Raw genomic sequence first — 60,968 nt, 5'->3', positions numbered from 1 at the left:
ATCCAGCCTGGATTGTGCAGGAAAGCTCCTTGGTCCTGCTAGGAAATTGTTCTCCCCTAAATACCTACAAAAGGCATTATCAGTTATTTCAACTGATTCAATGAATCATTAAGGAAAAGAGGAAACAATCTGGAAAAAATTTTGGCTGAAGTTTTCCTCAGGAATGAGTTGGGAGCTCAGCAGCAAGGCTGTCAGACAGGCAGAGTGTGTGATAAGAAATATGTATGTGCCTATATAAATATATACATTTATATCACAAAGTATATATCTCACATATACCTACCATAAATATATATATGACCACAAATATTTCTCTATCATAAACTCTACCTGTAAACTCTCCCACACATACCTGTTTTCAGGAATGTGGCATTTTTAGGGGTCCTCAAATCAAACACATGCAGTGCTGTATGAGGGAAAACAAACCACGATTTTATCCCATTAAATCCAAGATATTTTCCTGGATGTGCTGCTGGGTGTGTTTTCCTGTCAGCTCTTTTGGCTTATCCATGAAGTGCACTGGGAGTTGTCAGGATCATGAAACCCCTTTGGCATTTTACTGTCTCTGCAGTATCCACTGGGATGAGTTTCTCCAGAATTATTCCTTGCAGTCCAAGCGCATCTCCTCGAGTTCCCTCTCGCTTTCTGCATCCTGGAAATGCAAGAAGGGAACAGATAAATGCACAGCTCAATTGAAACAACTAAAACCGACAATTTCCCTTCTTTCTCCAACCCCAGACCAGGTTTTAAGCATATCAGAGAATCACAGAATCCTGGAATGGCTTGGGTGGGAAGGGACCTTAAAGCCCATCCTGTGCCAACCCCTGCCATGGGTAGGGACACCTTCCACTGGCCCAGGTTGCTCCAAGCCCTGTCCAACCTGGCCTTGGACACTTCTAGGGATGGGGCAGCCACAGCTCCTCCGGGCAACCTGTGCCAGGGCCTGCCCACCCTCACAGGGAAGGATTTCTTCCCAATATCCCATCTAACCCTGCCCTCTGCCAGTTTGAAGCCACTATGCCACGTCTTGCACTCCAGGCCCTTGTCCAAAGTCCATCTGTCCTGTGGGCTCCCGTCAGGCACTGGAAGGCCACCATCAGATCACCCTGAAACTTCTCCAGGCTGAACAATCCCAACTCTCCCAACCTTTCCTCCCAGCAGAGCTGCTCCATCCCCCTGACCGTCCTGGTCTCTCCTCTGGACTCGCTCCAGCAGGTCCACGTCCTTCCTGTGCAGGATCCCAGAGCTGGATGAAGTGATCTAGGTGGGATCTCAGTGGAGCAGAGGGGCAGGACCCATTTTCTCTCTGTAACTGAGTTCTCCCTGTTCATCCCAGAGCCCCTGCTGATCCTGTTACCTCTTTTGTGTTCCCTGGCAGCTCGGAGGCGAGGCTCACCCAGAGCGCGGCCGCAGAGCTGTTCCCCAGGTCCCTGTAGCACTGGGAAGGGAAAAGGACAACAGGAAAAGGGTTAAACAGGGAAAAACAGGCAGCAAACATAACTGGACCACTGCTAAGAAGACCTGTTTTTGCCTCCTAACCACTAGCACCAATATTCCCTGCAGCATCCTTCGTTCACAGAGCCTTAGAATCACACCAGATGGAATATTAAACATACTTAACTTCCTTTATGGTTTTGTTTGTTTCTTTTGTGGGCAAGGAGAGGGGGCTTTGGTTGGAGATTCTAAGGTGTTCCCGTGGTTTTCATCACTTCCAAAGCTCTATTTGGATTTCCACTGACTACTTCCTCACTCTGGTTTCACCACAAAACCTCTCTACTGGAATGCACATCGTTCTCCAGGCTGCTAAAAATGAGGCTCAGCTGCAAGAGTTGTAATAATAAATAATATTTATGGGAGTCTCAGAGTGTCAGACTAGATGGGAGTCCTGGACATCCTCAAAGGCTTTGAAATCGCTGAATATCAGTAAAAATGTCTATAGACCACAACGAATTTTTATTTTGAAGCTTAACCCATCAGAGCAGCAAATAATGGCCAGTCTTCGCGAACGAAGATCTGGGGAAGGTCTTCACACCTTCCAGCCTGCGCATTGGATTTTTTAGGTGAGACACAGTGTGCGTGGAACTGAGCCCACCCTTTAATCCTGAGATTCATCTGCCGGGGCCAAGCGAGCTTGGACGGTGGCAGCGAGGTCCTCAGGACGTAGATGGATTGCCTTACAGGGCTAACGAGCTCCATCTGCCCAGGGAGTGTCCTGACCGGGAATCAAACCTGGGCCTCGGCGGTGACAGCGCCGCACCTTAACCACTTGACCACCAGGGACTCCCTCCTTCCAAATAATTAGACCCTAAATGCCCCCTTTTAAAGGTCGTGATGAAGGATGTGACCCAAAGTGACAGAGCCTGGGATCAGGGAAGAAAAATACCCTAAACCAAGTGGTCCTATTCACCTCCAAGGTAATTTGTACACTTGCAGATTGTTTCTGGAGCTCAGTCACACCTGCCAGGCACCATGAGCCCAATAAGAACCCATCAGCCCAGTTAGATCACACACAAGGAACCCCAAATTTTAATATCAACGCTGAAAGTCTGGTCAGGTTAAGACTTCCACGGATTTACTGCTGCAACTAAAAAGAAATACTGTCATCTTACAAAATCTGGCTCCTGAGTGGAGTATTTTCCACCTGCTCAGCACTTTACAGCCCAAGATGATTTTTTAATGGAACTATTTCTTACCCTAGGATCTAAAAAAGCAAGAAGTGAGTGGTTACCTTGGCAATGTAAACTCTTCCTGCTTTGGAAAATCCTGGGCTCAGCTCCTCGACCTGTAGGAAGAGAGGGGGATTTGTGACAGGGACAAGCAGATATGCAAGGACACATTTAATTCTTACCTCAGGCTTATTGCTGCTCTGAAAGAAAAAAAACAGAGGAAAGAAGAAAGAGAGGAAGGGAGGACTCCAAATAAATACATAAAGCACTGTGCCCCTGAAACCTTCAAGTAGCTGTTCTGAAACGTTTGAAACGGAGAAGTCAGCCAGGCTTTTAATAAAATAATCCTCGAGAAATTAAAGTGACGGGATGGATCTCTACAAGCGATCCCAGGGATGAGCTCAGACAGCTCTGGGACTCTGGAAGCACAGCCCAGACGTGATTAGGACTGAGCAATGAATCACTGCACAGCTTTTACGAGAAAAATCAAACCCCCTGAAAGCCAGTTCTGAACACTTTGGCTCATCATTCTGATGTCCTCCACATCCCAGTCTTTTCTCTGGCTGTTCTGGAAAGGAGGCCCCACAATATTCCCTTTCCCCAGCTTTCCTTCCACAGGTCCCAGGAGATGGAGAAGCATCATGGAGCACCTGAGGGGGCTGAGCTTAAGCAGGACACAAGCACCCCCTTTCCACTGCTGTGACCTGCGGATGTCACTGATCCATCCCCTCTCCTGGCAGATCCCCTTACCCGCAGGAAGTTCTGGAGCGCGTCCTGCACCGTGGCTGTCGGAGGAGCCTCGAACAGTGCTGACACCGTCTTCTTCTCCAGCCATCCCAGGTGGGCAACCTGCAGAGACAGGAAGGGCAAACCTGTCCCACCCACTGGAGAGCCAGCCAGGACCTGCCCTGCCTCTGAGAGCTGCTCGTGCTCCTGGGAGGAAGCCGAAGGCCTCGGCAGATTCTGGATGAGTATCCCAGTCCTTACACCTGGTTTGCATCCACCTCTCTCTCAGTCAAACATGGAATTCAGTTCCAAGGAGGAATTAGACAGCAATAAGCAGCAATACCTGGTAACACCACCTGCCCATGAGATAGTACAGCTGGGGGTCCTCTGGCTTCAGCTCAATGGCTCTGTCGATGTGTTCCTGTGGGAAACCAGCACCAACACACGTCACACCTTCGTTAAAAGCAAGTAAATGTCCACGAGAGCAGGTGGAGAAAGAGGGAAGGAAGGAATCCACAATTTAAGTGTTGTGATCAGTACAATTACAGCTACAGATCCCCGATTTTCTCAGGAATGGCTTCAGTGAGCACAGAAAAGCAGCACTTCACCAGGCTCAGGGACAGGAGTTACTGCCCACGCACGAGAAGGAAGCTGCCCTTCAGTTTATTCCACCTCCAGAGCTTTGCCATAACCACCTTACTGGTCATGCCATGAGCTGATGGGACAGTAATTACCTGAGGCCTGTTCCAGGTACATCCTCTTCCCCTGCAACATCCCCAAGGGAAATAAAAGAATGTGAGGCAAATTAAATCCTCTTGGGAGTATTTGCTTTGCCTTTCTGGGAGGGTGCAGGTTGCTCACAGGCAGAGAGACAAGCTGGTGCTCTATCTTGTCACCACATGATAATTTCATGTTCCTTTCTCTCAGTCTCATAATTTACATAAATTTTATTTGCAAGACTTCTTTTTTTTTTTTCCCCTGAGATGATGGTGTGTAAAACTGCAGAGCCAGCCCACTCTCTCAAAAGACATTGCTGGAATCACCTTCCTCAGCCCAAAACACCCACTCATGGCATCTCTGAGACATGCTACTTCCCTAAACAAGACCTGGAGCCAATTTTCCCAAGTTCCTACTACAGAACTAAGTGTTGTTTGATCCTTACACAGACCCAGAATGTCCTTTCCACTCACCTTAAAAACACAGCCGGCCTGGATGCGCTTGGGAATGCTCTCATGTTCCGACAGCTGCCCACAAAGGATGGCAAACCTGCACAGGGAGACACCTGCATGAGCCAGCCAGGATTAAATCCACATTTAATCCACAGTTACCTGCTGTCCATGTCTTCAGAAAGAAGATATCCAAGTGTTCAAAGCCAGGTTGGACAGGGCTTGGAGCAAGTGGGATAGTGGAAGGTGTCCCTGCCCATGGAAGGAGGTGGGACTGGATGAGCTTCCAACCCAAACCATCCCAGGATTCTATGAAGTGCACTAAAGCTCCACACCTCTCTGGGAAACACAAGGAATACTGGGAACCTGTAAAAACTGCAGTAAAAATGCAGTTCCTAAGAGGGTTTTAGCCTGAAGGATGAGGCAAATCAGCAGGAGGGCTGTGACGTGACACACAAACTCGCTGCACTGACGGCTAAAAACCAGGAGCAGCACACTTCCACGGCTGGAATTCCTTCCCTAAGCAAGGAAGGTGTGACAGGACAGAGCAGTGAAGAGGAAACTATTGCAGCAAGAGCCCAGACTACGAGCAGCTCTAATTCACTACTGGGAGCAGCGACCTCCACATGCAGCACGCAGGGCTCTACTTCCAGGGAAATATTGGCAAAACCTACCTATATCCTGCAGCTGGGGAAACAGAAGAGCTTTTTTCAGTGCTTTTTTCAGTGCTGAAAGTGCAAAGCCATCTAGTTTTGCCCAGTAAGACACTGTGAGTTGTGAGCCTGAGAAGCAGGGCCTCAGCAAACTTAGCTATTGCCTGAGCCGTGAAATTCAAGGGAGGTTCATTCCCTGGGCATTTGTACCCTCCCATCTCACCTCCCCACAGCAGGGGTTCAAGCCCTCCCTCCCTGAGTCACTTCACAAGAAACAATCCCTCTCAGAGCTCTCAAGGGCACTGCTATGGGTTGGCACACACAGACTGAAGTTTGGTGTCTCTCATCTCACTCAGGAGAGAGCTCTGGGAATGGAGGACACTTCCACCCCTTCCCTGGGTTTGGCTCAAAAAACATCAGGTGGAACAGATGGACAAATGAATAACATGTCTAATTTTTTTCCAAAAATAAAGCTGAAAAGAAGAAAGATGCAAGTAAGGTTCCCTTTTACTCCATCCACATCCCCGTGCCACTGGATGCTCTGCCATAGCTATCCCAAGGCATCCCTTGGGACAGTTAAACACAGCAGATGTACAGGAATCTGTCAGAAGGCTTTTCAATCTCCAACTACACTTCCTTCAGTATTATGAAATCCCAGGAATTCCCTCACTGCTTCTGCCTGAGCTCCATTTCCAATGTTTAAGTTCCAACATGAAGTCGCACCTCCTGAATATTTACAATTTTGCTTAAATCCCCTTCCTTTACTTTGTTAATTTTCCTGTGGGAAAGCTCTGGTTCAGTTCCAAGTCTTATTTTTCATGGTAATGGCAAAGATTACCAGATCAATGTCTTATTGGATAAAAATCCTTTCCCCTCGTTGGAAAAGCTCCCAGCTGCATTGCCCCACTCTGATGGAATCAAGTGTTTTTAGGATCGTCTCCAGTTTGTTTCCCAACAAAACATCAGCCTGGGCTAAACATACTCAGCCACAGCACAACTGGGGTTGAGAAATACAAACCAATAAAAGGCTTATTTTCTACAATCACGAGATCAAACATTCCTACACAATAAATCCCACAGTTGTCTCATGTCAAGAAATACAAATTCCAGGGTTTTTTTCCTGATTTCTGCTGTCCTCTCCTCTGCTTGTTTAGCTTGGCAGAGTGGAGCTGTTTATTCCAGCTCATTCTGTGGAATGCCTCAGGATGAGAGTCACCAGAGACACTATGGAAGTGCAGGAGGGCTGAGCAGCAGGACCAGGAGACCTGAAAAATTAGGACTTAGGGGATTTCCATTCCCTGTGACCTCCTGCAGCACTGCTCAGATCCATGTCTCAGCAGCTTTCATTAGGATATCACTTGATTAATTATTAACCAGACTCTTCATTAGGCTGCTGACAGTGGGAAAGCTGCAGTTCCCACAGGGACCTCAGCTCAGGATTTTCCCCATTTATTAGAAAAATAAACCCTGTGGAAACAGATACTCCCAGCTGAGAGAGCCTGTTCTTCCAGCTTAAATCTCCAGGCAAAAGTGAGGCAGGCAGATGTGCTGTTCCTTCCTTTATAGCCCTCAGACCTCCAAGTGGGAGAGCACCTGTGTTCTGGATGTTCAAGTTCCTTCCCCAATTAACCTTCCAGGGCACACAGGTCAGGGGGATTGCCACCAGCCAGCTCTAATTCCACGCTGGTTTTCCTCCTCTGCATTCTGAAATATCCCCTAACTATTCCTACGGTTGCTGCCGCTTCATATTGTCAGTAAATTCCCTGTTTCATCTGCCTATGGAGCAGAAAACAGTCGGCTCATAAATCCAGAATCCAGCTCCAAATTGGCCAGACGTGGCCAGCAAGAGTTACATCCTGGAGCACTGCCAGTTGTTCAATGAGAGCTGTCTCCCAGGCACAGCCGGAGTGCCGTGACTTTTCCAAAATCCAGGATCTGCCCACAGACAGACAGCTGCACCCACGGAACTGAGAAGGGGTGGTGATCAAGCATGCAAGATGTTCCACCAAACTCTCAGACTCTCTGGAAGAAAAGGGCACATTTTGGAGACTCATCCAACCCAATCCCACTTCTCCATCACACACAGAGTATCTCCAAGAGGGCCAAAGCTTATTATTCCTTCTGCAAGAGTCAGCACTTCGCTGAAAAAAATATTCCACTCAAACTAAAAGCAACACCTGCCCAATTTTCCCCAGATTTCTCTGAAATCCCTCAGGTTGCACCTTCAATATTTCTTTCATGACCTGGAGTGGAAGGCAAGGCAAACCTAGACCTCACTCTGATTCCTAAAGATGGTACTGGGCTGGAAATTCTAAAGGGCCACAGCTGTTTCTCACTTCATTTGTGGGATGTCCCATATTTGTGTCTAAGCAGCAAAGCCCAGAGAGGTTTGTGCTGTCATATTTCTACCTTATTTCTTTGTATTTTGTATCTCTTCCACCTCTCCCTCCTGAGATGCAAGAACAGGCTTAGGAACTTGCTCTGTCCTGCTCGTGGGCTGGACTCAGCTAAGGGAGAAATCAGCTTAGCTGGACAGAAATTCGACCTGCTCAGAGATCTTTTACAATCAAACAGGGAATGATTTTGATGCCTAAATCCCAAGTAAGAATCGGGTCCTTGTTAAATCAGGGGTGCAGAGGCTTCAGATCACTCGCTCCAATATCCCTCAGCCTTGGAGCCACAAATAAATCTCCTCCAAAGGTACCAAGTGCATTTAACACCCAGCACGGCTCCCACACCTTCTGTTCCTACATGAGCCCCCAAAATGAGCTGCAGCCAGTGATGTTCCCTCCTCACTGATTCCCCAGCAGGAATCCTTCCCCTTTCCCAAAGTTATTCCTTTGCTTGTGGCTTTAAAATGCCAGTAATTACTGCAACACCCAGGAAAAGGACTGGGAATATTTCTATTAAAATGGCCATTTAGGATGCAGTGGGAAAGAGAAGGATGATGTTTGGGATGATGTATATGGAAATAAGAGTGTAAAGGATCATATCCCATCAGCATCACACAAACCCATCTTGCTCCCACAGATTGTGTCCTGCACTGGACTCCCCCCACTTTTGCCTGGGAAAATATATGGAAGAGGGAGAATAATATAGGAAAGACAACGTGGGCAGCGAGAGATAATCAATTATTCCCTGTGACAAGAGATAAGAAGGGATTAGGGTTTTCACAAAAGGAATTAGGCACTAGAGAGAGGAATATGACAGAATAAAACTGTAATTTAAAGCAAGTGTGAACAATATTCTCCATAAACCAAGAGCTGGGGCGCCAAATCCACCCCCAAAAAGCTTTAAAGCCTCTACTGTTTTTTTTTCTCCTCAGGATAAATCCAATTAGCACAAAAAAAGGCTGCAATTAAACCAGCTTGTGACCACCTCAGAGCTGGGAAGAGAGTAATTTCCTGTTCCACTGGTAGCAGTAAATAATAATTTCTGTGCTGATAAAGGGAATTACATATTCATTCCCAAGAAATCCCACGCCTCCCACAGGCTGCTCTGCTGTTTCCTTTCTCCAGCTGCTCTGAAGAGCTAAAAGCAAGATGTAGCTGTGCAGGAGCCTTATTCCTGTCTGGGAAAAGGGTCTGGGAGGCCCAGAACTGTCCCAAAATCTGAATCACAATGCAAAACTATCCAGCTGGGACCCCGGAGTAGAACCTTGCTTTGTAAAACACCAACTTTAAAATCTATCCTGGCAACCAAACCCCATTTTTTTCAAGCTGTTAAGCCAGCAGAGCCCAATACCATAATCTGCTGGAGATTTTCCTGCCCCAAAATCTTTCCTATCACAGCTTTAATTGAAAACAGCAATTCATTACTAACAACTGAAATACATTCTTTTTAAGGTAATAAAGGCATTTATTCAGATGCCAATAGTCCAAAACAACCCTCCAAATAAACTTGTTCATTAGAAGAGCACAGATCTTGTTTGGTAAAGATACTCAGCATCTTGTTTCCCCAATAATTTCCATTCAAAAAAGTGATTTCCCTTTTATCCCAATTTAAGCATTGTCAGTCCTTCACAGTAACTGCTGACAAACATTGTTCATGGAGGAATTCACCAGAAAAGCCAAAAAATAAATTCCCTTACCTCCACAAATATCTGAACCACTCCACAAACTCTCTTTTGGAGTCATTTAAAAAAAGAGAGCAATCCTTTCAATTCCATCCATGAGCTGCAAGCAAAGCCTTAAGGGAGTGAGGCCCTTCCCCCTCATCTCCCTCCTTACTGAAATCTGGGTACAAATGTCGGTCACAATTCCCTGCTTGGGGTTCATCTTCTCTTCTACCATGAAAAAAAAAAAAGACATGAAATCCCTTTGTTTAAATTCAAAGCAGAGCCACATGTTGCTGACTCCCTTCATTTCCAAGCCAGAGGCTCTGCAGCACCTCTGAGATGAGGCAGCAGTGCCAGGACCCACTTCCAGGAGGCCCTAAAAGCCTGTCTGCTAAAAAGGATGGTTCTCCTTCCTCCAGAGTGAAGATGAACAGAGGACATTTGGCACAGCACCAAACCCACGCTCCCAGGCTCCAGAAATCTCAGCCCAGCCTGGTGAACACCACGTGGAGCTCATCGTGCTTGAGCTTCATCCCAAACCCGTTTTATCAGCAGTTGGTCCCCCAAAGTCTCAGCTGGAAGCTCAGCCACCAAAGTTCATCCACGTGTCAGGTGCAGACTCACAAACCCCTTGAGAGAAGCTGTTCCTGTATCCAAAAAAGTCCACAAGAAAAAGCCCTCTGTCTGCCAAAGCCATTCCTCACACCCAGGAACCAAAGCTGTTAAAAATAAATGGCTTTTTAGATGGAAAAAAACACCCTCAGTGTAGGACACTGCAAGTAAGAGCAAGTAAGAGTTCAGGATTTTGTTGGGTTGGGGGTTTTTCCATTACGAATTTTTAACTGCAGCTCAGCTCACAACAACCTCCAAGTTGTTTTCCTATACTTTTTATAGGCAAGAAGGAAAAAAAAAAATCACATACCACTGGTGGCACTCAGCACTTTGATCCCACTTCTGTAAGGCAAGTTCCAGCTCTTTCTTCCCTGGAAAAAAAAAAAAAAACATAGCCAGAGGTAAGAAATTCAGATGCTTTCTCTCCTGACTTCTTTCTTTGAGGATGCTGGAGTAGAATAATAGATAGATAGATATAGTTATAAAAATAATATACTGGTTAATTTTATAACACATGTGGCCTGAAAATGCCCAGTTAAATAATTTCATCCTTTTGCAGCCTCAAAAAGCTGCAAACTAAGCATTTACTGCAGATTAAGAAGACTGGAGAAAACTTCAAATTCCAAGTTAATTAAATGGCTACACTGATTTCCAGAAAAGAATAATTATATTAGTTATAATCTTCATTTATTCAGCTACATGCATAATAAACAGGGCAGAAATCATTTAGGTTAGTACCTTTTGTTGTACATCTTAACTGTAATAAAGATGATTTTTGTTCTACTGTGACTCACCTAAAGCCTTGTGAACACATCTGAGGTGGTAAAGAAGGAGGGAATTAAATTAAAGTGACTCTTCTAAGCAAACACCCATCTAAAAATCTATTTCTTTTTTTATATCTGCACGTGCTGGTGACACAAAAAATCAAATGTGCTACAGCCAAGGCGCTTTTTTTCTGTTTTTTTTTTTTGTTTCTTTTTAATTTTTTTATTTTAATATCAGAGAGGATATGGGTGACAGGTTAGAGAAACCAGCTTTTATGGCTTTCAGTAGGTCTTAGCCTATTCACACTCTTTCAGCAAGCCCAAAAGTTAAATTTATGAGTAAAAAAAAAAATCTGTAATTATATTTCTAGATTTATATGGAAGCCTATGCTTATACTTTTAAGCATAAACCACTCCGGCACAGTTGCCCACTCACCTAAAAAAGAGCAGCTTAGAAGGGAGAACAATAACTGCACTCCACTGCCGGCAGGTGGAGGGTTCCTAAAGCTCAAGGTTGGGGTTTGCTTTGCCTCGGCACGGAATTCCTTACCCTCGGATGCGTAGGATTGCTTCTCCTCCTCGTCCTCCGTGAGCTCCCACATGTCGCTGTGAGCCCGGGCCAGGCGCCACAGGAATTCCCGCTGCCCTGCGTACTGCACAAAAACGGGAATGTTGTGGATCGAGGGCCCCCCCCCGCCACGGACAAAGGGAATTACAAACTAACACTGAGTAGGGCCACACGTTAGGGGTTTTTCTTTTTTAAACTTTTTTTTTAAACCTTAAAATGCCCCAACTCTGCAAGAGCTGAAGCAGAACCACAGCAGAGAGAATTGGGAGGGGTGAGTTTATAACGAAGTGTGGGCACGGGACAGGGCAGGGACTGTCCCCCCGTGCTGGGCACTGCGGGGGCACCGCAAATCCTGTGTCCAGCTCATGGCACAAAGGGTATCAAGGGGCTGGAGTGAGTCCAGAGAAGGGAATGCAGCTGGGAAGGGGTTGGAGCAGCAGGAGGGGCTGAGAGGGTTCAGCCTGGAGAAAAGGAGGCTCAGGGGGGACCTTCTGGCTCTGCAACTCCCTGACAGGAGGGGGAACCAAGGGAGGGGTTGGGATCTGCTTCCAGGGAACAAGGGACAGGAGGAGAAGGAACAGCCTCAAGCTGTGCCAGGGAAGGGGCAGGCTGGACACCAGGAGGAAATTCTTCACGGAAAGGGTGGTTAAACATTGGCAGGGGCTGCCCAGGGAGGTGGTGGAGTCCCCACCCTGGAGATGTCCAGGGAAGGCCTGGCCGTGGCACTCGGTGCTCTGGGCTGGGGGCCAAGGTGGGGATCAGTCACAGGCTGGACTCTCAGCGAACAAATTCTTCCTGATGTCCAACCTGACCCTCCCCCAGCACGGGGAATCACTGCTGGAAAACACAACAAGGCACCTTTACCGCCAGCTTGTTGTTGAGGAGCAGCTGGAAGCCCTCTCTCCTGTCCTGCTCATCCCCACCGTGCAGGCGGTCGGCCTGCTGCAGGAGCTGCCCCAGCCCCTCCTCCACGGACGAATCCAGGCTCAGAGGGGCTTCATCCTCAGGGACCAGGTCCAGGGAATCCCGGCGCACCGTCCGCACTGTGTCACAGCTCACTTCGTCCTCCCCTTCCTCGCTCTCCCTCTCCGACTCCCGGTCATAGTCGGACTCGGCGTTGGCCGTGGTGTAACTTTGGGAGGGGAAAAAAAAAAACAACACAAAATCAGTTGTAGGAGCAATTCCTAACAGAGGAAGAGGAGCACCTCAGCTTATCCTGCACAACACAGGTGCCTCAATCCTGGATTTCTTGGAACAACCATTATTTCCCATGTAATATCTCAAAAACACTGAAAGAAAGTACAGGATGCTGAAGGATGAAGGTCCCTTGGAAGTTAAGTCACAAGTGGGTTTGAGCAACTTGGTCTAGGGGAAGGTGGTCCTGCCTATGGCAGGGGGCTGGAAATGGATGAGCTTTAAGGTCCCTTCCAACCCAAACCATTCTAAGATTTCAAGTGTCCCCTCCTCACCTGCACACCCTGCCAGCTCCTCTTAGCCCTTCTAACTGCAGCATAACAGAATTAAACAGCTAAAAACAGAGGCAGGATTATTCAGTTAAATATATGGATTATAAAGAACTTCATCAATCCACCTGCAAAGTATAACCTGAGGGATTTAGCCTGTTCCAGGGAATTTTAGGCACAATAGCTCTCCTGGCAACACCTCATCCCTCCAGCATCCTGGTCACTAAATGCTACACAGCTCGTTCCCACTGCCAGGGGAAAAAGGTGAAGGACAGCAGGAAAGCCACCAAGACTCTTTTCCAGCAGCAAGAAATCCAGCAAGGAGCAAGAGGATGAGCCACAAGGAGACACCACATGTTGAAAAACCCGGGGAATGATTCACAGTCCAAAGGAGCAGGATGTGGTTTAGGGAGGGTTTTGGTGGTGCCACAGTGATGGTTGGACTCCATGACCTTGGAGGTCTCTTCCAACCTCCTTGATTCGGTACAGCTTAGGTCCAAGTTTCTGAAAATGGCTAAAATTAAGCTCCCCCAGCACCAAAGGTGGGAATTTAAAATTTAAACCAGCATTATACAGTGGTACCACTGCAGAGGGGGTATCTACTCACAAAGCCAATTCCTTTTAAAATAAGATTATTTGTCCCCCTCAGGCTGACCTGCAAGCTCCTAGCTGCAGAACAGGCACAAATCAGGCAGGAATTTCAAAATGTGCACTTCAGTATGTGGATTTTGTTGACTGAGTTGAATAACAAGACAACTGCAGCATTAAACTCACTGCAGTCTGGGGGTACTGGGTACCTCCAGCGCTGTGTCCTGGCTGGATCCCGCTTTCCAAGCAACAGTCCTGTGATCCTGCCTTTGTCTGGGGACACAGATATGCGCCCACAGCCTGTATCTGAAGGAGGCAGTGACAGCACTTCGCCCACACCTTGATAACAAGACACATCTGGCTATCAAAGCTTCACTTTTCTGAGAACCATCCATAATCTTCAAGCATTTCCCTCTCTGGCAGAGGGTAAACCAGCACAGCCTCCAAAACCTCCTCCAGGAATTTAAACCCCGCCATTTCATGGATAATGCAGCAACACAGGGGTAGGTGACACTGGCTGAGCTCTGTTTTCACATGAAAAGTTTCATTTCTTTACATTTCTTAAGATTAATTAACAAGATATCAATATTAAGGCATTATTAGTTCTCTGGACTACTCCATTTTCAGTAGCTCGACACAAACTCCTCAAATTCCCAAATGTCCCCATCCTAACACCCCCAGCATTTTCCTGGCAGCTGCCAAGATTTCAGTCCTTCAGCTCAAGAAACCCCCACATTTTCCCCCAGTTGCAGCAGTTCAAAAAGAAGGAACAGGACAAGCTCAAAGCTTTCAGGAAGATTAAGGGACTGAGATGTCATCAGCCCGTTTTCCTGAATTTACAGTGATGGAACTGGAATACTTTAGGATGACCTCTGGCTAGAGCACATCCTGAAGGAAAAGAGACTCTGGAACAAAAAAAGCCCATGGAAAGAAGAGGCAAAGAAGCCCAAAAACCAAAGCCACACAGGGAAATGAAACAGCCCGAAGCTGGTCCTGACCAGACTGACATTATCCCTGTGGTCCTCCACAGGGAGAAATTATATTATTCCATTTTTTTTTATTTTATTTTTTTAAATTTAGATAGGAGTTCTAATTACAGATTTTTAATTACAATGTAAGAACTCCTCCAACCATCCCTGGACTCCCAATAAATGAATGAGGCTTTGCAGTAAAACACACCCCTGTTCCCCTAAGGAGATGCCTTTTCTGAACCTCTGCATTCCTTGGGCCTCTGTCACAACTTACGGTTTTCTATGAGCAGGGGACACCCCAGGCTGGGATCAAGATGGACAAAACCCACCTTTTCCATCCATTTGACAAAAGCCACCGTCACCCTGATTGATTCAGAGCATCTGCTGTTACCCAAATAGCAAAGTCTCATCTTCAGAACCAACTCTGTATTTTAACATCTGTTCTGCACCCTCATTCCCTGTTACACCACCATGGATCACTCCCTCCCTCATTCCCCTCTCATTCCAACACCCACTCCAGATGAATGAGGCCCTACAACCCCAGTGACATCACACCAGCTTTCTCCTGCCTCACCAGCTCCAGTTGCGAGAAACACTGACATGACACGATTTTAGGGCAGTCACAAATTGCCCTCCTGCAGATCCATGTTTTCTGTCCTGGGAAGACAAATCCCTGCTGCCAAGTGCCAGCACCAGCCCACAGGTCATTTGGCTGCTCCCCATCGTGCCCATATTCCCCCTGAAACATTCCCACTGCCATAAAATCTCTCTTTGAACTACATTTCAACTGCCCTGGGAAAATTTACGTGTTTTTGGGACACACTTCCATACCTCAAATGCTACAAAACTGGCCTGACTGAGGCACAAAGGAGCAGCATTTCCTCAGAAAATCAGCAGTCACAGCCAGGTATGCAGGAGAACTCTTGTTACTTGTCTAATATGAATATACCTAAAGCCATATTGTTATTTTTAATGATGTTCTTAAACTACTCAGTACTTCCCTGTCCCATGCAGGGCTAGGAGTTGGACTTTGGTGATCCTACCAGGTCCCTTCCACCTCAGGATATTCCCTGATTCTGTGAGTTTACAACCTTCACCTGATTTTAAACTCTAAGAACTTAAAACAATTGATCTCACACTGAGAAAAAAAACTCTAGGTAATACACTAGTTGAAGACATCCAGTTAATAGAAGACATTCAGTTAATTCATTCTGAAATTTCTCAAGTTTTTCAGACACTTAAAAATACATTATTGTCTTGAAATTATATTTCTAAACATTCTCACTTCGGTCCCAGGCTGGACTTTTGCTTCCCTTTTTTTTATAAGGTTCCTTAACCAAATTATTCTGTTTAAAAATAACCTCCCTCTCTCTATATATATATATGATTTTTTTCTTTCTTTAAAAGTCAGAAGTGTTGCAGATCTCTCAGTCTGGCCCTGGCAGTAACACATTTACTGCAATAAAAGCAAATTAAAACAGGCTGACAGACACCCAGTGGGGAAAAAAATCCCTTAATTTCTGTGATAAACTGCTCAAATGTGGCACAAAAGCCCCTAAAAGCTGCTCCTGGCCTGGTGTTCTGCTTACCCCCCTTCACTCTCTCCATCATCCGTGTTGGCATTCCCTGAGCTGGCTGTGAAATAAATGGAGCTGGAGCCTGTGGAGTCACTTCTCTCTCTGGGATAAGGGAACCTCCTCCGGCGATTCAGTCTCTGCGTTTCTTCCAGGTGAGACCTGTGAGAAAGGGAAAAGGAAAAAGAAATGAAGATTAGGTACTGAAATAGCTGCTATTTCCCTTTCTTTCTCCTCTCCAGCAGACTCCATCCAATCCCCTTTACATCCAAAGAATTCACAGGGTGCTTTCCTGTGGCTTATACAAACATCCCATGCCCAGGCAGGTTGTATTTTCCAGGTAAAGCAAGTCTTGGTCCACGTCCAATCCATGTATAATCCATGTATAATCTATATATGAATATTCATCAGGTCTCTTCATCGGGAACCGGAGTGGTAGGACAAGGAGTAATGGGATCAGACTGAAAGAGGGGAAATTGAGATTGGATATCGGGAAGGAATTCCTCCCTGTGAGGGTGGACAGACCCTGGCACAGGTTGCCCAGAGAAGCTGTGCCTGCCTCACCCCTGGAAGTGTCCAAGATCGGGTTGGATGGGGCTTGGAGCAACCTGGGATAGTGGAAGGTGTCCCTGCCCATGGCAGGGGATGGCACTGGATGGGCTTTAAGGTTCCTTCCAACCCAAGGCATTCCATGACTGTGGATTCTATGGATGCTGTGCTGTGAAAGGGCAGCAGGCAGGAGGGGCAGGGCTGGTACCTGACTTCCCCCACAATCTCCACAGCCAGGTTCTGGAGGCTGTTCCGCAGTTCCTCCACCTCCTTCCTCAGCTCCAAGATGTTCCTCACCACGAAGTCCAGGCGCTCCAGCAGCTCCAGCTGCTGGTCCTGCCCCAGCAGAGGTGTGTGCGTGGCTCCAGCCCCCTCCTCCACAGGGACCAGCACTCTGGGCAAGGCTTGGGCTGGAGAAGAACAGAACAAATTCTTTAGATGCCAATGGGAAAGGATTCCACGTGGGAAATCTGACTGCTGTGCTGAGGGCCAGGGACAGGAGGCTTGATCTTGATAGGGCCACCAAGATGATCAGAGGGATGGAGCACCTCTCCTGTGAGGAAAGGCTGGGAGAACTGGGATTGTTCAGCCTGGAGAAGAGAAGCTCCAGGGAGACCTGAGAGCCCCTTCCAGTGCCTAAAGGGGCACCTGGCCCTGGCACAGGTTGCCCTCCAACCTAAGGCCCTGGCACAGGTTGCACCAGAGATGCTGTGGCTGCCCCATCCTTGGAAGTGTCCAAGGCCGGGTTGGACGGGGCTTGGAGCAACCTGGGCTAGAGGGAGGTGTCCCTGTCCATGGCAAGGGGTGGGACTGGATGAGCTTTAAGAATCCTTCCAACCCAAACCATTCCAGGATTCCATGAGTCTATGATCACTGTGAAAAAACACAGTTTCACTTTCCATTCCTGAAGTTTTGCACAGATGTGGATAAAACCCGGCAAGTTCAGGGTTCAGTGGGCATCAACATCCCCACTGCATTTCCCCACCATTTCTTCTATTCCAGCTCCACTGCCCCTACGTTTCCCCCTATTCCAACGCCCTTTTCTCTATTCCAGCCTCATTCCCACCAGCACAGCCCCACTTCCCCCAGTCCAAACCCACGTCCCCCATTTCCCCTATCCCAACCCCACTCTTTCTGTGCCAGCCCCATACCCCCATTCCGATCTCATTTCCCCCCATCCCCTCTCTCCCAACCCCACCCCTTCCATCCCAGCCCCATCCCCTCCACCTCAGCCCCCCTCCAGCCCCGTCCGCTCCGTGCCCGGCCCGCTCCGTGCCCGCTGTCCCGCGCGTACCGCGGCCGTGCGGCGCGGCCGCCTCCCTCCAGCGGCGGCGCAGGGCCCAGAGCAGCCCGAGGCCGAGGCCGGCGCCCGCCCCCAGCCCCAGCGCCAGGGCCAGGCGGGGCCCGGCCCGGGCGGGGACCGCCACGGCCACGGCCACCGGCACGGCCATGGCGGCTCCGGGCACCGGGCGCGGGCCGCGCGCACCGGGCGCGTCACCGGGCGCGGCCCCAGCGGCCCAATGAGAGCGCGGAGCGTCAGCGGCGGGGCCGCGCACGGCACGGGCGGCGCGGGGGACACGCCCACGGCCGGCACGTGGAGCTGCACGTGGGCAGGGAGCGGCGCTCGCACCGGGACAGGGACCGGGACAGGGACCGGGACAGGGAGCGGCGCTCACAGCGGAACCAGGACACGGACCGGGACCGGGACAGGGAGCGGCGCTCGCACCAGGACCTGGACACGGATCGGGACCGGGACAGGGAGCGGAGCTCGCACCGGGACCGGGACCGGGACCTAGACACGGACCTGCAGTTACACCTGGACCTATATCTGTACCTGTACATGTACCTGTACCCACAGTTACACCTGGACCTGCAGTTACACCTGGACCTATGTCTGTGCCTGCACATGCTCCTGTACCCACAGTTACACCTGGACCTGGACCTAAAGTCACACCTGTACATGTACATGAGCCCAAAGTTACACCTGTACATGGACCTAAAGTCACACCTGTACATGAGTCTAAAGTCACACATGTACATGGACCTAAGTCACACCTGTACTTGATCCTAAACTTACATCAATATATGTATATCAACCTAAAGTCACAGCTGTACCTGCACATGAACCTATACTTACACCTGTACATGTACCTAGTTACACCTGTACATGAACCTACAGTTACACTTGCGCCTGCACATGGATCTACAATTACACCACACCTGCAGTTCCAACCACACCTGTACCTGTACCAAGTTCTTTCCCAAGTAAATAATTTCCAGAGAGACCCTTTAACACTCTCAGAGCAGTGGAGTACACTGGGGGTATGTGGAGTGAAATACCACTGGACTGGGTGTTCAGCTTCCAGCAGTAAGGGACAAATGGGCCAGAAAATGGGAATTTGGGAACACGCAATGGAGCCAAGTGGGACAGGGTTATTGTAGTGAGGGAGTTGTGCAGAGAGCGACCAGTTCTTGGGATGAGAGAAGGGATTTTAGGTGGAATTAGGCGAAGGACGCAGGAATGGCCAAACAATCATCCCAAGCCTTTAGGGCTGGAATTTCTCCCTTCTACAGAAAACACTGTGAACACAGAGGGCACTTACATTCCTGGCAGGATCCCCCAAGAAGAACTTGTTTATCCTAGGACCATTAAAGCTAGAAATGCCTTTTTCTGGAAGATCCAAAGGATTCTTTAGGAAAAGGTGCCAGTCAGGAACAGGAAAATCAAGCCCTTTGTGTGCTCCCTGCTCCTGGGAGCATGGGTGACAGCAGAGCCAAAGAACCCTTTTCTTCCCTTTACCTGAATTCCTGGGAGTGATTCTGAGCTGGGCTCATCTCCTTCATGTCCAAGCAGAGGTGGGAGCAGCCAGCTCGGAGCCGGGGCTGGAGCGTGATAAGCTGCTCTAGGATGATGGATGGTACCACTGAGATCCATCATGCTCCAGCTGCCTCCCAGATTTCCATATCTCCTGAGGAAATTCAATATTAAAATGTCATGTGCAGCTCTGCTCTCATTTCCCTCTTTTTTCCTCACATTTTTTTTTTCCTCCAAGAAAGAGCCGTGCAAGAGCCAGAGCCAGAGCTGGGCAGGCTGCCAGAACCCCGGCTAGGTTTCCTTTAATTTCTGGAAGGGTCTGGATTTCATACCCGTGTTATTCCCTGCAGCCAGCAGGCTGGTAACCACAGAATACACATACCTGGTGGAGATCCAAAGGGCACATGGATTGTGGGAATCCTGTCCAAATCTAACCAGTTGAAAGGTGCCAGAGTGGTGGTGCTGTTGGTTCATTGGACAATGGGTTTGTGCTGGGACAGGAGAGCCATGAGCAAACATTCCCACTGTTCCAGAAGCTGGGGATGATCGAAATGAGCTGATGTTTAACCAGTGGGGTGAGGATTATCAGCAAAATTAGGAATTGACTGTGGTTTGGTAATCTGAGGAGATGAATGGAGAGGGTTCTGCTCAAGTCTGAAGGCCAGGGAACTATTATTTGCTATTTATGGAAGTATTATTTGGTTTATGTACGGTTTTCCAACTGGAAGGGTGGGTGTTGAGGGGCGGGAATTACTCAGCAGCTGTAGAGGAAGTGCCTCTGCCTGTCCTAGTCCTAGCAAATGAGCTTCTCCTCAAATTGTGAAGTAATTTAAACCCCTGTGTTCCCTGATAAAAGCTTGACAGCTTGTAGAAAAATGGAGTTTTCCCCAAAAATATTGGACCATGCTGCTTCAGGGGAATGTTTGGTTGGAGAGTGGGGTGGGTGCTGGGATAATCTGCAGGACCCAGGGCTTCCCACCTGCCTGGCTCCTGCTTCATCATCTCCCAGTCCTCATCTCCCTGCTGTAATTTCCTGGTCCTTTATCTCCCTGCTATTAATTTCCTGGTTCTTCTCCCTATCCATCATCTCCTTGTCCATCATCTCTTTGTTCATCGCCTCCCTGCCCATCTTCTGTCCCCCACCTCCCTGGCTGTCATCTCCTGGACCATCGTTTCCCTGCTCACCATCGCCTGTCCTTTGTCTCTCTACTCATCACCTCCCGGTCCATCACCTCCCTGTCCCACTCTTCCTGCTCCATCTCCTTGTCCCATCACCTCCTGCCCACCCTCTCCCTGCCCTTCCCTTGTCGAGAGATCCGTCGGAGTCCCCCAGGGGTCTCCCGCTCTCCATTCCCGGCGGGGCCCCTCTGACCCCTCCGGGAGCCCCTTTTTCCCCCCGCGCTGCCCCGGGGGCGGTGGCGCCGGGGCGGGACCGGGGGCGGCCCCGGAGCGGCGGCGGGAGCGGCGGAGCGGAGATGCCGTACCTGCTCATCAGCACCCAAATCCGCCTGGTGAGTCCCGGCGGGACCCCCGGGGGTGGGGAATTTCGGGGGGCGGGCAGGGACCGACCGGGACGAGCGGCCGTCACCGGTGCCCGGCTGCGGTGCCGGGCTGGGTTGGGCTGTCCTCGCTGCTGCTGAGGGGGTTGTTGGGGGTGATGCAGGTTTGGGGGACGGTGCCCAGCGTGGGGTGTCCGGCACAGACCGTCCCCCCACTCCGTGAGAGCCCCCGGTGCCCAAACCCCGGGAGTCGGGGAGTGGAGAGCCCACACCACGGCTCTGCTCCCCTAAAATTCTCCTCTGCCAAGCAGCTACTCACTCGGGAAACTTGTGGCAGGATCCCGCGAACGCCAAAGGGACAGCTCTGCCCGTGCATCCTCACCATCGTTTTCCCTCTTGTCCCCAAACAGCCGTTCCGGGGTGGAAAACTCAGCCAGGGAGTGGACATGGCTGGCAGCAGGGGCTGGCAGGAGCCAGGCAGTGGTTGGGTTCACTGTCAGGGATCGCTGGCTGGGCACAACCTGTTAGTCTCAGATAAAACCACAAAGAAATGGAACTCCCCAGTGCTGGCAGCACACACATCCCACAGGGCAGCTGCTCCCCAGCTCCTGGCAGCCAGCACGTCCTGCAGGGTTCTGTGGGAGCCCACAGCCCTGTGTTTATCTGGGGTTTCCCTTTCCCAAGCCAAAGGGGAGCCATCCGCCCGACAGCCCAAATATGCTTGTGTGGTTTGGGGCAGGGAGGGGGGGTGGTGAAAACAGCAAATGAGCAAAGGGAGGGAGTTGGGTGATGGACGCTGCTGCTGCTGCTGCTGGAGATGTCCCATTACATATCCCAAAGGAAGCAGCAGTGGATTGGGAACGGGCACATGTGGGGACGCTGCTGCACCGAAGCGTCTGCCAGCAGTGACAAGCTGGTTGAGTGATTATGGATGAAGTACAGGAAGGGGCACATGTGCTGTTCCCTACAGTCCTGTTCCTGTAGGGAACAGCACACAGCTTGTTTTAGTGGAGCTCAGTCTGCCCTCTGGAGACTTTGGAAACTCTACTCTTTGCCAGGGCAAAGCAAACATTTCCAGCCTGGAACTTGCTGGAAATGGCCCGTCCTGGCCTTGCAGGGGGGAGTGACTGTTTTCCTGGCAGTGGCCAGGGCAGGGGTCACTGAGGTCCCCTCCTGGTCCAGACAGGTGGCTGATGGCAATTCCCTTCCCAGTAAAGCTCTTACTGGCGCTGTGCTGGGAGCAGGAGCTGTACCCCCACACGTGACTCACCGCTCCACTGCCTCTCCCGCAGGAGGCTGGTCCCACCATGGTGGGCGACGAGCACTCAGATCCCAACCTGATGGACCTCCTGGGGGCCAGGAAGAGGAACATGCTGGGGAACAACTTGTAAGTCCTCCTCTTCTTTTTTTCCTGAGAAAATGTGGAGCATTTTCACTCCTGGCATTTCTCACAGCACCTTCCAGCTGTACAGTTAATCCTGGGACATGTCTTGTCCTGCCTGCCGATGCTCACCCGAGGAAATGCTGCCTGATACTTCACTTAGTTCTTTAGTTTTTCCTTGCTCTGCCCCTGTTTTAGCACCTGACCCACCTTTCCCTCTCTCCTTACCCCTGACACGCCAGGGTGCTCCTGGCTGTTACCTGACATGCGCCCCAGCTGCAACAAGACACCCGTGGCTCCATCTGCCAACATCCCACCCCTCATCCTGAACTCAGATCTCCAGCCTGGAGACTCTCAGGAGCCAATGCTGCTGTCACAGCCTCGCTCTGCCTGTGGTGCTGAGCCGCCTGGAATGCTCATCCACAGTTTGTCCTGTCCTGCTTATCTTCAGACTGTCTGTCCCATCCCATCCTATCCCCTCCAGCTCAGCCACAATCTGTCCTGTCCCATCCTGCTCTCCGGTGCAGCTCGAGGTTTCTGCGGAGCCAGCCCCTCTCAACAGCTCCCAAACCTTTCCCATGGGCTGCTGTGAGTCCTGGGGTCAGAGCTGCTTCCCATGGTGTCCCCCCCGACTCCCCCTCCTTCACCTGCGTGTTCCCAAGCCGTGGATATTTGACACTTCTCCATGTCCCATCTCTGCCCAGGCCGAGTTAGACCTCAGATTTCATCAAAGTGCCATGTGGAGACATGACCAGCATCTTCCTTGTGGCTTGGCCCACTTGATATTCCACTTTTCTTGCCCACTTGATATTCCACTTCTTGGTTTTATCCAGAAAAAAAACTCAACAAAAAAACAACAAAGCAAAACAAACACCTAAATTCAAACGATCTTGACAGAGACGAGCAGCTCAATTCCTGTTCATGTTCCACAGCACAGAGGAGAAGGACCAAGTATTTACAGAAGGTGTCTCTTGTCTCAGCATATTCCTAAACTTCCATCCAAGGAGCTGGGAAAACCCAACTACTCAGCACCAGCCTGGCAAACACCGAGGGCTGGATCCTTGGCTGCTGCAGCATTAAAATCTAAATGGGGTGGGAGATTTTACAGAATAAGGAGATAAAATATAAATACTGGGGGTCCCCTTATCCCAACCGATTTCCTGGGGGGTTTTGCTGGGCTGATCCATCTCCGTGCTGCTATTCCCAAGACTGTGGGTGGGCAGAGATTGGCAGCAGCACTGGCTTCGTGCTGCCACCTGCTGAGCCCCAAGTTATGCAACGAGACAGGAGACACGTCTGCTGTGCTGCTGGATCACAAGAGATTTAGGCAAGGGCCCCTGGGATTTGGGTGGAAAGGAAGGCAACAACAGGTAAGTGCCTCTGTGGCACCTGCCCCTGCAGCTGGGGGAGCTGCAGCGCTGTAAGGAACAGGAGTGCTGCGTTCTGCTTGTTTGGGAGAAAGGATCTGAGGCTTCCTATGGGATCTCCCTGGTGGATTCACCACCTTTCCTCCCTTGCTGTGGCCTGGAGCATTTTGAGCTCCTCTTGCCTCATTTGCTCCTTGGCACGGCCTGGTGTCATAGCTGGGAGCTCTGCTACATCCCCGTGGCACATCCCAGCGGCACACCCCCACAGTACATCCCCCTGGCACATCCCCTATGGCACATCCCTATGGCACATCTCTGCAACACATCCCCGTGGCACATCCCTGTGGCACATCCCTGTGGCACATGCCCGTGGCACATCCCTATGGCACATCCCTGTGGCACATCCTTGCAGCACATCCCTATGGCACATCCCTGTGGCACATGCCCGTGGCACATCCCTATGGCGCATCCCCACGGCACTGCACGTCGTTCCCGCGTGCTCTTGAGCAACAGGGAATTGGGGAAGTCCCCAGGCTGGAACGTGGCTGCTGGCACCCCAGAGCTTGGCCATGTGCCAGCGGGGCAAGCCCAGCCACCTCCACCAGAGTCCCAGCCAGGGCTGAGAGCTCCGGGATCTGCACCATGGCCAAGCAGGATTTTCCCCATCTCCTCCCTGAGCAGATGCAGACGCTGCAAACCTCCCCCTTCCTGTAGCACCGTGGGCCCCAAAACCTTAACCATGACCTTGGAGGGAGCCTGAAAGAAAGGCTTGAGCAGCACGAACTTGCTGGGAAACTGGGATGGACAGGTGAAGCACTTAAATCCCTGTAATCAGGGAGCGCACAGATCCTGTTCCGCAGCTCTGCATGGCCAAACGGCCCCTCATTAAGTTCCACGGGGTGTGGGGAGCAGGCACGTGGTCCCTGCCCTTTGGGCCTGTGGCAGAGCCCTGGGGGCAGCCAGGGGGGGCACAGGGACATGTAGCACAGGGACAGCCACGCCAAGGGGCAGATCCCTGCCCCTCAGGTGCTGTGGACAAGGGGAGTCTGGGTGTGCCAAGGTGGTTGTGGGCCCACGGAGGGATGATGCCTGGGCACATCCTCGGCCTCTCCGGTAATTACACGCTGCCAGCACCCTTTGGTCTTAACTGCAATCCCTGTTGGATTTGGGAGCTGAGGGCTGAGGCACCTGCTGACATTCAGCGTACCTGTTCCTCTGGGCACAGCCAAACCCTGTCCTCGGGGAGCTCGAGGAGAGCTGGGCAGAGATCCCAGGAGGTTGGCTGCTCCAGCCCTAAAAATCACCGCTCCTGCTCCATCCCTGTGTGGGCTCTCCTGGTTTGGCACATCTGGAGGCACAGCAGGTGGAATCACACACACCAAACCAGTGCCAATTTGGGATGACTTCTCTTTTCCCTGATAGTGTTTATCTGGATGAAAAGGCTTTGCAGGTGTCCCAGCCCCTCCATCCCGACTGGATGCACATGGAGACAGCAGCGTATCCGATACCCACACTGTGCAATCTTTGTTATCCTCAACATAGAGCTGTGATAAAGCCCTGAGAACTCTTTCCTCCTGATTTTAGCTCAGCCAGTTCGTTTTTTTAGCTTCCTACAAATCCCTGCTTCTGCTCCTTCCTCTGAATAATGGGAATAATATTTACCACCTCCCACTGTGAATCTGACGGATATGTGGCAACCCTCCTGGAGAAAGCACGGACTTCAAAGACGCTTATAATAATACACATTATCTTTACACCACATCTATAATTACAGCCAAGTACAGTCTATCTTGAGAAACTGGAAAATCTCTCATATCTTGGGAGTTGTTTCATGCTTTAAAGCACTCCTTGCTCCAGCACGGCTCAGCAACCAGAGCAGGAGCAGCTTTGGAAAGGCTTTTGGACCTTTTTTCCATCATTATTAGCATGAAAATCAGGAGAGTCTTTTTTAAGGTGCCCAAACTGGATCCCCAGTGATCCTGCAACCCGTCATTATCAGACACCGTGAGTCACCTCAGGGCTGAGCTGCCCTGGAACTTATCCCAGCTGCTCCAATAAATGCTGCATCCCAGAAGCTGTGTCAAAGGAAAGGCTGGCAGACCCAGTGCCAAAGGTTCTACTGGCCAGCTCAGCTCTGCTGTCCCCACCCAATTCAGCCCAGTTTGTGTCTGGTCCCTTTACTGGGGAGCAGTGTCCCAGCCTTCAAGATTCCACAGGCTCTGGGATCTAGGGGAGGGAAGGAGCAGCTTCTGCTCCAAACACAGAACCAGCATAAACCAATGAGGAATCAGGGCCAGACAAGGATCCTGGTGTCAGTTCCCAGACTCCCAGGTACTGCTGGGGCAGAGCAGCCTGTCCTCCACTTCACCTGGCACTTCCATGCAGGACAGGCAACTTACAGCTTTCCAAAGGTTTCCCACCTGACTGAAAGCAGCACCTTGTTCCAATACCCAAATTTCAGCACAGACTCTCAAACCTACCCAGCTCACAGACATGGTCCAACATAGGCAGAACATTGGGATTCCATTCCTTAGAAAAACCTGAATCATTCCTGCCTGCTTGGCCAAATTCTCCTCCTTCTCCATGAATTCCCAGGTGTGTTGAAACTGTGTTCCCCTCTGTTTCCCTATGAACCCTCTGCTGCAGTTTCAGCCCAATTTCTGAGCAGCATGTGGCTCTGGACACCCAGTCCGTGAGCCACATTCCCATTTAACCTGATCCTTCCCTCCTGGACAGGATTCCCCTTGGTTTGGCACTGTGGGCTGTGTCCTTCTTCCTTGGGTTAACCAAGGCACTTCATCACTCTCACCTCTGCCAGGTGCAGTCACTGGGCTTACCTGAGTTAGGAGTAAGGCAGGGTCACATCCACAAGGAAATTCCCATCTCTTCCTCCCCCAGCTCACTTTATTCCTCCTCTTTCCCGGGAGCAGCTGTGAGTACTACGTGAACGACGCGCCGCGTGTGGTCCTGGACAAGCTGGAGCAGCTCGGCTATCGCGTGATCAGCATGACCGGCGTGGGCCAGACCCTGGTCTGGTGCCTCCACAGGGAATAGCCAGGAAGAATCCTGCCTTCCACCCGGACAAGATCCCGCTGGACATCATCTTACAGGACTGACAGCGAATTTTTCCCCCTTCATTCCTTCCTGTCCCAGACTCCCAGCACTCGGGCGGGGAGAGGAGTGGTGCAGAGGCAGAGCTGGACCTAGTGGGATTTTGCCATCTTTGTCATTTCCCAAGAGCATGGGGAGGATAGTATGCCCAAAAATCAGGCAGAGGGAACAGATGGCTCCAGCTCTGCCTTCAGCAGGATGGCAGTCTGGCAAATTCCAGCTTTTTACATTTTAATCATCTATTTAGCATGCCTTAGAGGAAGCTCAGTAACAGACCCGTCTGCCTACCCTCGGGCTGCCCTGGGGACATCCGTGCCTTCTCCTGGGCCAGGGAGGTTACAGGGGGACACCAGGCATGGACAGCATCCCATCTCATCCCTGAAATCTGAGGGGGAACCACTAAACCTACCCGGTGGTCCGAGAATCCCTTCCCTTGGCAGCAAGGCCCATTTCCATCCCACACAGGATTGTGGTCAGCAGCATCTTCAGACTTCCAGATCCCAGAGTGCCATCCAAGCCTAATATAGCGTTCCCAAAATAGCACAGAAAGGTGTTGTGAGCATTCCAGGGGCAGGCCCTAATCCCAACAGCAGCAGCTGCACTGCTGGAATGTTTGGGGCAGTGTATGGATCCTGCTGTAGGGGTAACCCCAATAAAGCTTTGCCCTAAAGACACCAATGTCCTTCTGTGAGTTGTTTGCAGCTGCAGCCAAATCCTTCTGGATGCACTGCTCCCAAAAAAGCTTCCAGGGATTAAAAGCTCCAAGATTTGGTGTTCTAGTGGCACCTCTCACACCCTGTCCCATGGGACGGGGCAGCTGCTCTGGACACAAACACTGATAGGGACACACACTGACCTGCACACTGAAGCCATTTCCTTCCCCAAACCTGAAAAGGGATCAAGGCTGCAGTCCCTGGGAATTTGTATTCCCACACCAGCTTTAAAAAAGGAGGTTTATTGACTTAAATTAAGAAAGAGCTCGGCAGGGGGGTGGTGTGGAGGGGTGGGGAGAATCCATACTGTCACGCTAAGTGTGAGACTCTTCCTCGTCTTCCCGCTGGAGCTGCTCGATGAGCTGCTGCCTCTCTGCTGCCTGGCGCATCCGCATCATCACCAGGCTCTCGTAGTCCCGCTCCGACACCACGGATGCCTGGCAGGGAGCAGGAAACACACACAACTCATCAGGGACAGTGCAGATCCAGCTTCCCCCTCCCCAAATTCCCTCTCACAACACGGGGATTCTGGGCAGGAAGCAGTTTTGATCCCACAGAGATCAGGTGAGGTGTGAAAGCTGCCTGGCTACAGAAAACAAGCTGCTTCCTAAGTGTGGCTGATGGGGAAAGCAGGACACACGCAGAGCCTGCACTCCTGAATTCCCCTCTTGCTGCCAGAGCTGCTTCCTCCTCCCCACGAGGCTGGATGGGGCACTATTTTGGATGACAAGCTCACCCTGCACCTGCAACGCTGCGGCCCAAAGTCCAGTGTACACTTCACCCGTTATAAAGGCTAATGCCATAAAAAAAATGTGGATCAGTCATGGAACTGATAACTCCCAACTGACTGGGGGTGGTGAGGCCCTGCCACAGGTTGCCCAGAAAAGCTGTGGATCCCTGGAGGTGTCCAAGGCCAGGCTGGACAACCTGGGCCAGTGGAGGGTGTCCCTGCCCATGGCAGGGGGATGGAACCAGGTGATCCATGAAGTCCCTTCCAACTCAAACTATTCCTGATTGTATGATTGGAATGGTTGGAATTGATGATCTTAGAGGTCTTCTCCAATCTGAACAATTCTAAGTGGCTGTAGAAAGAAAACTACCAGGTATGTTCCCAAACCTGACACGGGAATGGAATAGCTTTCCAAAGCTCCCGGAGCCTTCCTGCTGTGTGTGGCAGCCACTGTCACGTGAACACAGCTGATTGCAGACTCTGCCTAATGAACGTGGGCAGCTGATGACAGCTGCTCCAGTGCTTTGGAACTCTGCTTCCAAAGCCATTCCACACTAGTAGGTGGCCGTGCTATTTTGGATGTATGAAAGCACTGCAAGGCTTGGAAACATCCATCTTGTTCCTTGACAGTTCAAGCAGAAATAAAGCGTCTTGATAGAAAGTGAATGAAAAAAAAAAACCCTTGTGTTCATTTTTCCAGGAACTGGGTTTACTGGGGATTTCAGAGCATCAGAGTCACAGAATGGTTTGGCTTGGAAGGGATTTTAAAGGTCATCTGGTTCCAACCTCCTGCCATGAGGAGGGACACCTTCCACTAACCCAGGTTGCTCCAAGCTCCATCCAACCTGTCCTTGGACACTTCCAGGGATGGGGCAGCCACAGCTTCTCTGGGTATTTAAGGACATCTTAGGGAGCAGCAGGGATACAAAGGCAATAGAATGGCTAAATACGACTCTGCATGAAAATGGGGCAAGTGCAATTTGTTATCAAGTGCCAGCAAAGTGGTTCCTCTGGCTGTGAGGACAAAACAGAAGCCCCACAACAGATGAGGAGGAACGTTGAGTGGGAAATTAGGAGTCTAATTGGTGTCTTAGGAGCCAGATGAGCGAAATGACCTTTGGGTACTGGCAGCACCAGTGTCTCAGAAAGCACCAATGGGTATCAGCCCTCAGCAGCAGAACCAGGATCCTCCCCAGTCCTGTCCACCAACCCCAGGGATTTGCTGGGCTGGATGGAAGAGGCTGTGTGAGACTCATGCAGATGAATCACCCGCACAAACCTGAATCCCCACCTTGCACAGGGATTGAAATTTAAAACAGACAAGAGATTACTCCCAGCCTGGCTTGGGAGCCCTGCTGACACACGGAGCTCTCAGAGTGGCAGGAGGGAGGAGAAGAGCCTGATCCAGGTGGGCTCCAAGCTGGCAGCTGCCAGCAGCACGGGTGCCTCCAAGGAGCTCTCCTGCTCCTCAGGCAGCGTGGGCTGAGGCTTTGCCGCTCCACACACCTCCTTCCTGCAATCCTGGCAATTACCAATCGTGCAAAACCCAGTTCCTGACGTGGCTGACTCAGCAAGGGCTTGGCTCAAAACAAACACATCCGAGCAGGAGCTGCAACCCGGGAAGAGGCAACGGGCGGCACATGAAGAGACGGCGGCGGCAGCAGCTTTGGGGATTTTTAGCATTCTGGGTCCAACCTGGCTGAATTCCCAAACTCCTGGCTGAGCTGTCCCCGGACTTGCTCCTTCATCCTGGTGAGTGTGGCAGGCACAGTTCTCCGAGTGCTCCAGCGGCTTCTCCCCTGCTCCCTCGGACTCAGGGCTGCTCCGACACGGCGTAAGTCTCCTTTGCAGTCGGTTCCCCCAACATTTGCCTTTCACGTTGTCGCTTTTTACACCCCCCTTTGCCTGTATTTCCTTGGTTCCTCCAGTGGGACTGAGTCACCGTCTCCTTCCCAACCACCCACTGGATTTTCCGGCGGTGCCCCTCCGCAGAAGGTGGCTGGTTACCATGGCACCCGGGTGCCCTTCTGTTCTAGATGCCAGATTAGATCTGTTCTCATGGTGACTGTGCCTTGCTGTTCCTCATCAGCACACGTTTAACGAGCTCAGACACCGTGTTCCTTCTCCACTCGAGGAGGAGACTCTTTAAGATCCAAGACAAGCCAACTGCTCCTTACCACTGTGTGGAGTCTGCCTTTCCTGCACTACCAGCCTCCCTGTTTTCCTTCCAGCTACGGGAACGGGGCAGGAAGAGGGTGTTCCTGCTGCGTGGCTTGCTGCTGATCCCGTGGCTTTAGTCCAGCACCTGCCTGTGCGGAGCCTGCAGGTCCCTTCTCCTCACTGCCTCCCTCAGCATGGATACCTGGCGCAGAGGGTCCATCAAGTCCACCACCTTCTTCAGACGTTTCTCCCTCAGGAGGCACAAAAAGCTGGGCAACCAAGTCATCATCCTGAACCAGAACAGCCACACTCTGGACACTGACAGCCAGAAGAGGGAAGGCTTGAGGGATCTGAAGGACAAGTCTGATTACCTGTCATGCCAGAGCGAGCAGAACCTGGCCAAGGCACAAGCCCCTCCCAAGCCTCCCCGGCTGTACCTGGACAGTTCCAGCTGCCCCAACATCATCGACCACACTGACTCCCACTCCGACATCTCCTTTTCTGACACTGCTCAGTACCACAAAGGCACTCCAACGCACAAGGACCAGGCTACAGACCACGGCACCTCAGAGGCAGGTTCCCAGAACGGCACCGCTCTTCCCGACCTGGCTGATCCCTTCCTGTCCTTCAAAGTGGATTTGGGGCTATCCCTCCTCGAGGATGTCCTGCAGACCCTCAGGAAACAGAACCCCAGAGATTATGCCATCTGAAGGTACTTATCGTTCACCACGTCCTATTTACTCGATGCTGCTGCTGGCTCCTCTGCTCCCAGTGGGAGGAAGGATGTTGGAGCACGCCTGTTGTGTGTGGCCTGTTTTGTTGTCCTCGCCTCACCCACCACAGACCATCCCTGTCCTTGCCAAGGAATCCTCTGGAGCAGAGCTCAGGTGAGAGCACTGTTTCCACTCTTCACCCTGGAAATCTCCCACTCTGGACTGTGTGTCTCCACCTCAGGGAAGAATGGCATTGTTTGGGAAAGACTTGTTATTTGGGGGATGTGGCTGTGACACTGCGGGGCAGGGCCACACAGGGACTTGGCATGGATCCCTTGTGGGATAGCAGGCAGCCTGCAAGGAGACAGCAGCACTGCACCTCAAAGCCACAGGTGTGGCAAGGGCCAAGAGACGAGAACTGGGGGTTCTTCTCCCACCGTGTCTGGATGTGAAAAATCAAAACTGTTCCTTCTTTTTTTTTTTTCTTTCCTCCTTGTGGGTTTCTTTTCCCCCAACTCCAGTGCAGTTGGCACTCCCAGCCTGGAAACAGGTAAGCATCCACTCATGCTCATGACAGAGCACTGGCAGTGGGTTCATCCTCCTGGCAGGAGAGGAGATGTCTCCCTACACTGCTGCCTCACGCATGCACTGAGCTCCCAGCTGTACAGACATGGAAGAATAAATGTATTTGTGACTGGAAGTGTCTGGTTGCCTCCTCGTTTTGTTGGTAACAAGCCGCAAAAAGCCAAGGTAGCAGGAGCACAGGGGATCTGGAGTGGCCCAGATCCATCCTCCCTGGCATCACAGGTTTTTTGGAGGGAGGGGAAGCAGCGTGCCTCTGTTTCTCTGGGCTGGGGGAAGGGGAGAGCTGCTGGGACTTGATTTTCCCCAAAGGAGAGCTAACACAGCTCAGGGCAAGACCCAGTTCTCCACTCCTGAGCCGGAGAGTGGGAAGGGCTCTGCCAAGCTGAAAACTTTTTGCGCAGCATCAGGGCAAACTGTTAAAAGGACACTACAGAAACTACTGCAGTAGTCACCAATTCTTACCTTTCTGATAGGTTAGACATCAGGGCTCTTTTAGAAACCAACAATAATAAAAACTTCCATGCCCCCAGATAACCAGGGGAACCCTCCCGCTTGGCTCCAGCAGCTCTCCAGGAACTGCTGGACAACGCGCACCCGTTGCTGCAGGAGAACGAGCAGCCTGCAGCTTCTTGCCTCCTCCCAGCACAACGGCCAGCCTTGCTTCCACATGGGAAGCACCTCCAAACCCCCTGGTTAGGGTCTGACCGTCCTTTACCAGCAGCTTTTGGCACTCAGCTCCTGGCTGCCTGTCCCAGGCAGGGAGCACCTGGATGGCTATCCCAGAGGATGAGGAGCGAGCGCGTTGCCATGAGAATGCTGCGGGTCTGGGGCTGTTTGCTGAAGCAGAGCAGGGAAGGAGCTGCCTTTGCAAAGAGTGGGAACAAACCGGGGGTGGACTCAGACAAAAACAGGGGGGAAGCAAATAGGAAGCGAGGGCAGCTTGAATTTGTGCAGCTTGGAAGCAAGACTGTGCAGCCTGATGGCTGGGAAGCCGGGCTGGGAGTGAAAGGAAGAGGCAGGAGCAATAGGGACCTGGAAGCTCATCCTGTACAGTCTAGAAGTGGACAGGGCAAAGTAAGTCAGCTGGAAGCAAAACAGCCAAGAGGAGCTATTAGCACATTACAGATTCTGGAATCATCCTAGTGGATGCAGCAGCAGCACCAGGACTTTGAGAGGGTCTGGAGGAGGCACTAGGAAAAGTGGGAAGTTGAGCAGTTTAGAGATTCAAGGTTGCAATGTAATCCCAGAAATCACAGTTGCTTACAGAAGAAAAAGCAGCAGAAAGGACAGCCAAATATCAGCAGTGCAATTCCTGGGAAGGATGCATGGCCCTGGCAGCAACTCCTCCCCATTCAGAGAAGCAGGATGGGATTGAGGAGGGGGTGCTGGACAGAGGTGGGTCACCATGGACCCCACGTGCTGCTTTCCTGCTCTCCCTGCTGCCCCACCACACTAATCCTTCACCACAGGCAGACACTGCACTTCCAAAATAACAAGCTCTGGGCATGGAAACAGGCCAGGATAAACTCAGGGATCTGAACCCACACAGACTAGAATCCACCAACAAACTCCAACTGCAACAGCAACACCCTTTGGTAGGAACGAGCCAGTTCTCGCTCTCTCCTAAGGAGAAATTCTCAAATAAAGTGGTCTGGAATCCTTTTCTAGCCCCAATTTCCTTTCTACCACTCTGTTCCCCTCTCTGAATCTCCTGTGGCTCAAAGACTCTCCCTGATTCTACATGGATAGAATAACAACCGTATGATGCATAAATGCCAATACTATAAACAAAGTACTTGCAAAAAAGTCAGGAGTGAATGTACTGAACAATCTCACAGGCTTAAAATATTTAGGGAGAGAACACACCAAAGGCTGATGCAGACACACAGGTTAAGGGCACCTGGACTGCATGAGGCAGGAGCCCTCTCAGCAATGAGATTTCTGGATCTTTATACCACAAGGAAGGAGGAGAGGGGGGTAAGTGCCATGTGAAGTTTGAACCAGGTCCCTTCCCACCTTCCCAGCCAAGGAACTGGCTAAGTAAGCCAGCAGACGTGCAGCTTGCACTCAGATAACCACACTGGTGTAGAGAACCAAACCCAGACAATGAGGTCTCTAAAAGGGTATTTAGTTTGATATTGCTTTCCCCTCCCTCCTGCAGACCCTAAAATTAGAGGTTTCCTTCCATCACTGAAATTTCCTTCTCCTGTGAACGTGGTGAGAAACCAAGACTGCCTAAAAAAACCTTCATTTCAGCAGCGCTCAGCCAGAGAATTCCCACAGTCAACACATATTAACAAATCCCAGCAGAATGGCATTGGAAGCTCTGGGTTGAGCAAGGAACATCCTTGTTCTTCACTTGGAAGACAATGAGTGTGTGAAAATCCAATCACCCAAACAGCTCCAGTTCTCTTTAAAAAATCCACTGCTCCAGCACAGTGGGAAAGCCAGGTCTGGCATCAAGAGCTTCTTTTCAGCTCATATTTGCCCCTAACTACAAAGCACAGTGAAATTTAGGTTGCTCTACACAACCCACGTCTCCTTACCTGTGAGGTCCTGGGCTGGCTGGTGCTGTCAGAGAGGACGGTGCTGGGGTGGCTCCGGGGCTGACCCTCCAGCCAGGAAATCTTCAGAGGATTGTTTATCAGGCCAACTTCATTCTTCACAGCCATCTCCTAGCAAGGAAAATATTTATATAACAACTCTGGGTTGGTTTTCCTTTTGATCATTTGGATGTGAGTGAAAGAACAGGTGACACGGAACAGAGGTTCTTGCACAGGGTAAGGTGATGGAACTACTAAAATTAAGAGTAACTGATGATTTCTGTTCCCACAGCCACGTGTATTATTATAACTCACAGAGAGCCAGGGCATTTTGATTTGTTTTTCACTGCAAATGCCTGGTATCACCTCTGAAACACAGAAGCCCAACTCCAAGGTAATTCACCTTCAGTGGGAGCAGATTAAAACGCTCAGTGCCAGATTTTTCAGGCATTGCCTCTCCCCTCGGCCTGTTCCATGCACAACCTGTTTATGTGCCTGATCTGCTCTGGGCCTGCAGCTCTGCCACTCCCTTCATCCCTCTGAGCCTTCAGACTCTCATTAGCCTTTTCCACTGCCTTAATGACCAGGCAGCCTGTGGGCTGTCACCCTGTGACCTGTCCCCTCCTGTGACATCCCCCCCAGCACACCCAGCTGGGGCTCTGCACACTCACCGCCGCCTTAACCGTAGCGAATTCCACCACTGCACTCCCAGTCTTCCTGCTGGAGATCACCAAATTGAGCACATCTCCATACTGGCAAAAGAGAGAAGGAAAAGTTAATTACAGACCCCGCAGAGAGATGCTGAGTTCATTTATTAAACAAACACAAAGAGAAAACCTGTGTTTTCACAGGCAGGAGGTTGAGCTGTCACCATTTCTGTCCTGCACCATGCTGCCACCAACCCCAACCTGCCATAATTTCTGTCCCTCCAGGAAACAGTCCTAGAGAGGCACAGAGCAACACACTTGGCTTCCAGCAAGCCCCAGTGCAAGAGGGATGCTCAGCTCAGAGCCAGAGCTCCAGGAGGTGCTTGCAGGGAGGGGAAATAAAGCTGCCACGCTGGGATTAATCAGATCAAAGGCTTGTCTGCTCCTGTCTCTGCACTTCCCACAGCAGGGCAGAGGTGTTAGCTCGGAGACAGCTCCCAGCTCACGGATCAAAGGATCAAGCTTGGTTCAAAGGTTTGACTTGATGATCTTGGAGGTCTTTTCCAACTTAATGACTATTTGAACCTGCTGATGATTTCTGAAAATTGCATGAGAAACCTGAACAGAGATGAAAATGAGCCACCCCAGTTTACATCTCAAAAGGGCCTGGAGTGACAGGACGTGGGGAACAGTTTCACACTGACAAGGAATAGGGTTAGATTGGGTATTAGGAAAAAAATTCTTCCCTGTGAGGGTGGGCAGGCCCTGGCACAGGCTGCCCAGAGAAGCTGTGGCTGCCCCTGGATCCCTGGGAGTGTCCAAGGCCAGTTAGGCGGGGCTTGGAGCAACCTGGGCTAGTGGAAGATGTGGGAGTGGCACTGGATGGGCTTTAAGGTCCCTTCCAACCCACACCATTCCATCACTCCATGATTTTATGATATGTAGCTTCCCAGAATTCATTATCCTTATACCAGAGAGCAGGGGAAGACCCTGCAGTAGGAAAGTGAATGTCAGACGGGACCTTTTGCAGGATCTGCAGCAGCACGTCCTCGGAGTATCCCCCTTCCGTCTCGTCTTCTTTCCTGCATTTCCATCTGAGCTGGGAAATAAAGACCAGGAGTTAATTTTGTCTGTTTGAATGCACTGCTGTGCTCAGTGCTGCTCCCACCCCCCTGCACAGTCCCCACGTCTGCTATTTACAGCCGCACTCCTGGGACTGCCAAGACAGTGATCTCAGCACGGCAACGAGCGCAGGGAACAAACTGTTTGGGGAACAGGGAGAAACGCTGCTCACTGGAATATAAAAAGATCACATTGAAGGAATGCTGATGGCTCTGTCAGGGTAATTAGCAGATGTTTCCCTGAGCTCAAAGCAAAGACAACTCAATTTCAGGCTCAGAAATCTGGAGCAGACGGAGAAAAGGTGAGGGAGGAAGGGATTCTCAGGGCAAGGACAAGATTTGTTCACATGCTGATGCACATTCCACAGGGGAATTTCACCTCCACTGGAAAAAGGGATGTGCCAGCTCAGCAGGGTTGAAGTGTCCCTTCTGTTTTCCATCACATTCTGTAAGTTTACACCAAAATCCAGCTTTTTAAGGGTGTCTTACCTTGAGCTTAGGAGTTACTTTGCCTTCTGCTCCATTTCTCTCCCGCTTGCCTAAAGAGGGGAAAAGGAAAAACCATGGATTGAAAGGACGTGGGTGAGAAAACTCCTCAACATTTAGCACAAAATCTTCCCTGAGAACATACATATGACAACAGCAAACGCTTCTGGATTTCCACTAGACCATTCCAGCCCCAAAAGACCTGTGCAACAGGACCTGCAGCGCAGACTGAATATTCCATGGCAGCATTTTTCCCTTCTAGGATGCCCAGACTTGCCATGATCAAGGCAAGAAACAGGTAAGTAAAAATACAAGCAGGACACCTGGTAGCATCTGAGACATTTTTCCCCGCAAAAGAAAGTTGTCCTGGTGGGAACAACTGTGGAAAAATTAAGGGTAAGACAAAAAGCAGGATAGCACAGCCTAGGAACTTAATTTGGCCCTGCAATTAAACACCTTATAATGGTGCATTTATTGCAAGGATCTCAAAGTGGTTTACACTAAGCAAATTCTCTCCATCCTCCCCAATTTGTGAAAACTGAAAGAAAAATGGGAAAAAAAAAAAAAAAAAGAAAAAAAGATGTGAAATGAAGTTAATAAAGGCAAGAAAATACAGGGAAAGCCTGGGGACCCCAGGAGAGTTTCTGTCCCCGGAGCTCTGGTTGTTCTGCTGTTTGAACTTGCCAGATCAGGATTCTTTCTGGCCCTGGACATGAGGGCTCCAAGTTCCTCTGTGCTCACCTTGGCTGTGCTGCTCCCTCTCCAGCCGGATCTGCTCCCTGATGAGCCTCTGCTGCTCCTCCAGCTGCCGGGAGCCCTCCTCCCGCAGGCGGATTATCTACAGCACAGGGAACACAGCACGGGACACCTGAGGCAATTCCAGGGCTGTTGCGTGCCAGGAATCCCAAGGAGAGCTTGCCCTGGGAACACCCCTGCTGGGACAGCTCCAGCACTAAAGTGGGATGTTCCCAGTGACACCATCCCTCCCAGCCAGCACAGAACTGGGCAGCTGTTGTTGTTGTCTGCTGTGCAAAAGGAAAAAGGGTACGAAAAATAAACCCCCCGAATCAACATGTTTGCCAGACTGCCACAAAATCCCTCCCATATTCCTCTTTTCCGTGGCCAAGCTGGAGCAACCTGGTCTAAAGGAAGGTGTCCCTGCCCCTGGCTGGGAATTGGAACTGGATGAGCTTCAAGGTCCCTTTCAACCCAAGCCACCCTGGGATTCTATGATTCATAGAGCCCATTAATCCCAGAGCCTGAAGTCCTGCAATCCAGAGATTTGCTGCACCTCATCACAAATGGAAAAGCTTTCAGCAATCCTTCTCAAAAGAAGCAGAGAAATCTAAGAATTAATCATTACTTCTTCTTCTAATGTTCTCGTCATCCTGATCTCCTCCTCCTCGCTCTCCTGGGACTGGGCTTGTCGTTCTCTGGCTTCAAGGTCTGCGGAGAGAGAGAATTAAATTAAAAATAAATTCATTAATCGAGCATAAAACATTTCACAGAAATTAAAACAATCCAAGGGAAATTTTAATTTTTCCCTGCTGACCAGGGGAGGAGGGAAAGATCACAAACACCCAGTTCAAGACAACAGGAATGTTTGGTTTTATTACCAAGTTTTACTTTCTTCCTCTTCTCATCGAGCTTCTGTGTCCTCTCTGCAGCCTGTTTCTTCGCCCTCCTCACCTTGTCATATGCTGCCTGCCAACGAACCAGCACAACAGGGTGAAACCACAGGAACAGGGAGAGAAACTGGAAAGCAGGGAACGAAATGAGATCACACATCACTCCTAGAAGTGTTGGAAGTTAACACAAATATCCTGAAAACATGAGAAGAGGTCCAAAGATCTCCAGATGGAAGGGTGAGGAAGTCCAGGAATAACTCCACCGTGTACTGGAGAGAACTCTGATCCATCTTCAGAGGTGGGAAGAACATTCTGGTTCCCTGAACATCCCAAAAGCGGTTTCAGGGGCACTGGTAACGGCCCAGGTTGGCTCTGGAGCAATGTTTTACAACTAAAAAAGGTCTATTTGACGTGAAATATTTATTCACAGACATGTTTGAGTCCTATGAATGTTTCAGATCAAAGAGCATCCAAAATCCTCAGCAGCAAAAGCACACCAACATTAATTCAGCACCAGAGAGATCTAAGAACTGGGATGAACTGGCAGTTTCACTGGCACCTGTTTAAACCAGTTTCTAATGTGCTCCTCAACCTGCACAGAGCCTTTGTGTAGGAGGTGAGCACAGACTGCCTCACATATTACCTGTAGAATAGTTGTCCAACTGTTTTAATCAACTAGAAAAGCTGGGATTTTCCCTTTTTTTTTATTTCATTCCTGTATGGCAAAGGTTTGCTAAACACTTTTTCCTTTTAAATATATAAAGAAGACAAAAAGTTCTTGGATGCCCAAGGTTGAATTCCCCCTTGGAGGGGGGATTACAAGCTTTGCCAGGGCTTGAAAAGAGAAGTTATTTCACAAGTTTAGCTCTTATCACCTGAAATCAGCCCATGTTTCTCTCCTGAGCTTATCTGCAGAGAGTTACTGGCTCATTTTTGGTTTGTTTTTTATGAAAAGCTTGGAGCCTCAGCAATCACATCCAGGTATTACTCATTTGTCAGCCCCTGACTTCAAGGGAACAGCAAAAGCCCTGTTGCCATGGGAATGTGGTGTCCTTGAATCAGGGGTGGTTATCCTTTATGTTATTAAACGGGATATGCCCCAGTCCAACACGTTATTAAAGACAGTATCTCACCCTTGGACAGAGCATCTGATCAGAGACAGAACGCTCCTCCCAGCTTTTGTTTGGCATCCAATATTTGATCTCACGGAGAACTACAGGGAATGACAACTGAGACTTGTATGCACAGACTCTCCACTGGAGAACAGAGCAGGAGAGACAGGAGGAGTTGCCAGTAACCCCCAAAATCCCACCTTTCCCAAGGGAGCATCCTTACCCTGGCTGCTGCATCTGTGAGCACGGCCAAGGCCTGGGACAGCTGGTGGAAGATTTCCGCTGGGAATGAGAAGAAATGAGGGTAAGATGCAGGAAACCATGGGAGGGATCTGGGAAAGAACAGCAAAGACAATTCCTTATGGGAGAGACCTGCAGGAAGGTCTCTCCAAGAAAGAAGAATTCATCCCTCCAAAGCCAACCTCTACCAGGGCCACCTCAACTCACCTCTGTTACATCAACCTGAGAGTAAATTAAAAACCAAAAACTGGGATTGTTTCACTGTAAGAAAAATCTTGAACACGTAACCATATTTTTTCTTAGTGACTCTTTTTGTCATGGGTTGCCATGTCTCTTTCATGGCACATTTAGCTGGAGCTCACAGTTTGCTTCTTCCTCTCAGTGCTTTTCCTTTCACTTCCTCCTGTTTGTGTACAAATAAATCATCAAGAGTCCCCACTTATGCTGTATTGGAAATTGCTACATTACAGCCATCTAGCCTTTAAAAGTCCCCCTATAAGCACTGGGAAATTACATTTATTGTTCTGAAGATGAATTACCCGTAGTCTTGACGCACAAAAAAAAAAAGAAAAGAATTGCTAATTATGCAATTTACATCTGCAACAACCACTCCCTCTCTCCCTCTCTGCAGGCAGCTGAAATTCTCCCTTCCACAACTAAAACGGGCCGTGCCCACAGATAATGCACTGTTGAAGTTTGGACTGGGAGAGATACAGATGAAACCAGTTTGCAGCCAAAGGTCTGGGTTCAGGTAGGGGAAGGTTTTGAGAGGTGCAATTCTAATTCCAGCCCTGACTCAACGCTGATGTTCCCAAACCAAACAGCGATCGCTCAGCCCTAAAGACCAGAGTTAACATCCACGACAGCAAGCCTGAGCCCTGTGTGTGCGTGCTCCAGGTGACAGGCAGCCAGGTATTCCCTTGAGGACAGTGCTGAAGGGAAGTAGAGCCACTGCCAGGAGCCTGGAGAGGTGAAAACTTCCAGGAACTGCTGCTGGTGTCTCACCTGCCCGGGGGTTGTCCGGATTCTTGTCCGGGTGGCACGTCAGGGCCTTCTGCCGGAACGCTGTCTTCACCTGCAGGGGCCACACTGCCAGTTACTGGGTGGGACTGGTTTGGATTTGTCAAAAAAAGCAGCTTGGAAAACACAAAACCTATCCCTGCATTGAGAGGGAATTGGGCCCAGGACACTCGCTGGGCAGGAAGGTGTGTTTGGGGTGAGTCTGAGCCGAGGAGAAAAAAGGGGGAAAAGGAAGAAAAGGGGGAGAGGGAAACAAAAAGGAGAAAGGGGAAAAAAGAGGAAAGTGGAAAAAAGGGGGAAAGGAAAAAAAAACAAAACAAAACAAAAAGGGAAGCTGCTCTGTCCCAGCGCCAAGCAATTTCCTGCTAAAACGAGCGGAGAAAGTTGTGTCTCGGCCCCACCTGGTGGACAAAGCTCCAGTGATGGGAACGTACGAGGAAAGTGCTGCAGGTGACCCAACCTCCTGCATTAGATTCCAGCTGAGGGAGAGACAACTCACTCCCAACACCCATCACCTGCCCAGCTCCCCCCGGGCTGCTCCGATCAGCGGGTGGGAAGTGCTTTTCTCACCCCTTTTCTCATGCTACAAAAAGTCTTGGGATCGTTTCAAGTACTTTAGATCAAGGACTGACGCCCCAAATTCCATTTGCCAATTTGTAAGCTGCGCCAGGCCATCCAGCTGGGAATTCTCTCATCCTTCCCTGAAGTGACCGGCTCAGCTGGGCATTAACCTGATGTCACCTGAAGCCTTTTCAGCCTATCCAATCCCGCCTGTTACAACTGGATTGTTCCCGTCAGGTGCTTCATTCACGGGGAATTTCCAGGGAGCGGGTTGTAAACCCCTAAAAACGAACCAGAAGCCTTACGGGCACCTACATCACCCGGACCGCCCTCCAGCAGCTGGATTTTTGGATAAACATGGGAACTTTCCTTCTGGAGGCACATAAATAACAAAGCGAGGGGAACAGCGTCCCAGCCCAACTCCGCAGCTCTCCTTGAGCCGTTCCCTCCTCCAAAGTCGGGACTGAGAAGGCACAAGGGCAAGCAAATTGAGGGCAATAACGCCAATATCGGTAAAACTGGGATAAAATAACGCCAACACCGGCAAATACGCCCTTCCCGCACGATTTTAGAGCCCTGGCCCCGCAGCAGCGCTCAAGGCAGGAGTAGCACACCAACAGCGCTCGGAGAAGCCGCTCAGCTCCGCACCAGCCCCGGGAACATCCCGTTCCCGAGGACACCGGGACAGGGAGGGAAAGGGCCCGTCCCGCGCTCACGACCTCTTTCTCCGACGCCTTCTCGCCGACCCCGAGCAGCCCGTAGAGATCCAGCTCCAGCAGGTCCTTATCGACCGCCATCTCCGCGCTCGCCGGTCCCGCTGCCGGTGCCGCTCGTTCCCTTTCCCGGTGCCGTTCCCGGTGCCGCGGCCGGGCCGCGCCGTTCGCTGGGAAACGTAGTCCCCAAGCACGGCTTCGTCACGTGCAGCTCCCGCAAGAGGACTACAATTCCCGTGATGCATCGCCCCCCGGAAGGGCGGTCCTGGCGGATGCTGCTCTTCGCGGGGCACGCCGGGTGTTGTAGTTCTGCAGCTGCGGGAGGAAAACTACAACTCCCGTCGGGCTGTGCGCGAGAGCTGGGGTGTCCTTGGAGCGAGTCATTTTGGGAAAAGCCTGTCCGGGAATTGGAGTCTGAACGCGCCCCTCAGCACTGCCAAGCCCATTGCTGGCCAAGTGCACAGACGCATCCACGCGTTAAATCCCTCCAGGGGTGGGATCCATCACTCCTCCGGGCAGCTGTGCCAGTGCGGGGTGCTGCGAACCCAACTACAGCCCGTTCCCAAAGGCATCCTTGCTTTTGTTCCCAAAAAGCATCCATCTCAGCCCAAACAACGACTCCTTGGGAAATCCCTCTTGTCTTCTTATTGACCTAAGATACCTTACCTTTTTCCCCCCAGCTCTGCATAGGAAGCACTAGTCTATCCAGTTATTCCATTACACAGGAGATGGAATTTTTCAGTCTTTACTCGATTATTGTAGCAGGATTTATGTCCTGCTGGCTGAAGGAATAAGAGTCTTCAGACCATTTATTTTAATCAGTGATAGTAACAGATCTGAGATCATGAAGAAAATTGGGTAAATGTGAACCCAGCAAAGTGAAAGTCTGAGAGATGTTTTCTAACCCAGCAGTGCAACAAAACATAAAGATTCCTGGTCTGTCTCCATGGAGCTTCACCCAAGGACAGCAGGAGGCTTGGAGGTCATAGAATCATAGAATGGTTTGTGTTCAAAGGACCCTTAAAGCCTGTTCAGTCCCCTGGGCAGGGACACCTCCCACTATCCCAGGTTGCTCCAGCCCTGTCCAACCTGGCCTTGAACACTTCCAGGGATGGGGCAGCCACAGCTTCTCTGGGAAATCCATGCAGTGCTTCAGTAACCTCACAGGAAAGAATTTCTTCCCAGTATCCCATCTAACCCCACCCTCTGGCAGTGGAAGCCATTCCCCCTTGTCCTGTCGCTGCAGTTCCTGATGAGTCGCAGCCCTGTGGCCATTGTGGTGCCACCTCGGGGACCTCCCTCTGGGGCTCCATTCTGGAGTCCCCTCCTGCGACACCATCTCACCCTGGAAGGCACAAAGTTTACCTGCTGACACATGTCCCACACCCAACCCACAGCACCTTGGCCCTTCGGGGCTGTCCCTTTGTGACACGGGCGTGTGACAGGCTGACCTCGCCCGTGACACCACAGTGGCCACTGGACGTGGGCCACATGACAAAGGGCCATGTCCCAGCATTCCATGAAATCAGGATGGGGGCACAGATCTGCAGTCAATCCCGTGGTGAGACTGGTGGGTTGCAGGCCCCGTGTGACAACACCGCTGTCGAGGTGCGGGACAGCTCCGAAGGGACAAGGTGCTGTGGGGTTTCTCGGGGGTCAGGTGTCTGCAGAGAACCTTCATGTCTCTTGCAGGGCCAGATGTCATCGAAGGAGGACTCCCCAGAACCAGGCACCTCTGCTGCCAGCACCAGCCAGGCACCACAGGATGGCAGCAAGGGGAATCCCGCCTGCCCGGCATGCCGGGACATCGACACCGAGTGCTCCAGCTCGTGCCGGCACTGCTTCTGCCTCCTCTGCCTGTGGGATTGGAGCCTCAGCGACGCCGCGTGCCCACAGTGCCAGCGGCCCACCCGCCACACGTACCCCCAGCACGTGGCCCTGTACCACGAGGTGCAGGACCAGGTGTACGACAGCAAGCAGAGGCGGCTCGGCCTCTCGGAGCAGAGGGCGCGGAGCTGCTCGGGACACAGCGGCTGGGATGGGCCCCCGGAGCGGGGCCGAAGGAGGTCCTTGACGTGGCACCGTGGTGGCCGCCAGTGGTCTCGGCACGGCCAGGGCAGCGGCTCCTCGAGAAGGAGGAGGCGTCAGCGGAGAAGGAACTGGGACAACGCGCCCAACGAGGGACGAGCTCCAAGGTCCGAATGGGACAGCCCAGGCTCCTCGTGGGGCAGGCGATCCTGGCACAGGTCCCACACGCCACGGAGCCGAGGCCAGCAGGAACAGCCACGGGGCCACCGCAGCAGGCAGAGGTGGCGGAGCGGGAACAGGGAGCATTCCCACGGCTGGGACAGGGAATGGAGTAGGTCCCGCAGGCGAGGCCGGGACACCCGGACACCATCCCAGGGAACAGAGTCCCTCGACGACTCCGCGAGGCAGAGGCACTGGAGGAGCAGGAATGCTGATGAGGGACGAGCTCCAAGGCACCAACAGGACATCCCAGACTCCTCAGGGAGGAGCCGCTACCGGGGCAGAACCTGGAGCCCTGCAGGGCACAGGACCCAATAGCCCACCCTCCCACAGGACAGCCCCAAGTGTCCAGCCAGCCTTCTGTGATCTCCCAGCAGGGAGCCACCAGATCCTCTCTGAACATCCTGTTCTGGGGCTTGACTCCCTCCGAATAAACCAATGTCACTTTAGCCAGCGCTTCCTTTATTTCCCTTTGTGCTTTTTGCTGTCTCAGGAGCCTCCACAGGTATTTTGGAGCACCCCAGGCCATGGGGGTACCTGGGGTTGTCCTTGTGAGCTCCATCCTTTCCCTCTTTGTGCTCCCTCCAGCCCCATCATGCCCCTCTGTGGATCAAGGAAGGAGCAGAGGGACTCCCCATAGCCCCATGGGCTCTTCCCCTCTCTGTGCCCCAGGATTCCGTGGCTGAATTTAATTTACTTGGATTTTTTTTTTTCTTTTTTTTTCTTTCCCTCCAGTTTTACCCAGGGAAGCTTTGCTGGGAAAAGCTGGAACGCCTTAGCATTTTTTCAGCAGAGCCACAACATGGTACAGGAACATTTTTCACACAAAAAGGTGTGGCTGATACCATTCAGTGCTGGAAGTGCCCGAACCCAGCCCTGGGGCCAAAACTTGCCCTTCATTTCCATCTCACCCAGTCCCTGTCCCTAAATGCCAGCCTTTGGAATGACCCCAATAACCTGCACTGTCCCATTTATCCCTAACTTGGGATATCAGTGCAGTTGATAATCTCCCTAAATGCATATTCAGCTTGTGGGAGAGGGATTTTTCCAATGAATACATTCTCTGCTGGATGGAAGGAGGCTGATCACACCACAAGAAATAATTGGGGAAAAAAAGCCATAAAATTCAACAAATGGTGAAAAGCAGGAGCTGGGGCTCACAGGGCTCAGTGCTGAGCTCTGGAGCTTGTGTTCCAAGGTGGGCAAGGATCCTGGATGTCCCCCTCATGCTCTGGTAGAGCCACTCCTTTCCTTGAGCGAATTTATTCTTCTTCCACATCATAAACCTGCTTCAAATAGACCTGGAGTTCACCCATTTTCCCAGATTATCCTCAAGTATGGGCTCTTGCTACCCGAGACTCCTGGGAAATACACACAGTGTCTGGTGGGAGAAGGGAGGAGCGCTGAGCACAGGAGGGGGCCATGCACAGGAGCAGAACTATCCTGGTAATTTTTCCCTGGATTTACTTTTTTCTATTAAATCCCAAAGTTCCCCTTGGGTATAAGCTGAACAGAGCTGTCCTGTTCAGTTTTCCCTGGATTTACTTTTTTCACCCAATACAAAACTTCCCATATGGGTATAAGCTGCTGTCCATTTATCTCCTGGAAAACCCACTCCCTGGCCAAGACAGCCCCTCTGAGCATCTTGCCAGGGATCTGGAAGTGCTGGATGTGTCCACCTAAACACACTCACACAAACATTTCACTGGGAAAACCCTGGAAAGATAAAAGTGAGCATTCATTGAGGATAGATGATGGTGGCAGAGCCATATTGCTGCTGTTTTGGGGTAACAGTGAGTAAGAAAACTCAATTTCTCCTGAAATTAAAAAAAAAAAACCCACAAAATAAAGGTTCTTCGAAAAGTGCAAACAGTCTGGAAGTCTCAGGGAAGAGCCTGTGGCCAGCGCTGCTCTCCGAGGTCACTGTCCAGGAGCTGCCCAGCCTGGATTCAGGAGGCCTTTACAAACACCAGCACCTCAGCCAGGCTGGCAGAGTAATTCCTGAGGATGGTGCCTCCATCAAACACACGGGCAGAGTTGGTGTCCAGCCACAGGTGCCCTTCTCCAGGCAGGAAGACATCCCTCCATGTTTGTCCTTTTTCTGTTATTGGAGCAACCAGGACCTGCAGTGAAAAAAAAAAAAAAAAAGAAGTAAAAAAGAACTTTAGCAGGCAGTGGATTAGGGATGTGTGTGTGGGGATGAGATGGCCACCAGCGAATCATGGAATGGTTTGGCTTGTAAGAGACCTTAATACCCCTCTCATTCCACCCCTTGCCGTGGACAGGGACACCTTCCACTATCCCAGGTTACTCCAAGTCCTGTCCAACCTGGCCTGAAATTATTTTCCCTTGTTTTTCAATCCAGCACTCTGAGAGTATTTATTCCTTCTAAATCATTTCACTTCCAAAGCTGAAGGAGGTTTCCAGGGCCTTGAATAAGAGTTTTGTGAGGAAAGCCAAGCTTTTCCAAAAAGGAAAAACCCCAAACCCACATAAACCAGCTGCTTTGGCTTGGATTTAAATCTGCTGGAATACAAAGCTCTGGTTTGTGGTTCGGCAGAGCTGGGCTCACAGGATGGTGCAGAATTCCCACCTCATCTCCAATGAGAAATTCATCTTCTATGGTGAACGCGGTTGGATCCGTGGGGCTGAGCCACCAGGCTGGACGGAAGATGGGGTGTCCCAAACTCTGCCACTCCTCGCTGTATTTCAGGAGCAGTGGCACCACAAAGTCCTGGTGCCTCTGGATGCATTGGCGGGTCAGATTCAGGACCTGCAGGGTCAGAGGGAAATCTGTGAGAAGCCTGACACCCAGGAAACAGCAAAGCAGGCAGGGAAAAATGAAAATAAATAAATAAATAATAATTTTTTAAAAAATTAAATACATATATGCCTTTGGGAAGAGAGGTGACTGAATTCCAATGTCCTGATCAAGTTACAGCAGCCAACAAGGTGCAAACAGGGTTGATATTGGATATTAATTGATTTGGATATAAGTCCATTGATAATAGGTTTAACTCAATTGATAATGGATTTGAATCCATTGGATTTAAATGCTTTAAATCCACTGATAGTGGATGTGAATCCATTTGAATTAAATACATTATCAGTATAAACCCATTGTATTTGAATGTATTTAAATCTATTTATAATAGATTTTAATTGATTGGATTTTAATGGATTTAAATCTATTTATGTTGGATATTAATTGATTGGATTTTAATAGATTTAAATCTATTTATGTTGGATATTAATTGTTTGGATTTTAATGGATTTAAATCTATTGATAATGAATATAAATCCTTGGGATTTGAGTGGATTTAAATCCATTATAATGGATATTAATTAATTGGATTTAAATGGATTTAAATCCTTGGACAGTGGATATAAATCCAGTAGATTTACATGGATTTAAATACATTGACAATGGATATAAATCCATTGGATTTACATGGATTTCCATCCCTTGATAATTGATATAAAGCCTTTGGATTTAAATGGCTTTGAATCTATTGATAATTGGTACAAACCCATTGGTTTTAAATCTACTTATAATGGATATGAATCTGTTGCATTTACATTAATAAAATCCATTGATAATGGATATTAATCCATTTGATTTAAATGGATTTAAATCCATTGGCAATTGGATATAAATCTGTTCATTTAAATGGATTTAAGTGGATTTAAATCCATCGATAATGGATATGAATGCATCTGATTTATATGCATTGAAATCCACTGATAGTGGACATAAATCCTTTTGATTTAAATCCATTGGATTTTCCGTGTGAGAGAGCCAGTGTCCTCCCGGTCAGGGTGAGGGATACACACCCAGGAGTCACAGCAGAGCCAGGGTGGGGACCCAAAGGCCATCACGGGCAGGAAGGTCACGATCTGCAGCCACCGCACGAACAGTTCCGGGTCCCCCGTGGAGTCACCAGCCAGGCTCCCTCCTGTGGGAACACAGGGCTGAGTGGGGCTGCTCAGGGGCCTCCCACAGGAAAAGAAGGCTCTTGGGAACCCTTGGAGCCCCTTCCAGTGCCTAAAGCCCCCTGGGGAGCCGGAGCATCCCTGGGAGCCATCGCTCCAAAAACCTGCCACAGCTTCCCTAGAACTGGCATGAGCCAAGGGCTCTCCCAGCCATCCACAAATGCCCATTTCTTCCAGAGGCTTTTCCCAGTTTTTGCAGCTCTCAGGATGTTGGGACACAACCCAACAAGCCACATGCCCCAGCAGCAAATCCCCCAACCCTCTCTGTGCAGGGGGACCTGTGCTCCTGTCCTGCTTCCCTGGAATAAGCCGATGGGTTCAGCTTCCATTGGGGTGAAAACTGCCGTGCTGGGATTGCCTGAGCCACATTTCCTAAGGAAAACAGGCTAAAAATAGAGGCCAAATTGAAAAATTGCTTCCAACCCCATCATTTAGCTCCATTCTCCAGGTCTGAAACCCTGTCTGCTCCAAGAAAAGGGGCAGCAATCCGCTTGGCCCTGATTAGAGGTTGTTTCTTGCCTTTTATAATGTGTTTATTTAAGGATTTCTCCAGCCATTGTACTTTGGGGGCAGAAAGGCAAACTTGGAGCAGAGCTGCTTGAGTTTTAGGAACATCCATTCCCCAGCCAGGAGCCTGGGGATGTGGATTCTGGCTAAGGGCTCCCTCCTGGCTGTACCGGCTGGGATTTAGCCCAAGCCAAGCCCTGTGGGGGTGGGTTGTGGTGGAGCTCTCCAAAGGGCATCCCCAGAGACCCGGCTGCTGATGGGGCTGCCTGGTAATATTTACAGCATGTTCTTTTGTTTTTAATTCCTCAGTTGATTCCCTGGTAACATTCATCCCAGTCAAGCCAGCGGAACAGAAAACTGGGGAGCAGAGTGCTCCAAGCCTTCCCACAGCACACCTCAGGTGCAAAAGTACCTCCCGCCTGGAAGAAACGTCACAAAAATCACTGTGGAAAAGACAGAAACAGGGAAAACAAACAAACAAATCCTTACCTACTGTGTCAGGGATGAAGAAGTTGTAGCCCAAGAGGCTGTAGTGCAGCACGGAGGGGATCAGCCCCTTCAGCCCCGCGTGGCTCCAGTCGGAGCGCAGGGGACTCATCTGGATGAACAGAGGGAGGTGACTGGAGCTGGGGAGGCAAAACAAACCCTTAGAGGTGCTTAGAGGGCTCACAGCAGCCAAAATTCCATAATGCCTGGCTGGCTTGGCAGTCACTGCGGTCAGATATAGGATCCTGGAATGGTTTGGCTTGGAAGAGACATTAAAGCCCATCCAGTCTCACCACCCTGCCATGGGCAGGGATACCTTTTACTATCCCAGGTTGCTCCGGGCCTCGTCCAACCTGGCCTTGGACGCTTCCAGGGATGGGGCAGCCACAGCTTCTCTGGGCAACCTGTGCCAGGGCCTGCCCACCCTTAGTTTCCCCCAGATCATTGACTTGACCATGCTGCCTTAGACCACCTCCATGCCACCTCCCTGGGTGCTGAGCACTCCTGGCATCCCAAGGACATCCCCTCAACCATCCCCCAGGAACTCACAGACGCCTTGGCTCCAGCAGAGCGTGTCCCTGGTACCCACCTGGCCCCAGCGCTGATGATGGTGCCATTGCTCAGTGTCGCCAGTGCTGCCGCCAACACCCTGGTGTATCCATCACCTGCTAGCTCGGTAGGAGGTGGGACATCCTGGTCCAGGAAGGAATTACCCTCAACTCCCTCAAAGATGACATATGTGGCCCCCAGGGCCTGCCGCAGGCGCCGGGCACGTGACAGGTACCAGGCCAGCGCTGCCTCGCTGGTGACGTTCAGGCGGGCACAGAGCTGCCCCTTCCAGGTGGTCAGCAGTGGGATCTGCAGATAAGGATGGAAGTCCCTGTTAGATCCATAAAATATCCTGCTAATTCCAGGGTATGAGGCTGGGGAGTGACACTCTGCCCCCGCACAGCGGTGCAGCGCATGAAGGTGTAAACCCTCCCTCAAACCCCCCCACCAAAAACCCCTGAGTGGGTGGCAAAGTGGATGATCATTAAACCGAGCAGATAAAAAAAGAAAAAAAAAAAGAAAAAAAAAAAAAGGAGTTGAGGGATTTCCTGAACACTGGCAACTTTTTAAAATATCTTCTGGAAGTGGGGATTTCCAAGTTGCTTCCCTGGGAGCCAGGAGAGAAGTTGCTCCCTGCGCATTGGGCTGTTCCCCCCGAAAAATAATAAACCCGTGGGGGTTTATCCAGCGCCAATTTTGGGTTTAGGGTTGAGTGGGGTCCCGTACCAAGCTGCCCCCAGGTCGGGGCTGGCGGCTCAGCCAATATCCCGCGGCCTCCGCCTGATGCAGGGATTGCAGGAAGAGCGGGGAGGTGATGCTGGCGTAGGGGGACAGAGTGATGGAGAGCTGCAGAGGTTCCACCAGGGCCAGGTCCTGCCTCTTCCTGCGCTCCGAGGGCACACTCTCCTGTGGGAGGGAAAGGCAGGAAAGAAAGGGGGTTAGATCGGAGCGGCAGTGCCGAGCTCTCCGTGAGCGCCGAGGGCGGGGGTACGGCCGTACCGCTGCGGCGAGGATGGCGGTGCTGCGCTCGCCCAGGGCCACGACTCCCTCCTGAAGGCCATGCCGCTTCAACCTCCTCACCAGCGACCTCAGACCTCGCTTGATTTTGGAAGCGGAACCCTCCGGGCCGTGGTACCGCCACAGCGGAGACCTGCGGGGTGGGAAAAACCGGGAGCGGGGGGAGGGGGTGTCACGGTTTGGGCCGGAACGAGATGCTCCGGGCAGCGACTGGGACCCTTGGGGGGTCCCCATCCCCGGGAGGAGGGAACACCCACCCCAGGAGCGCCGCGTCCGGCCGTGTCCGTGCCGGCCCCGCCGGGGAGTTGCCCATGTGCCGGTGTGCGGCTGCCACGTCGGTGCTGATGCAGAGGAGGTACCGCAGGGGCTCCGCCCGGCCCGCCGGTGTCTCCAGGCAGAAGTGCCGGTGGCTCTCCAGCGACAGGAGCAGGGGCACGTCGGGTGCCACGGTCACCGTCACTCCTTGGGGGGAGGAAAGGGGGAAACGGTGTCTCGGCTGCTGCCAGTCCTGGCGCTTGAGCGCTGCCAGGACCTCCCCGATTGATCCCACCTCAGATCCAGCCGTGCCGACCGTCCCCATCCTGTTCCTGCTATTCCCTTGTGGCCTCCAAAATGCCTCTCAAGGGCTAGATTTGTCCCCTTCCTGCCTTTTTGCTCAGCATGCAGTGGTTCAGGGCAGCTGCAGGTCATTGGATAAATTTGGGGTAATACCTGAGGTTTGGTGTTCTGCAGAGTAATCCCGATATCCACCCAAAAATGACAACAGGCAGCTGAACTCCTCCCTGAATCCAGCATCCCACAGCAGCATCAGGGAGCTGTGAAACTGCTCGAGCAGAGCCAGAGGAAGCAGCAATGGGCACAGTCTTAGGAAAAATATCCCAGAGACATGAAGAGTACGGGATGTCCCTGGGGCAACTTGGACCACACCATCCTCAGGCACTCAGGTTCAATATCACAGTCTTTCCCTTTCACAGGGATGAGGTGTGTGGGATCCATCCCCTGTGTCCTGCTGCCAATTGTCATTACTTTTGTAGGATCTAATTCTTGAGGCATCTGTGCTGCTCTTAAACCGGCTGCTTTAGAGGCGAGGAGGGGGATGGGGAAGCACAGGGATTGAAGGCAAAGGAGAGCAGGCAGGAAGAATGTGATTACCTGTCGAGCCCAGGAAGTACCTGTCCAGGACAGGCCCAAAGCCGTCGGGATTCGTGCCGAGGTCTCCGCTGACAAAGGGCTGCGCGGGGCTCTCGGCGCCGTTGAGGGGCCAGCGCTGGGCACGGATGCTTGGCCCACCATACCAGGAGACATTGGCCATGGAAAAGCAATCCTGCAACCAGGAGAGCATCGTTAAAGAGCAAGGAATGCTCAGGGTGAGGAGAAAGGTCAGGTTGGATGGGGCTGGGAGCAAACTGTGCTAGTGGACGGTGTCCCTGCCTATGGCAGGGGGGTTGGAGCAGGGTGAGCTTTAAATTCACTTTCAGAAGCCCAGCTGGGAAATCTGTTTGGGTTTCTTGGTTTGTTTGGTAGTTTTTTTCTTTCTTTGGTGCTTTCTCTTTGTTTGCTTTACTTTTCAGTTTGTTTTACTTTTAAAGACATCAACCTTTCTATCTGCTTTTCCCAGAGTTTCTGGTGTGAATTTACAACTGCAACTGTCCTCACCTGAGGGAGGTTTTATCTCTCACCTCAATGGCACCACAGCATCCCTAGAGGGACAGGTGCTCTCTCCCAAGACACAGCTTCCCAAGGGCTGATAACAAGAATTTCCCCTCAGTTTGGGGATTTGGGACACTTCTCATAGGGCTGACAGGACCCTGTGCCCGGGGACATCCCCATCCTTGACCCGCCTCCTGCCAGAAACCATCAATTTTCACTTCAAAGCCTATAAAACCTTCTCCTTTCTGCCAAGCCAAGGGATCAGCAGGACTTAAGAGTCCGCGTGACTTCCCAGGCAGGACGGGTTTCCCTGAAATTCCGAGGATTTGGGGCCGTGGAGGGAGGCTGAGGCAGGCAGAGGAGACCTGAAGAACCCCAACTCAGCCCCTCCCAGGTTTATTCCCAATCCCAAGGCTTCGGAGCCTCCTGGGGCCCTGAGCTCGGGGCGCAGAGAGGTTAAGTCTCTCCAAGGGGTGGGGAGAGGAGATGTAAATTATTAAAATGGAAACCCTGGAGGCTCAGAATAGCTGTACCAGGTGTCAGCTGAACTCGTTACACCAGCTGGAAAAGAGGGGAAAACAGCCTGTTCTTAACTCAGATTCCACTGGATCATATTTTCCACTGGTTTGGGTTTTTTTAAAAAAGTGGGGAAAAGCCTCTCCTGTCCTGCTCATCCTCTCAAACACCCCGCACCGATGCCAGCAAAGGAGACCCAGCCCCGTACGCAGGGCCTGTGCTCAGGCAGCACCTTCCACCCACCCAAAATGGGGCCAACAGGTGATTTATGGCTAAAGGGGAACAATCCTCCATCCCACAGGACCCCATCCTGCTCCTCTCCCTGTTCTGGGGGCTCCCCATGACTGGACACCTCCCTCTGACAGGGTTTCTCCTTCCCCTCCTAACGCTCCTTTTCAGAGCCTGCTTTTATTTAACCGAGGGACCAAAAGGGGAATGATACCAAAAATAAAGCCCCCGTGAGTGTTTGCAGAAGCGGACGTGGGTTATTCCCATCCCGTGGGAGCTGCCCATTGTGTCTGTGCTGGAATGGACCTTCCCGAGGTTCTCGCCAGCATTGTCTCCAGCGATTATTTACTCTGTCTCCATATAAACACAGTTCTCCCACCCCGGGGTCACCAGCACAGCACCACCAGAGCCCCCCTGGGGTTTTGGGGGGCTCGGCATCAGGTCGCGATGCTTCTAAAAGGCTTTTCCCACCCCGTTGCTGGAGGCTGCGGGAGATGGGAAGCTCCACGGGAGCTGGGGAGTTGTGCCAGGCCAGACCCTCCCCGCTTTGGCTCGTTGGGCCCCAAATGATGCCGGGCTGGGCACGAGGGTCCCCGTTACCTTCAGCGTCACGTCGGGGCGCAGGGGGGTCCAGTGGACGCCATAGCACTCGGTGCCGGGGGCTGCTGGGGGCTCCAGGGAGAGCCGGAGCTCGGCGTCCTCCTCCCAGGAGTAGCAGAACTGGCGTCCGTCGTGCCAGCAGTGGTCCCGGGGCGGTGGGGGCTCGGCGGCCGGCACACCGCCCACCGCGATCGCCGCCACCGCCCGCCCCGCCGGCAGCGCCCGCAGCACCAGGGCCCCGCGCCGGCGCTCCCACAGCATCCCACCGTCCCGGCCACGCAGCACCCACTCCTCTGGGGACTGCTCCAGAGCCTGCCAGGAGATGATGCCGATGGTCATGGCGAAGAAGATGGCCACGCCGAGGCAGCCGACGGCGCCTTTCCAGGGCTCCGTCATCTCCCTGAAGCTCAAGGTCCAGTTGGACTCTGGGAGTTGGCCGGTGTGGCGGGAGAGGGGCATGGTGATGCTCCGCTTCTCACCCCTCCTGCAGCAGCACAAGAAAGAAAAGCCTCTGGGGTTGCTCCAAAAGATTCTCTGGGACCGCTCCAAAAGCATGTATGAAAAGTTAATTCAATAGGAAAAGCAGTTTAAAAGAAGGAAAGCTGCATTCTCTGCACTGATCTGAAGGTAAGAGGAGTCCGTTCCACAGCCTCCTCCACGGCAAATCCCACTGCTGGACTCAGTGACGGTGGCTCAGCCCCCAAACCCTGTCCTGGAGCCAGCTCAGCCCCTTGGCATGGCTGACAGCACCCACACAGTGACACTGAGGAGGAGGACACGCGTGGCCCAGAGCCCGGGAGGGAGATGGGGCCATGGCCGATGGGAAGCAGGGCTGTTCTCCGACCTCTGCTGGTCCCTGGGGTTTGGCATCAAGTCACTGCTCCGTTTGGAAGCAGCAGTAAATAGCGAGGGGTGCAGGAAAATACCACAGGATGGTTAGAGAAAGGAGTGGGGAGGGGGGGGAATGCAACATCCTCTTTCCATCTCCTTTCTCTCTTCGCTGGAAAAGTATTTGGATACTGCACAGAGCAAAAAACACCCACGGGCAAGGTCCGTGCGCTGGGTGAGCCCGAGGGAACGGGCACCTGGTGCTCCCCCAGGTCACCTGTGGTGACAGTCTCATGGGGTGGCACTGGTTGTTCGTGCACCTCAGGGTGCCCCTCCCTCCCGCTGCCCGATGGCAGGTTGGGAATGGTGCCATCTCCCCTGGCACAGCACACCCCCCGCCCCAACGCCCCCCCACCCTGTCCCCACCTTTCTTTACCTAAAGGCAGGTTCAGGGGTGCTGTTGCCCCCCCTAAAGTCTCCTCGATGTTTTTCCCGCTGCTTTTCCCGCTGGCAGCAGGTTTTCCTCCTGTTCCCCGGGGCAGTTTTCCCTCCTGGCTGCGTCCTGTCCGAGAGCTGTCGAGCCGAGGCAACTTGATCCAGCCTAACCCAGGAGCGTTACTTAAGACCAGCTCCCTCCCTCCCACCAGCTCCCCTGCAGCTTGCACATAGCCACAGGTGGCTGCATCAGAGACAGGGGCAGGAAATTAAAAATAATAAGTTTTAAAAGCTTTTCTTTATGAGGGAATAATTTTAAAGGGATTTTTTTGGCCAAGTTTTTGAGGTGGCTCTGGTTGAGCCTTTACCACGCACCTGTGAATCCATCTGTGGGAAGCCCTGGCAGCACTGGGAACTGCTTGTTCTGTTGCTTTGGATTTTGTGGTTGTTACTGTTATATTTTCGGGGATTTTATCCCTGTTTTTTTACCTCACATGAGCCACTGGACTCCTCTCAGATCATCTCCAAGGCTGCCAAAATGGGAGCTGCAGGTAAGGGTGCTGCCTGCATCCGAAAGCAGAGGGAAGCAACTTCCCAGGACATCTGCAATCCCCTCCAGTGCAAAAAACTGGAAGTCTGGGATTTCCATCCATTTTCCATACCCCAGTCCCCACTTACACTTATCCCACCCTGACTACAGGTGAGCAGGGAAGACCTGGATTTTCCAAGCAATATTACAACCTGTTGGCTGCCAAGATATAAAAAACTTTGGGATTTAAAAGCATTTCCCCATCGTGCATCCAGGCCAAACCCCGACAATCCCAATCCCTGAATCCCAAGTCCAAAGCTCTGCTCACCTCTGATGGTGTTCTTTGGGAGAATCCCGGGACAGCCAAATCTACCAGGAAAATTCTCATCCACGGCTCAAGTAATGCCCTGGAGGGGCCTTTCCCCATCAGGATCAATTTTTCATTCCAGCTGGGGAATTATCCAGTATGGGATGGAGGGAAAATGGGTGGATCCTACTGGGACAAGCATCTCCCAGGGCGTCCAGAGCGGGAGAGAAGGATGGGTCCAGTATAAGGAGAAAGGAAGAGGCAGGCTGCCCCAAAAATTTGGGTGTGAGCTGTGAGACAGTGATGTCCATCCCAAAGGAGCTGGGAATCCCCTGGGAACATGGATCAGGAAAGGTTATAGCAAAGCTGTAGGAGATAGAGCAGGGCTGGGTGTGAAGCACTAAATGGGGAGGTCACAGATCCCGTGGGACCCTAAAACTGGTTAAAATAAAGGGAAAAACATTCAAAAAGAAGGAAGAAAGGATGTTCCTTCCACCAGGGAAATTACAGGTACTCAGGGTGCTCAACACACCCCACAACCTGGAAAAAGGGAACAAGTAGAAGTGAATAAACCCTATGGTCATTCAGAGCTGTTCACCCACAGCATCAGCCAGAGCTGATGGAATTACCGGTGTGGCATTTGCCAGTATTTTCTGAGGTTTTATGGATCCATATGCCCCAGGCAGGGATTGGTTTGGCTGCAAAACCTGGAGAAACGGGGTAGGGGAGAGTTAAAAAAAAAAGATCTTTGGGATGATCCAGAGTCCTGGTGCGCTGGAAAACATTAATCCTCTGTCCAGGGGAAAGAAGGGGATGTAGCAGCAGCGCCCCAAAGCTGCACAGGGATCTGCAATTCCCTGTTTCCCACCCCAAAACAGGCTGGGGGGGAGGGGGGGCGACTAATGGTGGTGTTTGGCTGCAGCAGCTCAAGGCAAAGCTCTGTCACATGGCCCATGATTAAATCACATCCATGGGATGGCAGAGGGGCCCCCAAGGTGGGATTAGAGAAAGCCCAGGATGGCATGGCTGGTGGTGCAGATGCAGTGGGATAAGGGAGGGGGGTGGAGGGGCCAAACCCAGGTGGGATCTCAGGAAACAGGGGGATTTCTTAAAAAGCTTTTCTTAAAAAGCATCTCAAATCCCAGGGAAAAAATCCTGCTGGAGGTTTCAACAAAGTATCTGGCCAAGTTTGGGCACCCCCCAGCACTGCACACGGGCAGGGTTTTGGGCTGAGCCCTCTTCCCTCCCAGAACTCCTGTGTTTTGGAAGGAGGAGCAGTTTTAGGAGTTTTCCTGCCCGTCACAAATCGCAGCACGAGGTGGCTCCCTCGAGCAGCAGGGAGCCTCCCTTCGTCTTCCTCACACCGCCAAGGAAAACCACTTTGCCTTGACCTGTTACAGGAAAAAAACCCTCATTTTGGGGTGGCTCCCTGGATTCCAGGAAAGTGTCCTGCCCCCCTGCTTCCAGTAGCTGGGGGTTTGTTACACATTCTTAGGTCTCCTCCTCTGCAAAGTGGAGCATCTTTCCCCCTTCCTGACTTTGCAGGGCTGAGAGGACCTTAAGGTTCCCTTTTCCCTTTTAATGTCTGGCTTTCCAAGCTCCAAGGATGCTGAGGGGCTCTGGGCAACCTGGGTAGTGGAAGGAGTTCCTGCCCGTGGCAGGGGGTTGGAACTGGAGGGGCTTTAAGATCCATTCCAAACCAAACCATTCCAGGATTCTGGGATTTGCCAGCCCTCGAGGCTCCCTAGACTGTTCGGGATGTGGCACCTGTGGCTGTTGGTCCCCAGGGAAGGATGGAGTGGGAGGCTTGGAAACACATTTAACCCACGAGCACCAATAAGCAGAGTTTGGGAATCCAAACTGTTTGATGAAACACCCAGAAGAGAGGCACTGAGGGTTATTCCCACTGGGATTTAGGATCAGTGACCCCTAAGAGGGGCTTCCTTCAGTGTGTACCCTGTGGATCACACACCACATCCTTAAAGAATCCTCCAGGAAAAAGGGAAAGCATGGAGAGCCACAGGGATTTTCCATGTGTGTGAGGCTGCACTTGGGAAGGACCAGCCCTTTCCATCAATATTTTCCTACGGCCTTGAAGCACCAGCAATTACAGTCACAGCCTCCCAGCAGCACGGCCAGACCCTCCAGGGGAGGCTGGCTTGGGGTTTCTTAAATATTAATGTTTAAAAAAAAATAAATAAAGGAAAGCTGTGTGGGTTGGCCAAGAGCAAAGGAAAACTGGTGGGAGCAGCAAAGCCCTCCAGGATTTGGCGTCTCTCCTTGATTTTCCCCTGTCTGGAGGAGCCTCACCCCAAACTCTCCCTGGGGGGATGGATCTTACGGCACCAAAAACCCACTACCCCAAACCCTCCCTTTTTGTCCATTTTTCCATGATATCCACGAGCTGGGAGACACAGTGGTGAGACAGGGTCAATTACCTGAAGCTATAAGCATGGATGTACAGGGATATACTATGCTCCTGCTCGCAAGGTTTATCCAACGGGAGAAGATGCCTTCGGAATCCATCCTGGGAATGAACCAGCCGATGTGCTGTGATGAGTGTTCTCCGTTGGTTTTCCTTCCTGTTGCAGTTCCCAGCTTTCCCTTTCAGGGCCAGCAAAAGCCTTTGGCTGTGCTGGAATTCTCCATGCCTTAGGAAGCCCTGCACTCCTTATTCCAGCTGGGATATTTATCACTTTAAAAAAAAAAAAAAAAAAGAAGCAGAAAGGGTGATACGGCTCCTAAACGCCCAAATCTCAGCCCAGATTTCCCCCCGGAAAACAATCCCAGATTTCCATGAACTCCCACAGCTATTTATAAAGCGATAAATGAGCAGCAGGACTGGGAATGACAATAGGGCTTTACGAACAGGAACACCCTTGGAAGTGACTACAGGACTATTGTCCCTTCCCATCCCTATCATGTCTCCCAAAACAGCAAACAGCAGCGCCAGGTACAGGGGGCTCTTTGTGTCCATCCACAGCCCATCTGTGCTTTCAGGGAAAGTCCCAGATGGAGCAGCAGATTTTGGGGAGAGGGTGGGCTGGGGGACAGCCTGGAGCACCCACAGTGGCCCATGGATGGGTAATTTTCTAGCTGGAAAGTCACGATCTCCAGCTGCCAACTCTGGTTGGTGCTGATGGGATAGGAACAACCCTCCTGTATCCCTTGTCCCCTCTCCCTCCAGGCAAAGCTGGATATTTTGGGGATACCCAAGGTGGTAAGAAGGAGGCAGGGACCAAACCCATGTTTCTTATGCACCATAGTCCCTAAAATTACTACAGTGGGGAGAGAGGAGCCCGCTGTGCCGAGGAAAACCCCTCCATGGGGCACTCATCCCCCTTGAGCTCCCAGACCCAGCCCAGGCACCTTAAATCCAGGGATTACTGCAGCATCCAGACACCCTCAGTGTTCCTGCTCTGAGCTCAGATCCCTCAGAGTGGGGTGGAGGTGCTGATTTGGGGTGTCCAAAGCCAGCACCTTCTTGGGAGGGGCCCTTGGCAGCTCCGCTCTGCCCAGAGCCCCAGGAATGGGGCTGGGGCAAGGCCAGATCCATGTGCCGCTCCCCTGGGAAAAACCTTCAAAAAGCCCAAATCATCTATTTTTTTCTTAAAACAAGGCACAACTGCTGATAAAAGCCGTGGCTGCCAAGAGAGAGCAGCTGCACCCCACAACCTCTATCCATGATTTTGGTCTCCCAAAATCCCTTGGTTTTCCAGCAAACCCTTTGGCAGAGGGGCTAAGGGGGGGGATAATGGGGAGGCTTGACGTGCCAAGGGAGCTGCTGGAGGTGACCACAGGCGAGGGAGCTCTTGGAAAGGACCCTCCTGCTTCATCTGCCTCTCCCAAGCTTCCCAGAAATCTGCCGAGCAGATTCGCAGCCCACGTGCTGCCAAAACCAATCGCGGCCCTGGAGATGCCGTTTGGATGATGAGATCAAAATCCTTCCCGTGGAGCTGAGCCACCACAGGCTGGAAAGGTGCAGGACAACCTCCCTGACACCCACGTGTCCCCAGAGGAATGACACTTCCCAGCCACACACAGGAACACCCCCCCCCCCCCAGGGGCTCACCGCGGGTTACTCCGGCTCCATCCACCCCTCTTCCCTGGGGGGGTCATTAGCAGCCCTGAAGCCTGGTGCTCCCTAAGGACAGTTGTGGTTCTTTTGGGAGAGCTCCAAGGCACACCAGACCCCCAGCCCTCGCTCCTGGCTTCCATCCCAGCAATGCCCTTGGATGTAGTTTTAGTGGCACGTCCTGGCTCGGCAGGGAGGGGGCTGCAGGTCACGCAGCTGCAAGGGAGCTCTGGGCTCCTCCAGGGAACTGGCTTGGACTCACCTCTGCAGGCTCTGCTCTGGGGAAGGACAGACCTTCCTCTTCCTCCTCTTCTTGGTCTTTTTTTCTTCCTCTGCTTTGTTTTCTTCTTACTTCCCTTCTTTTTCTTCTTCCTCCTCCTCTTCTCCTTCCTCGCCCAACTGCTGCACATCCCACACCCCAGCGATTTAGGATTTATGGGGTTACCCCAGTGCTGCCCCCAGGACCCACACATAGGGAACCCCCAAACTTCTCCCCACCCCTCATGAATGCTGCATCTTCAAGATTTTATACCTGGGAGGGGAATCTCCCCCGGAGAGCCAAGGAGGGGCTTCCAGTAATTAGCAATTCCCAGCCCTCACGAGCTCCCGCGGCCTCTCCCAGAGCAGAGCCCGGGAATAATGAGGTTTTGTGCTAATTATAGTGAGCAGGCAGGGCCAGGAGTCCTGGTGAGGGGCTGCAGCAGCCACCACAGGGAGCTTTTGGCTGGAGACCTTTCTGGATTCCCTGGGATACAAAACACACCCGGGTTAATTCAGGACAGCAATCACAGCCGTGCCCGGCGCTCCTCCATTCCCAGGAATGCTGGGGATGCTGTTCCAGCACTGGCCCTGCTTTCTGCTCACGAGCTGGTCCTTTTTCATCCATCACCTGGAATAATATTGCAGGATTCTGCCGTGCCTGGCATTGCACTGACCTGGAGATCGAGCCAGCAAGGGAAATCCAGCTCTTTGGACAAACCCCGGGGATATTTGGGAACTGAGCAACGTGGATGAGGCACGCAAAGCCTGTGCAATGACAGACTTGAGCGTGTGTCCAACATCCCAACGGGGTTTAATCCCTCTTAAATTCTTTTCTCCCTCTCCTAGCAGCAGACTCAGCATTTCCCAAATCCAGGTCCTCTCCAGCCACGGCAGCAACACCCACCCCAGCTGCTGGATCACAAACCTCAGCCCAGCTCCCACCATTCAGCTCCCCTGAGAATGCTATAAACCCCCTAAAATTAAACAAAAAAACCCAAACCTTGTCCAGCTCTTTCCCCTACACAGAGCCCTGATTGAACTTTAATTCTCTAGATTAAATATAGATCAATAAAAATTGGGATTTTAATGAAGGTGCTGGGAAGGAAAAGCCCCAAATTACTGTCCTGGCCTGGCCCCCCTGATGGGGCTTCTTTTCCCCCCAAAGTGTATAGACAAAGGTGGGATTCAATGAAACCCTTGGACAGACACAAGCAGTGCCAGGAAACGCTTTTGGAAGC

At 51.5% G+C, this 60,968-nt stretch overlaps 6 protein-coding genes across 7 annotated transcripts; 3 read left to right on the top strand and 3 right to left on the bottom strand.

Annotated features, from left to right (window-relative positions):
- Positions 1 to 411: 411 nt before the first annotated feature.
- RMDN3 (regulator of microtubule dynamics 3) lies at positions 412 to 17,808 on the bottom strand. Its single transcript, XM_027895527.1, has 12 exons — positions 17,652 to 17,808; positions 16,566 to 16,767; positions 15,824 to 15,970; positions 12,071 to 12,344; positions 11,195 to 11,297; positions 10,191 to 10,251; positions 4,583 to 4,658; positions 3,736 to 3,813; positions 3,417 to 3,515; positions 2,729 to 2,782; positions 1,358 to 1,438; positions 412 to 652 (listed from the first exon to the last, which is right to left on the bottom strand). Exons 1-12 carry the CDS (start codon positions 17,806 to 17,808, stop codon positions 599 to 601), a joined length of 1,386 nt encoding a protein of 461 aa, XP_027751328.1. The 3' UTR covers positions 412 to 598.
- Positions 17,809 to 20,560: 2,752 nt separating this feature from the next.
- On the top strand, positions 20,561 to 27,204 carry GCHFR (GTP cyclohydrolase I feedback regulator). The gene is made up of 3 exons (XM_027895512.1): positions 20,561 to 20,683; positions 21,964 to 22,058; positions 26,350 to 27,204. Exons 1-3 carry the CDS (start codon positions 20,648 to 20,650, stop codon positions 26,471 to 26,473), a joined length of 255 nt encoding a protein of 84 aa, XP_027751313.1. The 5' UTR covers positions 20,561 to 20,647; the 3' UTR covers positions 26,474 to 27,204.
- Positions 27,205 to 27,469: 265 nt separating this feature from the next.
- Positions 27,470 to 41,662, bottom strand: DNAJC17 (DnaJ heat shock protein family (Hsp40) member C17). Its single transcript, XM_027895491.1, has 11 exons — positions 41,509 to 41,662; positions 40,214 to 40,283; positions 39,192 to 39,250; positions 37,845 to 37,932; positions 37,592 to 37,674; positions 36,970 to 37,066; positions 36,232 to 36,281; positions 35,643 to 35,720; positions 34,646 to 34,726; positions 33,978 to 34,106; positions 27,470 to 27,680 (listed from the first exon to the last, which is right to left on the bottom strand). Exons 1-11 carry the CDS (start codon positions 41,584 to 41,586, stop codon positions 27,558 to 27,560), a joined length of 936 nt encoding a protein of 311 aa, XP_027751292.1. The 5' UTR covers positions 41,587 to 41,662; the 3' UTR covers positions 27,470 to 27,557.
- Positions 28,806 to 31,546, top strand: CUNH15orf62 (chromosome unknown C15orf62 homolog). Its single transcript, XM_027895506.1, has one exon. The coding sequence runs from the start codon at positions 30,328 to 30,330 to the stop codon at positions 30,841 to 30,843; it is 516 nt and encodes a 171-aa protein (XP_027751307.1). The 5' UTR covers positions 28,806 to 30,327; the 3' UTR covers positions 30,844 to 31,546.
- Positions 41,663 to 42,726: 1,064 nt separating the features above from the next.
- LOC114063296 (G patch domain-containing protein 8) lies at positions 42,727 to 44,076 on the top strand. Of its 2 annotated transcripts, none has more exons than XM_027895488.1 (2): positions 42,727 to 43,110; positions 43,173 to 44,076. In XM_027895488.1, the coding sequence occupies exons 1-2, from the start codon at positions 43,007 to 43,009 to the stop codon at positions 44,065 to 44,067; spliced, it is 999 nt and encodes a 332-aa protein (XP_027751289.1). In that variant the 5' UTR covers positions 42,727 to 43,006; the 3' UTR covers positions 44,068 to 44,076. The 2 variants fall into 2 exon arrangements, with proteins under 2 accessions (XP_027751289.1, XP_027751290.1); XM_027895489.1 differs by having other exon boundaries at positions 42,729 to 43,110; positions 43,195 to 44,076.
- An 806-nt stretch (positions 44,077 to 44,882) lies between these two features.
- Positions 44,883 to 54,701, bottom strand: LOC114063281 (SITS-binding protein-like). The gene is made up of 11 exons (XM_027895464.1): positions 54,560 to 54,701; positions 53,296 to 53,779; positions 51,454 to 51,625; positions 50,559 to 50,763; positions 50,284 to 50,434; positions 50,011 to 50,190; positions 49,325 to 49,593; positions 48,739 to 48,875; positions 47,584 to 47,705; positions 46,343 to 46,522; positions 44,883 to 45,872 (listed from the first exon to the last, which is right to left on the bottom strand). Exons 2-11 carry the CDS (start codon positions 53,752 to 53,754, stop codon positions 45,699 to 45,701), a joined length of 2,049 nt encoding a protein of 682 aa, XP_027751265.1. The 5' UTR covers positions 53,755 to 53,779; positions 54,560 to 54,701; the 3' UTR covers positions 44,883 to 45,698.
- Positions 54,702 to 60,968: the final 6,267 nt, after the last annotated feature.

Source organism: Empidonax traillii, unplaced genomic scaffold (assembly GCF_003031625.1).
Source record: "Empidonax traillii isolate 1590-97213 ecotype Southwest subspecies unplaced genomic scaffold, ASM303162v1 scaffold461:size861717, whole genome shotgun sequence".
Classification (NCBI taxonomy): Eukaryota; Metazoa; Chordata; class Aves; order Passeriformes; family Tyrannidae; genus Empidonax; species Empidonax traillii.
The sequence above is the reverse complement of the archived record's forward strand: the minus strand, read 5'-3'. Positions and strand labels throughout refer to the sequence as shown.

Coding starts and splice junctions, on each gene's coding strand:
- RMDN3 (XM_027895527.1), bottom strand. CDS start 17,808: ATGGCCGTGCCGGTGGCCGTGGCCGTGGCGGTCCCCGCCCGGGCCGGG. Junction 16,768..17,651: donor GGCCGCGCCGCACGGCCGCG/GTACGCGCGGGA, acceptor GTTCTTCTCCAG/CCCAAGCCTTGCCCAGAGTG. Junction 11,298..12,070: donor ACAACAAGCTGGCGGTAAAG/GTGCCTTGTTGT, acceptor GTTTTTGTGCAG/TACGCAGGGCAGCGGGAATT.
- GCHFR (XM_027895512.1), top strand. CDS start 20,648: ATGCCGTACCTGCTCATCAGCACCCAAATCCGCCTG. Junction 20,684..21,963: donor TCAGCACCCAAATCCGCCTG/GTGAGTCCCGGC, acceptor CCTCTCCCGCAG/GAGGCTGGTCCCACCATGGT. Junction 22,059..26,349: donor AACATGCTGGGGAACAACTT/GTAAGTCCTCCT, acceptor TCCCGGGAGCAG/CTGTGAGTACTACGTGAACG.
- CUNH15orf62 (XM_027895506.1), top strand. CDS start 30,328: ATGGATACCTGGCGCAGAGGGTCCATCAAGTCCACCACCTTCTTCAGA.
- DNAJC17 (XM_027895491.1), bottom strand. CDS start 41,586: ATGGCGGTCGATAAGGACCTGCTGGAGCTGGATCTCTACGGGCTGCTC. Junction 40,284..41,508: donor AGAAGGCGTCGGAGAAAGAG/GTCGTGAGCGCG, acceptor TGGCCCCTGCAG/GTGAAGACAGCGTTCCGGCA. Junction 35,721..36,231: donor AAGTAACTCCTAAGCTCAAG/GTAAGACACCCT, acceptor TTTATTTCCCAG/CTCAGATGGAAATGCAGGAA.
- LOC114063296 (XM_027895488.1), top strand. CDS start 43,007: ATGTCCCAGCATTCCATGAAATCAGGATGGGGGCACAGATCTGCAGTC. Junction 43,111..43,172: donor GTGACAACACCGCTGTCGAG/GTGCGGGACAGC, acceptor AGGTGTCTGCAG/AGAACCTTCATGTCTCTTGC.
- LOC114063281 (XM_027895464.1), bottom strand. CDS start 53,754: ATGCCCCTCTCCCGCCACACCGGCCAACTCCCAGAGTCCAACTGGACC. Junction 50,191..50,283: donor CCGCCATCCTCGCCGCAGCG/GTACGGCCGTAC, acceptor TCCCTCCCACAG/GAGAGTGTGCCCTCGGAGCG. Junction 47,706..48,738: donor CTTCATCCCTGACACAGTAG/GTAAGGATTTGT, acceptor GTGTTCCCACAG/GAGGGAGCCTGGCTGGTGAC.